We start from the raw sequence: 72089 nt of genomic DNA on the forward strand, positions 1-72089 counted from the left end.
CAAATTTTGGTCTGACCTTCAATGGCACCACCATATTAATCAAAATGGGAAACACTGGCTTACCCAAATAAAGGACCTAAACTTTCTCTTAATCATGATTTCCTAAAATGGAACACTTACTTTCCTTTCATCATTTGGCACATTTGGGTTAACAGAAACAGTAATAATCACAATAACACTACCAACCAGATCAGTAGTTCTCAAATCATGCAAAGGGCCATAGAATTTAAATTACTCACGGAAAAATCTCTATTCACTCTCCCAAATTACCAATAAAAATCAATTGGTTCAAACCTCCTAGGGGTTAGTTCAAACTGAATGTTGAAGCCAGTTTTCATAGTTATAACCAAAATTGTGGTTTAGGTGGTGTTTTCAGAAACGCAAATGGTAGCTGGGTAGTTGGTGTTACAAAACCAACCCATGCAAATGACTCACTAGCAACAGAATTGAAAGCTATATGAGAAGGTCTAAGGACAACAAAGGAGTGGAATCTCTACCCACTTGAAATAGAGACAGACTGCTCAGAGGTAATCCAGGCCTTACAGGAAGGTAATAAATTACTTAATAAAACTGTTAATGATTGCAGGTCCTTAATGCACCAGTAGAGGGTTACTCTCTAGCACACTTTCAGGCAGGGGAATAGGATTGCTCACCAACTAGCAAAAAAGAGCCTAGGAATGGATAACCATGTTTTTGGAGCAGCAAGAAGAAGTAATGCTCAGAAGATGAGTAAAAAAGTTTTTGTTGAACCACCAATGGATGTAATAGATTTTGTGGAAAGTGATAGACTGGAAACTACTACCCATGAAAAACTGTTATGCAATGAAGCTTGCCAACTGTTAGCAAACTTAGGGAACCAATGCGTCCTTCGTGACACATCTTATGTTAATCATGTACTAAATGTTCCTTAGTTATTAATATTTATATTTCCTGTTTGCTCAAAAAAAAAGTTCGAACAGGAATGAACTGCGCCAGCTAAAATGACTATGATACCGCGAGAAGTTTTATTTTGTGTCTCATACAACTTACACAAGTTGTATGAGGCTCCTTTTTGTCTCACAAATTTATGGACCCCAATCTTACACTTCTAGGTCCATAAAAATTTGGGTCTACAAAATTATGAGATAAAAAAATTGCCTCATACCACTAGTATTAATTGTACGAGAAACAAAATAAAATTTTCCATGATACACCTATGGCTCATCTACGAATTGACCAAATCAATACGGGCAGCGGGCAGAGCGTACCAATTACCCGAGTTAGGGCCAGATTCCGAACTGAAATCGCAGGCAGTATAAAAGAGCCGGAAAGAGTAGTTGTGTATTTCTCACTTCCAGATTAGCTTCTTCGCCTTCAATCAAACTCCTAAAGAGCAGAAAACAGATAAGCAGAAAATTTCCTCCGATTTCTCTCTTTAATTTTTGGGTAATGAAAACCCCCAATACTCATATATTCTACTACTACTATATGTCTTCTTCTCACATAATACTACTGCTCTATTTCTTCTGCTCTTTATCTTCATTTCCGCCCATTCTCATAAACAAGGTTTCGTCTTTTGCCCCCTTTTTAATCAATTTTTAGCATGTATGTCATTTTGTTTATATTTTTTTTAGCATCAGAAATCTTAAATTTACATACCGAACTTTGTTAGATATGTACGGACTTACCTATTTTTTATTAGGGTTTTGTTGATTTTTGTTATTTTCAGCTCTAGGTTTTCTAGTTTGTGCTTCGAAGATGTTTTCTTTTTGTGTGGATGCTTTATATACTTTGATTTTAGCTCCTCAGGTAGCTGAATTGTTATATGTGTTCACAGTTATATGTTGGTACTAAAATTGGTTGAGTTTTTTTATAGAGAAAAAATTGGTTGGGGTCATTTACTTTGTTCAATTACCCATCATTTTTTTGGTTGAGTTCAGTAAAGAGTCTTTCTCTTTCTATAGGCATAATGTCATATTAAACATTTAACTTCTTGGAAATCGTGATGTGCCCCATTGTGTTGATTCGACGGCGCAATGTGTGGTAGTATGTCCCGAGTTTGAAACAGGCTGTTGCACTAGTTAGTCTAGTACTTAAAGTAGAGAAGAGTAGAGGGTCATGCACATCATTAACCATGTTCCCAAGCTGAAACATCCGATATATCCCTCATGAAAAGGGAACTTTTGCTAAGCATATTAATGTTGTCTTAAGTTCATGTATTTTTGAGTTACCCGGTACCTGTGGAGGTTGTAGGTATCCTGGTTGAATAGCCGAGGTGCGTGCGAGCAGGGTCGGACACCTTTGTTATAAAAGGAAGTTCCTATCTTTTTGAGAATGTAGAGATATTTTCTTGAGATTATGGCGAAAAGTTTACCCTGTCGTAACACTGTTCTGTATGGCACTGAAGTCATAGGTGGCGGTTGCTTCAAAAATTGTAAGAAGAGTTAGTTTTTCGGTTTCTGCAAAAATTGATTCTTTTTCTTTCTTTTTTGGTGTTTGGTTGAAAACAATCTTTGCAAAACATTTTTTCCCTAAAACAAGTATTTCAAAGCTAACTCCACCTTAGTATGGCCAACCTTTTCTCTTTATTTAATTGATTAAATTCCCATCATGTTAAATTTTACCCTCCTCGATGTCCCAAATGTGGTGAAAAAATATCAATTGTGAAAGTGTCTTTGCTCTTATGTGTATGTGCTTATCTTTGTGTCTATTGATAATAGTGCATTTTCATTCCTCCAGAGAGTTCCATTTCTCCATCGTGTGCTATTGTATCTTATGTTTATGCCACCATGGGCTAATGAAATGCTCGAAGTAGTGCTGGGCTTCAAACGATGGAAAGAAAGAAAGATATCAGTTGTAAAATTGCGATAAGTTGGAAATTTGGTTGCACATTTGTTTATTTTGTTTTCTCATCTCCTGAATATAATGAAAAATTACCTATCCTACATGTCTTTCCGTGTTGGTGCAGGACAGTTGAAAGTACTGAACTTCCTTCATTGCATGCATGGTCATAGTGTGTACTTGCCTTTTTTTAAAAATAAATAAATATAATTTACCCAGTCTTTTTCATATTGACCCCAAGTTATTTGGGTTGAAATATAGTTAATGATTGATGTCATATCCGTCAACAAGCAAAAGAGCTAACATAAATATCGGTCTGCAGGCATTATTGGCGACCTTCTGTTTATTTGTTGGATGAGAAGATCTAGATCACAATAAAATCATGACAGAGAATACGGAAATTGATGACCGCGTGGATCTTGATGACGAAAATTACTCTGAGGAAGATGAAGATCCAGAACTGATAGAAGATGACGGAGCTGGAGAAGACGGTGATGAAAATGGTGAAGAGCAATCATATGATTCCGGAGGTGGGGATAGTGGGAGAGCAGAGTCTCCAGAAGCAGATATGGGTGACGTTCCGGAGCCTGCTACAGATGAAGAAAAGCCTAGTGCTTCTCTTACTGAAGAAGACAAAAAAGAGCATGCTGAACTTCTTGCTCTCCCTCCGCATGGGTCTGAGGTTTTCATTGGTGGGATTCCTCGAGATGTTTCTGATGAAGACTTGAGGGATCTCTGCGAACCATTCGGCGAATTACATGAGGTCAGTTCTGATTAATAGAGCTGGAAGTAATCTGAACGTTACACCAAACGAGCATATGTTTTTGACAGGCTTAAATGTGTTTGCTTTTCCCTAAATTGTGTAATCGTGTCCTATCTTTGCAGGTCAGGATCATGAGAAATAAGGATACCGGTGAAAGCAAGGGCTTTGCCTTTGTAGCCTTCACTACAAAAGATGAGGCACAAAAGGCTATTGAAGAATTACATAGCAAAGAATTCAAGGTGATTTCTGCATTTCCGCACTTGGCTTCATTCGTTTTAGATTTTTCATTAACTGTATCGTCTCTTTTAGTGAGTGCATGATTTGGTAGTTTCTTTGTTTGTTGTGTGTTTATTATCAACCCAGGGAAAAACCATAAGGTGTTCACTGTCAGAAACTAAATACAGATTGTTCATTGGTAATGTACCAAAGAGCTGGTCTGATGATGACTTCAGAAAAGTCATTGAAGGGACTGGCCCTGGTGCAGAAACAATAGAACTCATAAAGGTGTGTTTTTATGTCCCAAACATTCTATAAATTGTTCTGACTCTGTCATTGGCAACTTATGGACAATTTGTAAACTTCTAATATTTGACTGAAGGATCCTCAAAACCCAGCACGTAATAGGGGTTTTGCTTTCGTTGAATATTACAATAATGCCTGTGCGGATTACTCGCGGAAAAAAATGGCAAGTGCAAACTTTAAGCTGGAGGGAAATTCGCCAACTGTCACCTGGGCTGATCCAAAGATTACACCTGATCATTCTGCTGCCGCTGCTCAGGTATCAAACCTTATATCTCACCGATAATTGAGTATGAGCTTCTAGGAGATCTTAAGCGAGTTCTATTTGATATGTTTTGTGATCTTTGGTTGTTTCTCTTAGATTCTAATGTCACCTGCTTGATCTTTAATTGTTACTTTGCAGTTTGCACCTTTACCAAATGATCTCCCTTATGCTTTTCCCTTTTGTGGGTATATGAGTTTTTCTCTCCAATTGTTATTATGTTGGCTTGAATACAGTACGTTACGGGTTCTGATCCACCTGATGTATTCCTGATTAAACTTGTTTTCTTCTTTCTTTGTTTACTTCTTGTAGGTCTGTCTAGGTGTGGGAAGGGGGATTGGATGGTTTTTGTAATGTATCTATAAAACTTCTCAACTTGATGTTATCATTTATTGAGGCTGCTTTTGAATAAAGAGCCAGCAACTGTGCTGATACCTTAAACTTTTTAGTTCTCTAGGCGTATTGTAACCATGAGGTGGGGCAGAGTTGTTGTTTCACTGCTGAAATTATACTGACTGTAATTCTATTGGGACCAACTAAGGCTCGTAAACCTAGTGTCCCTGCTGAAGGTACTCTGAGATGATTCTGGAGTAGTCGTGGTAGTTCGTGCAAGATTGCATGTACCCTACCATTATCACCCAAAAAGAAGAAAAAGGATTAGTGATAGCGAACTAAGTCACTTATCGATATGATGTTAGATTTTGTGATGTATTGTCCAATCCATGGTATCAATGGACTGATTGGAGATTCACCTCTGTGAAACAGTGAAACCTTTTCCCTTAGCATCCTTCTGCTAGTTTGAACATTGATTATGTATTTTTTGTCATCTTTTCCAGGTTAAAGCACTTTATGTGAAAAGCATTCCAGAAAACACATCTACTGAACAGTTGAAGGAACTTTTCCAACGCCATGGTGATGTTACCAAAGTAGTTATGCCGCCAGCCAAAAGTGGTGGCAAACGAGACTTCGGATTTGTCCATTATGCAGAAAGGTCAAGTGCACTGAAGGCTGTTAAAGATGGTGAAACATATGAAGTTAATGGTAATGCTTCTGGACTTATGAATACAACTGGAACACATACATTGCATAAAGGGAACTCTCAGGATCTACATCTGAGTGTTCCGTCGGCCCCTCCTGCAAATCACTTCCCCCTCACTGGAAAAAGAAAGAAAGGAAAAGAAAAATAAATCAGGAGAATAGAGGTAGGACACACGCGCACACAAAAAAAAAAATCAAAAAGAAAGGGAAGAAGCAAAGAAAATGGGGAAATTGTGGTTTGTACATTCTTAGAGCATACCTAAAGTGATAAATAAATCACAATAGATTTGAATGTGCTTGAGATATGGTTTTTTTCCTTCAAAAGTCCTTTATTGAACTGAACAACAACAACAAACCTAGTGTAATCCCACATGGTGGGGTCTGGGGAGTGTAATAGTATAGGTAGACCTTATCCCTACCTTTATTGATCTGAGAATTCTCATTTGTATATGAGACTTCAAGGATCTGTTTAGGAACTTGTAGCACCAGCCGAGACCTTGTGTTGAACAATTCTTAGTTTGTTTATAATTGGTATTTACTTAGGATTTACTCAGTCATACTTGGAAAATTTAGTAATGAAACTCTTATCTACATGACATGTTCTATTATGTCATACTGTAGAAAGATTTGTCATGAAGTTAGGAGGATATCATAAAGAGATTACAAGGAAGAAATGCGGAAAAGCGTTGTCAGGAGTGTGATGCCTATTTTGTTTCTGAATCATAGCAAGCTGACGTACGGTTGAAAGATTTCTAGATATAGCCCATATTTAGATCAACTCTCATCCTGTTTAATTAATCCATGACTTTGAGACAATAATTTCAGAGTTTGAACTGTACTATACTAAGGTCAACTTACTTCAGCTGTCAAAAATCTGATGCATTTGTTTTTATCAAAGCAAGCTGACCATCTGGATATGGCCCATTTTTGTATCAGCTCTCATCCTCTGTAATTTCTCTTTTCAAGATTTTGAAACAAGTATTACGGTTTGGACTGAACCAAAAGTAAGATCAGCTTAGTCCCATTGTGATTGAGATGCCTTTTTCCCCCCATATGACCCTGGGGTGAAAGCAATCTATATTCAGCCCCCTTTTTTATCAACTCTCACCCCTGTAAATGTTTTCTTTCTATATGTTGAAACAATAATTTTCAAATATGGGACTGTATCAAGCTATGATCGACCCAATCCCATTTTGATGATGCCTATTTTGTTTTTGAATCAAAGCGAACTGACCTTGAGGTGAAAGCGATATGTTCCAGTTTTGAATCAACTCTCTTCCGTGTATGCCCTCCCTTTTTCTCTTTCAAGATTGTGAATCAAGTTTCATAGCTTGGGCTGTACTGAAACTAAAGATCAACTTAGTTCAGTTGTCAGAAGTGTGACGTGTGTTTCTTGCTTTTAGTTAAGCCTAAAACTGATTCAATCTATCATACAAATACTTTGTCAAAGATCAGTTTTAGTTCAACTGCAGTCAAGTAGGACCCTTAATTAGATTAAAGTAATATGACATATAGTGAAAAGGATCTGAAATATTGGAAGGGATACAGAAGATTTATATGGTTGTCATGATTAAGTGGTGGTTGCCTGTGATATATCCTTTCTTTTAGACAAAAAGTCATACTACAAGACAATCTTCCAACAAAAGAATCTTTTTTTGGTGGATAAGTAACAAGGATTTTATTGATGATAACCTGCAAATAGAGAATGGTGCTGTAGGAACAACGGAATCAATGTTTCGTATTTTTTTATTTTTTGCCTTTTTTGAGTTTGAAACTTCCAAGAAGTTCCTCCTTTGTTTTGCCGAGCTAGAACTGGATATGAATACTGTTCTTATGGCCTCCTCCTGGGGTTTTCTGCTTCATCAATTTATACTTCTCTCCTTACAGACAAGTAGCTTTTGCGGCGCTGGTTAGGTTATTCTGATTTATCTCATCCAACTTGAGTAAAAGGCGGCCTACTCAATTTCTTTCTGGGAAGCTATCCTAGATGAAAGATGATTCAACCTACAAACTTTTGTTTTACAAAGATCACTTTTAACCTTGTGAAAAATAATTGAACCTCTCATTACATTTATGCTTTACTAGATGTCCTAGGTTGTTATCTTTATTTTTTATGCAAAACTCATTTTTATGCTTTTAAGTACAAATGCTTTTATTTAGTACAAGGAATCAGAGACAGTGAGACCAATCATTAGTTCATTGGGCACCCTCCATTTACCGTCAACTTATCGTCTTCAATATTTGTTTGTTTTAGAAAAGGAAGAACCAATTACCACGATATTGATGCTTTATTACATTTTTATTGAAAATTTCTAAAGACAGGCGAACTGCTAAAATCATTTCTGCTTTGGAATGTGTCAATTTTTTTCCTGAGTTTTTGTTAGCACCGCATCGTTGTATATTAAGAGGCGAATGGGAGAAAAAACTAAAATTGTAAGAAACTTTACATCCTATCAATTTTACCTCATTTTATTCTTTGCTGAGTTTGAATGGCTGAAGCAATAACACTCCAACATCATTGAAATACTATAGCAATAGTGTCATTCCACAATTGAGTTTAATTTCATTGAGCTACCAGTTTGTTTATTTTGAAGGCATGTTATATAGTGAAATATAGTGCTTTAGTATTTCAAATTACTTCAGGCCTGTTTAGGCATGAATCAATATTTCGATATTGCAAATTCTAGACTTCACTATTTGCAAAAATAATTGAGCATGAGTATTTGCAAATACTTCTTTTGTGAAATATGGAAATATTGATTTAAGGGTGTATTTCAAGTGAAATACTGGTTTCCATTCACAAATTTTAACTTTTAGATTGAAGATGTAGCTAACTCTGAAAAGAAGATCGAGATGAATTGTATATTTTTGTTTAACTTTTGGTGTAAAGAGGCCATAGTAGAAGATCTATATTCACTTCTGGTGCATTGAACTAGTACAGGACTAGGTTTTTGCTTTTTGGGCTTCCTGTATTTTGTTTCCCTTAGCACTCTTTGTGCTAAGGCTTACTCTTTTGAAAATTTATATAAAATCTGTTACCTTCTTCCATTTTCTTGTATAACTTTTTGAAACATTTTTTTACCAAAGGAAGTTGATGGGCAAACATGCTTCGACTTCCACAAACTTTTCTCAACTCCAACATCAATTACTCTTTTTCTTTATCAGCTTCAACTCAAATATTATTCACATGCCTAGTAAAGGGTCGAGTTTTCTCTGTGTTGATAGGTTTGGGTTGTTGGGTGCTGGTATATTTTCCGCTGATAAGGTGCTGCCTTTGAAGAGTGTTGTCATCACTGTACTGAATGTGCTTGTGTAAATACTTTTAGTTTCTCTATGTGAATCATATTCTAGATTTCCCTGCGCATTTGGTAGTGTGATCTCATTTGATTGGTCTGAAATGTTGCTGTGAAATTGTGGAAATGTATGTCCAGAACATACCTTGATGTTTTTGTATTTGTACATAGGACGGGGGGGGGGGGGGCTACTTAATGCTAGGATTTTGTTATGACTAGAATAAAGTAAAATGCTGTGCATGTTTGTTTGGTCTGGTTTTGTCATAATGCTGAAATTTACAAATTTTATCAGGATTCACTGCATGGTTCTCTATTCATAGGCTAAACGTTATTAAATTAGTTTTTTTAGCGATGTAAACTTGTGTAGCTCTCTTAAAGGAAGAATTACTTCATGATTCCCCACCACTACAATTATTGTTTTTATATGAGCTGAAAAAGCAGCTAGATGCTTCCCTTGAATATGTATTTCTGTGTTTGCTGATGTATTTCAATTAACCGGTCGACAATGCCTCAGTCAGCTATATGAATCTTGTATATCAGTTCCGGTATATGCCAAACTAGTTTAATGATGTAGTTCACTAGGCAAATAATGTCAAAGTGGATGTGGATTGCAGGTCAGGTGTTAGAAGTAGTTCTTGCAAAGCCTCAGACTGAAAAGAAGTTCGATGCAGCAGCCGGTCCTCACAATGCTATGCCCCATCCTAATTACATTCCCCATCCAGGATATGGTGCATTTCCAGTGAATCCGTATGGACATCTGAGTGCTGGTTATGGTGCTGCTGCTGGGTTCCAACAGGTAATTTCTGTGTACATCATGTTGTCTTCATTGATTCTGCACATTGTCATTGATCATATTCATCTGATAGACTATTATTCTTTAGCAGCCTATGATATACGGCAGAGGACCGATGCCAGCAGGTATGCAGATGGTGCCAATGGTTCTACCTGATGGTCAGATTGGCTATGTTCTGTAAGTTCTTATAAATATTAACATCTGTTTCTTCTGAAACAAAGTTTCTTCATGACTAGTGTAATTATTAGTTTTTCGTTTACTAAATGTTCAGATAAATGATGAACTATTGAAGTTCTATGCATAGAATAAAACCAACATTTTAAACTTGCTATGTTTCCTGTGCAGCCAGCAGCCAGGAGTTCAGGCACCAGCCGTTCGACCTCGGAGGAATGATAGGAGTAATGGTGCTGGTGGACCACAAGGACGAGGAGGATCCAGTGGTACGGGAGATGATTCCAACCGGGGGAGACGTTACCGACCATACTAGTTCTGGTGAAATGTTGTACTTGGTAGCAGAGTTGCTACTTGCATTGAATGCCAGACCAGTAGCTCAGGACATCTATTTCCTACTTCGTCCTAATTTATGAAGAAAGAAAACAAAGTTAAAACAGTTAGACCAATCTCAGCGACTTAATGTGCATTGTAACTAAACAAGGATGTTGGAGATGCATTTTGCGTTCCGTAATCGTTTGTCTGCTTGACTTTTAGTTCATAAATTGCTTCTGTAATGTGGGTTAATTTCTTCAATTGTTGAGATGAAAGCTGTGAGTCTCCTGTAGCTTCAACATTTGTCATTCTACCAGATTTGGATTTTAGATTTAGTAGCCTCAGAGCGCAACTGCAATAACATGCGTAGGTGTTGGATTATGAATTAGTCTAGCCTTTGCCATTTTTGGGGGATTAATATGCTTGATTGGGTAGCCCTATTTACAGTGGCGTAGCAAGGAATTCATACAAGGGGATTCAATATGATACTAGAATGTTACACTTAAGATTTGAACTTGTGATCTAAAACAATATTTGCACTCGAGTTTGTCTACACTAGAATCTTTCGTTCTGTTAAGGGGATTCAACAATATTCATATAATAAAAAAAATATAAGTTCAATTGAATTCTCTTGCTTGAACCTTAGCTGCACCCCCTGCCTTGTTATGATTAGTAGAAAAAATGAAGGGCAGAATTGGACAAGGGAATTTCCTCTAGTTTCATTCTCTCCTCTCCGCTTGGAGAAATTAAAGGTGTCTCTCAACTTAAACCGTGAAGAGTTCACCAAATTTTTGCATAGATTGCAACTGCTCAAATAACTGATTTTTATTGTAGGTACCTCACGGGAGCGAGTCCAGATTAAGTCAAATTTTTGCTCTTTTTTTTCTTTTTAATATATTAGCCTAACTCATTAATTAAGAATTAAGAGACTTAATGAATTTAATTAGTATCAAAAATCCCCTCTTGGCGAAAAGTCAAGAAAAGAAAATTGAACTTAATTAGGCTAATATAGGGGACAGAGAATACGAGACATAGAATATAGATTCTTTTGCAACCATAACCATGGAAAACAGAAGATATGCGAGAAGATATGGGGCAAAGGATATTCAAATTTGATTTGGTCTGTTTCAAAAGGAAGGACGGAAGGAGTTGACATATTGTTTGGCAATTTAATGTATTGTTTGGTCTACTGCATAGAGAAAAACAATCCCAAATAAAATTTTGTGCACCACCAAAATACAACTTAAACTATACATTCATATCGTAACTTGTGTATTATTTTGTACAAAACAAAATGCTTTACATAACAATTTCTGTATCATTATTTGATGAGTTGGTACTGTTTTTCATCAGATAAAATGTTCAATGTTAGTATTAGCACTTCTTCTTCTTCTTCTTCTTCTTCATATTCATTCAAGCAGCAGTTGTATCCAGAAGCTGTTGAAGTCTTTTTTCTAATTCATCCAAACGAGTCCCCCAATCCACCTTTATACTCAAAGGTCGAACACTTTCCTTATCATAATCCACCAATTCTTCATTATCCTCTCGCCTTTCACCTCTTCCTCGTCCAATCACTTTTCTACTGCTTAGCGCCGAACCGTCTCTTTCCTTTCTCTTTTTCTTCATTTTCTGCGCCGTCGCTTTTTCCAGCGCCCGTAAAACATCCAAACCGCTCAGTTTCTTCTCTCGCTCTTTTGAACTTCCTTCAATTTCTTCTTCATCGTTTGCTCCTCGTCTATTATACTTTGCTCGTGATGATTTCCTATTTTGCTGCTTTTGCTCAGCCTCCGAACCTGATTTGACTGCAGCGACGGCTACTGCTTTACCTAAATTGGAGATATCTGTGGTTGAACTGTTATCTAAATCGAGGTTTCTGAGCTGCGAATAGAGTCGGAGCTTATTTGGAACGCACCTCGACGCCGCCGGATTCGTGGTGGTGAATGATATCGGAAAACTGATCGGACGACACATTACCGCCGGATTCGTGGCGGTGAAACATGGAGTCCATGGTCCGAGCGTAGGAGTGGCCCACATGATTTTCTGGTCACGGTTTATAGTGACGAAGTCTCAAATAGTGAAGTATGGTAGAAATATAATGGACTGATTAGATGTGTGGACCAGAGTTTTCTGGGCATTAGAATTGGGCCCGATTACTTTTCCAGATCGATTGATGGCCACGTATAGCATTAGAATTCATAAATGAAGCTAGTGGACATCTAATCGAGAAATTCAAAAATAGTCAGATTTACAAGTGACCATTCAAAAAAGTCACAATTTCAAAAGTCATCAAAATTTAGTTAATTTTTATGTAACGATAAATTTGAACGAAAACACTGTTTAAAATCCGAAAAATATTCCAGCATAATATATTGAAACTCCAATATATTATACTGGAGTTCCATTATACTTTGCTGGAACTCCAGTATAATTCCAGTATATTATACTGGAGCCAGCAAAGTATACCTGTCCAGCATAATATGCTGGAAGTTCATGCACAAGTGCACCGAACTCCAGTTTATAATGCTGGATCGGTCTCTGTTACAGCAAAATAGTGACTATTTTTCAATGACTTGACAAACGATGACTATTTTTGAATGACTAGTCCGAAAACTGGCTAGCCCGTGCTATTTTAACGACATCTTCTGTTTAGCCCTTGGGATTCTTTGCCAATAGTTTGAAAGTTACCAATTATGTCAGCCCATAAGTAAGTTAGTGTATATATGTGTGTGTGTGTGGCTAGTCTGATAAGGTCTTGTCTTCGACTGTTAGTGATTAATATTATGTTCGCACTATTCTTCGTTTTTATTGTACCCCGCCTTATTTACTGGTTATTGTTATTGCTTTTCATCTATTTTCTGATCCTTATGATGCTGTCATTATTTCTTGATTTTCTGTTGATGGTACTGATATAGTGTTTCTCTTCATTGTCTTAAGCCGAGGGTCTTTCGAAAACAACCTCTCTACCTCCTCGGTTAGGGTTAAGGTCTGTGTACACACTACACTTCCCAGACCTCACGTATGGGATTTTACTGCGTGGTTGTTATTGTTGTTGTATTTCATTATCTTGTTTGCTACCTCATCCATGAAATTTCCTTTCCGTCTTGCATCTAATATTGCTGATCACGCTTAAAAATATGGAAGGAGAACTTTGCGTATGATTTTTGGAGAAAAAAAATCTTTATTTATATGGATTTTTAATTTTTATATATCATTGGCTAATTTTGACAATTTAATGATTATTGGCTAGAGATTAGTAAATTAGGACTTATCTAGAACATTTCCGTAAGATTCCCTTTTCATTTAGGGTATGTAATTTTCTTGAAATATTATGTAGAATTTTTACTCGCAGGCCTATTTGAACAGGCGCCATTTAATGCACAATACCTTCTTTATTTTTTACTTTTTTTCATTTTCGTAGCCTATTAAGGTTTTTCAGCATTAAAATATCATACGTTTTGAATTTCAAATTAAATATGAAAATTTCATGTAAGTTAAGTGGGTATCAAATATTTTTATGCGTTGAGAATAATGTGTTGTTGCTCATTATATGAAAGAATTAGGCATTGATTGAGAAATCCAAAAATATCACCGTTGAAGTTTTTCGAGAAAAGCTCGAAGATGACAAATGAGTTTGTTAGATTTCTCGTTGTTTTGATAAATGACGATTAGATTTGTTCTTTATGATATCTAACACCTCTGTAGTCAAATTTTAGCTGATATGAAATAAATTTGGACGTTGAATCATGTTATGAATTATTAAAATTTGAAGAACAAGTTGCGATTTTTGACCAAATATTTATTCACCTAAATATGTCATGCATAATTCAACCATATATCCCTGAACTTCATGCATAAATGCCATACTTTGGGCTTGGTAAACCAAACTTAAGGGGAAAATATCTAAAGTTTGACGTTAGCAATTAGCAAGTTATTAGTTTGCCCTTGGCAAGTTAGAAGTTTGGCCATAGCAAACCAAACTTAAGACAAAAATGTCGGAAGTTTACTGCAAAAACTTCGACGCAAACTTTTACAACTTTGATTACTTATGCCTGAAGTTAGTTCCGAAGTGATGAAACTTGCAAAATTTGATACACTTTAGATATGACTTAAGTATGTAAGGCCCGCAAAATTTTACCAAGAACTCGGGGTTCCGTGGTGTCAAGGTAGGTTAATGTGTTTGAGGATTCTAAAAATTCTTCGCGGCGAGCTTGCGAGCCTCGGTACAAACTTTTTGGGTTGTGCAATGCGTTGGGAGTTGGAAAAATAATTTTTGCAGAAGGAGGCAATTCTGCGGTCAGTTTCACGACCGCAGACCATTCCGTAATCTGCATAACCATCGCGGAGTTGAGCAGAAAATAGTTAAATTTTGAAGGACATTTTGCGGTGCGGCCGCATAATAATTTCGCAATCAACTATGTGATCACATAATCATTTTGCGGGCCGCACATCCGTAGCAAATCCAACATGAAATTTTTGAAGGGAGATTGTGCGGTGCGTTATGCAACCACATAACTGTTCTGCGGGCCGTATAACAGCCGCAGACTTGACCAGGCTAACCCCATTTTGAGACTATTTTTGTGGTCCACTTTACGGACCGCATATTAGTTTTGCGGTCCAGTCTGCGATTGCAGATCCGGTTTCGTAGGCTTAAGTTTAAAATATTTTTTACCCGACCCCATTTTTATAAAACGACCTTGGGGTTATTTTAGAAGATTCCAGCTGATGTTTTAGTGAGAAGGGAGTGCTCTGGAGAGAGAGAGAGAGGAGGAATTCCCAAGTACTTTGTTCATCAAATCCTTGCTCAAGCTTTGAAATTCAAAAAGGAAAGCTCACAAGGTCTTCATCTAAGAGGTAAGATTCTACTCCCTAGCCCTCAATTTTGAGATTTGGACTAAAAATAGGTAATGAGAAGTGTGATTCTTAAGTATGGGGGTTGTTATATATGCATGCACGTACCAATAAGGATGGTGGGGAGGTCATCGAACTAATATGAGTAAGTTCTTGGTGTTGGAATGGTTGTGGGATGAAGGAGACCTTATAGAAGAACCATGAACATCTTCCTAATTATGGTTCGATTTTGTCGTCTCACTAATAGATTGAAGTCGCTAAGATTTTCGGAACGTAGTAGTAATTTAAGTAAAGCTCAAGCGAGGTATGTTGGCTAAACTCTTCTTGTAGAATCGAATTCCATGATGTCCTTGTAAGTTGCAATTATGCTTGGCTCAAGTTCTTATTTCTCATGTTCCAAGTCCTGCCTAATAAATTTGATTATTCTAGATAAGTGTTGTGTTGAAAGATATATGTACTCAAAATATGTCCCAAATATTCCTATCATATCATAATTCCCTCCGAGAATATAACCGAGTATGACCAACGTATCAAGGTGTTATGATTTAAAATCATGTTCAATTGTAATTGTGGAAGAACAATTCAATGTGCTTAAGACTCCTATTGCTCATAAATATACTTAAAGTCGTGATTATAAATGCCCTTATTATTAATAATCCATGATGATGCCTGAAAGTAAAAGGAGTGAGTATGAAATATGAAATACGGTCGATGAAATGAAAAGACTAGTGAAAGATTATGAAATGGCCTGTAAATCCTTTGTATGATAAATATTTTGGAAGTATCATTTAGTCATTGAGGAAGGGTAGATTGAAATAACCTAACCCCAAAATTACACGTGTCGGTGTAGGAGCGATCGATGAGTAAAATTCCCATATTGATGTAATGAGATTTTCTTCTTAAATGGGATGAGATTGATGTGTTGATATTATTCCCCTTAATTGGGATGGGATTATTGCTAGCAGAAAGTGATATCGATCCACACGGCATTGTGGTGATATGGCTTAGCTGCGACCGATAGGGCCGAAATCGGAAGCTATGCCGCGCACATAGTGGTATTGTGATTGGATGTCTTTGGGTGAGACGGCTTATCCGATCGGACCGTGATCAGACTCCGTGCTAAAAGCACGGTGGTGTAATCGGTGCTAAAGATCTCCCAACCTAAAATATTATTATTTATTTGAAAATTTATCCTTCTCTTAACTTGGCACTTATATATTGTTTGGGGTTCTCATTGATACTATGTTGTTTCTCCTTGTATTGTTTCTCGATTGATTGAGATGGTGTTTAGTCTTACATACTTGTACTATTCCATACGTACTAAATGTCCCTTTTGCCGGGGGAGCTGCATCTTTAATGGATGCAGGTGGTTCCAACAGCAGGCGGCGTCGATTAGTGATAGCAGTACGCTTTCTTCCCAGCTGACTTGGTGAGCCCCACTTCATTTTGGGGTTTTGTATCTTTTGTTCCTTATGTATAATGTTTGAGGTATAGCGGGGGCCTTGTTGCTGGCACTATTATAGTACTCTTTTATATCTGTTATAGGCTACGTAGACATAGCGTGAGTTGTATTCTGATTTGGGTAAGTCAAACTTGAAAAGTTGTACTTGTAACACAGTTTCCACTTCTAAAACTATGAATGTGTAATGTATTTTGAGAATTGCAAATGATGTCTCTAATGGTATTGAAATTGGTATTGTTCATGTAATCTTCTCATTGTCTAATTAATGAAATACAACGTTATTTTATTCATGGGTAAGATCGGGTAGAAAGCTTCAAGTAAGCTTGCTTGACTGGGTATCTCGATTGAGCGCCGGTCGCGCTCCCTGAAATTGAGGCGTGACAGAATGGTGGTTCCAAAATCTACTATTTCTGCACTTGCCCAAAATATTATTTAACCGGCCATTTTTCTTTTGTGTTTGATGACTGTTAAGTGGTGATTTCCACAAATAGGCTGGCATTGTGCCACTGTTTAAGTTTTAACCTCATCTAAATTAATTTTACAAAAATAATTTGCGAGTTAGAATTTGACCGCATGTCATGAGTGTTAGGACCGAAAAACTAGGTGTCATGCGGAAGCTAGCAAAGCAAACCTTCAATGACGATAAATCAGACAACAAAGGAGAAATCTACTAAAAGAGACACAAACATTTAACGTGGTTCGGTCAACTGACCTACGTCCACGACGGAGATGAGCAATCTACTATATAAAAAGAGAGTACAAAATATCGAGAGAACAACCTCACGAAGAGGCAAACACAAAGTGACACACTAACACTTGTCCCGTAAAGTTCTCCCCCTAAACACGACTCTCAAGCCCCCTATGGCTACATTGTGAATGCTACTGAATGAGAAGGAAGGATCCTCAATTTATAGAAGTCCAAACCTTTTCCTACAAGAAAAAGGACTAGCCAAGTATAGGAGAATTATAATTTCCTTCTACAAAAAAGAAAACCCAATTAAAGTAATTATATTTCCATTTTCATTCAAGAGATAGGAAAACAAATTATGGTAAGAAAATCTGGACAAACACCTAACAATTCTCCCCCTTGGCCGGAATTTTCTGATAAAATAAACTTGATCCACCTTCTTCACATAGCCTTCAACAAGCTGCATCTCCAAATCTCCACTACAAAGTTTGTCTCAACGTGCGTAGCACACCGGTCAAATTTCTCAGACAAATATCACGATTATCGTCAAATATGTTGCGGCTAGAACTGAACCCGCCAAGATGAACCTGTCTTGAACCTCGCTCTGATACCACTTGTTAGGACCGAAAAACTAGGTGTCATGTGGAAGCTAGCAAAACAAACCTTTAACGACGATAAATCAGACAACAAAGGAGAAATCTACCAAAAGAGACACAAACATTTAACGTGGTTCGGTCAATTGACTTACGTCAACGACGGAGATGAGCAATCCACTATATAAAAAGAGAGTACATAATATCGAGAGAATAACATCACGAAGAGGAAAACACAAGTGACACACTAACACTTGTCCCGTAAAGTTCTCCCCCTAAACACGACTCTCAAGCCCCCTATGGCTACATTGTGTATGCTACTGAATGAGAAGGAAGGATCCTCAATTTATAGAAGTCCAAACCTTTTTATACAAGAAAAAGGACTAGCCAAGTATATGAGAATTATAATTTTCTTCTACAAAAAGAAAAACCCAATTAAAGTAATTATATTGCCCTTTTCCTTCGAGAAATAAGAAAACTAATTATGATAAGAAAATCTGGACAAACACCTAACAATGAGAGATCATCACAAGTTCTGATGGATAGGTAAATTTGCCTTGCCACAAAAGACTTGACGACACGTCAGAGTTTTAATATAAATTGTATCATAACTTCGGAACAAATTGCTCACAAGTCGTGACGGATCGCCATAAGTGTTGACAAATTGTTAGGACTTTACTAATACAAATTATTCACATTGCTTGGCGAATAACCACAAGCTCGGATAGGCGAGGCGTGCCTCGCCACAAGTCCGGGCGGTTCGTCATGACTTTAGTACAAAGTATGTCATATCTTCAAAATAAATTATTATAAATCCTGATAGATCATAAAAAATTCTGTATAGAAATTTCACCAACACGTTTTTTCTTCGAAATCAATCTAATTTGGTCCAAATCAACTCCAAATTTGATTTCAATCTTCTAATACTAATCCCAACACTTCCAATAGTTAGATTACCGCAACATTACAACAACAACAACAACCCAGTATAATCCCACTTAGTGGGGTCTGGGGAGGGTAGTGTGTACGCAGACCTTGTTAGAAATAAAATAATCAAATTAGCTTTGAGGCGTGAAAATCGACTGTCCTTAAAGAGTTATCACCTGTATACTAATTTAGGGAAAATACAAAACGATTCTCTTCAGGATACAACAAAGCCTGCAGTAACACTTGTGATTTTCTTTCTCACTTCGTTGGAATTCTTGTGTATTTATAGGCAACCAACAGACCCTTTCAGAAAGGATATCTTGTTTCACAAACAGACATGACTATTTATTCGAATTTTGAATTTAAATTCAAATAAATTTGATTTTACTGTTAAAAATAATTAACTCTAGAATCTCGTACCTGTTGAGACAATCTCGTGCCTGTTGAGTCAAACTTGTACCTATTGAGACAAACTCGTGCCTGTTGAGACAAACTCGTACCTGTTGAGTGTTATTTCATAATGATCAGTTCCGAGGCTAACAGGCACGGTACGAGTAAGGTCGGTCTCGAAGGTGTTTCACATAACAGGCACGGAACTTCTTTCTTCCGATGTAGGAAGAATCCCACTTCCAACTTGCCAATAACAAACTATCTTACAATCCCCTTTAAATCTTGCTAGAAGCGGCACCACTTCAATATTCATATAGGTGGAATTAGTTAATATGTCCCTGTTACTCCAGACATTAATAATTCCATTAAGATTAATCAACCTCTTCATGTAACAGTATGCACTTTGGAGTTTGTCTTTATGCCCCTGTTATAACAAGCATTTAACAACTCCTTAACTCCTCATATAACAGTAAGTAGTACAATAGAATTAGGGCTCCTAAAGAGGAGATCAGTGCTTAAACAATACAAGTAACTTGTTATTACCCATTGAACTTATATTGTTAGAGTGTATACTAACTCAAAGTGGGGTTCCTATTCCTTGTATTTAATTTAAGGGTCTCAGCCCCATCCCTCCACAAGTTTGTTGTACTACATCTCTACCTAATGGCTTCGTAAGTGGATCAGCCAAATTCTTATTTGATCTCACATATATTATAGCTATAGCTCCATTTGTAATTAATTCTCTTATATAAGCATGTCTCAAGCTTATATGTCTCGATTTCCCATTATATATTTTATTGTGAGCAACACACATTGTAGTCTCACTATCACAGAATATGGAAATGGCTGGCATAGGTTGTGGCCACAACTTTATATCAAGTAACATATTCCTCAGCCATTCTGCTTCTTTTCCAGCAGCTGCTAATGCAATAAATTCAGATTCCATAGTAGAATGGGAAATACATGTTTGTTTCTTGGATGCCCAACTAATGGCTCCACCGCCTAGAGTAAATATCCATCCTGATGTGGATTTATTATCATTAACACTTGTAATCCAACTTGCATCAGAATATCCCTCTAATACATTAGGAAAACCATTATAGCAAATGCCTAAGTGCTTTGTATATTTTAAATATCCAAGTACTCTACTTATTGCTTTCCAATGATCATTACCTGGATTACTGGTAAACCTTGAAAGTTTACAAACAGCAAATGCAATGTCGGGTCTAGTGCAATGCATTGCATACATCATACTACCTATCGCACTTGCATACTCCAACTGTGCTACTGCTCTTCCAGTATTTGCAGTTAGCTTAACACTAGAATCATAAGGAGTATTATACCCCTTTATTCCTAAATGACTGAATTTAGTAAGGATTTTATCTATATAATGTGCTTGTGACAAAGTCACTTGCTTGTTATCTCTTTTGACCTTGATTCCCAAAATAGTATCAACTTCATTTAAATCCTTCATTTTAAAAACTGAGGTTAGATACTTTTTGGTCTCGGTAATTCCTTGTAGATTCGTACCAAAAATCAGCATGTCATCGACATATAAACAAATTATTACTCCATATTCTTTTGTAAATTTAGAGTAAATGCACTTGTCTGCATTATTATGTACGAATCCGGTTGATAGTATTACACTATCAAATCTTTCATGCCACTGTTTAGGCGCTTGTTTAAGACCATAAAGAGACTTTATCAATTTGCAAACTTTCTTCTCGTTTCCCGGAAGAACAAAACCTTCAGGTTGTTGCATATATATTTCTTCACTAAGGTTCCCATTTAAAAAGGCTGTTTTAACATCCATTTGATGTACGTAAAGATCATAGATAGAGGCCAAGGATAAAAGGACTCTAATGGATGTTATTCTTGCAACAGGAGCATATGTATCAAAATAGTCTATGCCTTCCTTTTGAGTGAAACCTTTTGCAACTAATCTTGCTTTGAAGGTTTGGATGGAACCATCTGTATTGTACTTTCTCCTAAAGACCCACTTACAACCTATAGGTTTTGATCCAAGAGGAAGATCAACCAAAACCCAAGTGTTGTTGGATATAATTGAGTCCATTTCATCATTAATGGCCTCTTTCCAAAAAGCAGCGTCTCTAGAAGACATTGCTTCTTGAAACGTCTTTGGGTCTTCTTCAACATTTAATACAATTGGAATTTGATTACAAACGTTTGTCCTATCTCCTTCAACAAGAAATACTATAGATTGTGAAGAAATAAAATCAGAACCAAGATGTTTTTCCTTTCTTATTCTTTGGCTTTTCCTTGGTTCTATCTGCATATCATCACTTCTTTCCTTAGTTTTAATAATTTCAGGAAGCGACAATTTATTAGCATCAATACGTTTTCCATTTATTTCAGTCATTTCATCAACATTGTCATTTATAAATCTATTTTCAATAAATTCAACATGTATAGATTCTATAATGACATTAGATTCTAGATCTAGCAGTCTATAAGCTTTGGAGTGTTGTGCATATCCTACAAAAACACTTTTAATTCCTCTAGGACCCAATTTTGTTCTTTGATGGTCAGGTACTCTATAATAGGATATACACCCCCACACTTTAAAATAATTTAAATTTGGTTTTCTACCATTCCAAAGCTCATAAGGCGAAATATGCATACTCTTTGAAGGCACTCTATTTAAAATATAACATGCAGTTAGTAGTGCTTCACCCCATAAATTATGTGGCAAATGTGCATTAAGTAACATAGCATTAACCATATCCACCAGAGTTCTATTTTTCCTTTCCGCTAACCCATTTTGTTGAGGAGTATAAGGGGCACCCATTTGATGTATTAGGCCATGCTCTTCACAGAACTTATTAAATTCGTTAGAAAAATATTCTCCGCCTCTATCACTTCGAATAATTTTAATTTTCCTACTCCTTTGATTTTCCACAACAGACTTGTATTCTTTAAACTTTTGAAAAGCTTCGTCCTTAGTTCTAAGTAGGTAAACATATGTAAATCTAGAGAAGTCGTCTATAAAAGTAATAAAATATCTTTTGCCTCCTCTAGTTAATTCTCCATTTAATTCACACAAGTCTGAATGAATTAAATCTAATAGTTCTGTGGATCTTTCAACTTTACGAAATGGTTTCTTTGTCATCTTTGCTTGTATGCAAATTTCACATTTTATATGTTGAGTTTTACATGAGATATAACCATTTTTGGACATATAATTCAAAGAGCCAAAATTTAAATGTCCTAGTCTAGCATGCCATAAACAAGAATCAGACTCAACGATGTAAGCAGAAACATAATTTATTTCATTAATACTCAATTTGAACATGCCGTTACAGTTATAGCCTTTTCCAACAAAAACACCATTCTTAGACACTATTACATGATCAGACTCAATAACTATCTTGAAGCCTTTCTTTGACAGCAAAGCAGCGGACATTAAGTTTTTCTTCATATCAGGAACATGATACACATTCAGTAACGTCAACTTCTGGCCAGATGTGAAGTTAATCTCAATACTTCCTTTTCCAGCAACATCTGCCGCAACATGGTTTCCCATCAAGACTTGTTCAGAATCCTGCACTTCTGCATATGTCTTGAACATCTTCTTGTCATAACAGACATGAATAGTAGCACCCGAATCTAGCCACCAGTCTTGAGTTTTTGTAGCAGCGGTAGCCACATTCAACTCTGTGACCATACCAATTTGCATTGCGGAAACCATGGCAACCAGTCCTTGGGCAGAATTTTCCACTATGTTTGCCTTTTCAGAATTTCCAGATTTTTCAATCTTTCTAGACTTTTCGGTATTGCCTGCATTGAAATTTATTCCTGCCTTTCTATATCTGCAGTCCCGAATCATATGGCCTTTCTTTCCACAATGATGACAACTAAAGTTCTTTCTCTTTTTAAAAGAAGACTTTTTGGAAACTTTCAGATGTTTGTTCCCACTTCCTGAACCATTCTGACTGACAAAATTGACTGCGAAACGCGAAGGCTGACTAATAGCATCATGAGCACGAGTCTCACTTTCAATTTGAATGTGAGTACGAAATTGTTCCACAGTCATTTTATCCATAGAATGTAGGATTTTCTTTCTATAGTCATTCCAAGAGGAAGGCAATTTCGAAAGAATAGCACCTATTTGAAGTGCATCAGGAATTTTAACTTCAAGATCACTTAGTTTTGATATTAAGATTTGCAGTTCATGAATTTGATCCATTATAGGCCTAGTATCAAATATTTTAAATTCAAAGTACTGCAGAGCCAGGAATTTGTCAATACCTCGTTTTTCATTCTGGTATGCAGTTTGTAGAGCAGTCCAAATCTCTCTTGGCGACTTCAGATTGCAGTAAAGATCATAGAGTCGATCTGTCAAAGTATTCAGAATATGGCCGCGACACAACAGTTCATCATGTTCTCGTTTCTTCCTTTCTTCCTTGACTACGTCAGAATCTTCTGCTGTGGGCTCAGGCATTCGGAGGCAAGGCAGAATCAAGAACATAGTAGATATTGAGAGCGGACAACAAGAATATCATCTTGTCTCTCCAACGGGTAAAGTTCGTTCCATCAAAGCGATCAAGTTTGATGAACTCCTTCGGATTCTCAACAACAGACATCAATTTCTCCATAGCAGAATAATTCTTTAAGATTGTTAGAAATAAAATAATCAAATTGTCTTTGAGGCGTGAAAATCGACTGTCCTTAAAGAGTTATCGCCTGTATACTAATTTAGGGAAAATACAAAACGATTCTCTTCAGGATACAACAAAGCCTGCAGTAACACTTGTGATTTTCTTTCTCACTTCGTTGGAATTCTTGTGTATTTATAGGCAACCAACAGACCCTTTCAGAAAGGATGTCTTGTTTCACAAACAGACACGACTATTTATTCGAATTTTGAATTTAAATTCAAATAAATTTGATTTTACTGTTAAAAATAATTAACTCTAGAATCTCGTGCCTGTTGAGACAATCTCGTGCCTGTTGAGTCAAACTCGTGCCTGTTGAGACAAACTCGTACCTGTTGAGTGTTATTTCATAATGATCAGTTCCGAGGCTAACAGGCACGGTACGAGTAAGGTCGGTCTCGAAGGTGTTTCACATAACAGGCACGAAACTTCTTTCTTCCGATGTAGGAAGAATCCCACTTCCAACTTGCCAATAACAAACTATCTTACAGACCTTACCCCTACCCTAGGGTAGAGAGACTGTTTCCAAACAAACCCCCGGCATCCTTCCCTCCAAGAACTTCCCACCTTGCTCTTGGGGAGACTCGAACTCACAACCTCTCGGTTGGAAGTGGGGGTTGCTTACCATCAGAGCAACCCCTCTTATTCTTACCAGTATTACCGCAACATTGAAAAATTAATAATTCCACTTAGTCTTTTTCAACAAAATCAATAATGGTATTGTTTCAAGTTTCTTCCATCAAACCAATTCAAATTAACCACAATATATGTAATGAGTCCTCAGTTATTTACAACACATATGGAAAGACGGGGAAGGAGGAGGAGAAGAAGCAGTAGAAATATAATATCAGACTCAGGATGTCAAAAGTTAAATGAATATCAGACGGAAGAACAAAATATACTATTATGTTTACATGTTGATTGAAGCAAATAACATACCACATCAACAATGTCTTTGATTACTCTAATTAAACAATTTAACACTAAAAATTACAAATTACAGTAATAAACATATCAAAATCCTCTGCATGCAATGTGTCGAACATGCTGAGAATGTGTAGAAAATTCTACAAATATGGCACTTGGCATCAAGGTATTGTTTTTAGTATAGGTGAAATGAATAACCTTATCTACGTACACTAATTAGTCTAAAAGCGAACCTAACTTTTTTCCTCTATTATGCAAGCTAGCTAGAATACTAGACGTGGCAATTGACAACACTATTTAAGGTTAGTTACTGGCCTAATATAATTATCTTAGTAATTAGTCCATTTCACTTAAGTGTACCAGTAAACTGTCTAATTAATGTTCATCAATTATAGATTAAAAAGGACTTTTGGGTCACCCTTCATTAATTCCTTTTACTACTTTTTTTAATTTCTAATAGACAGTTCACACAGTTGCATGCTAACTGATGAATGTTAGAAGTTGTTATTTATTAATGGCAAACATGCCACCCTCTTATTCCACCTTAGAATACGTGTGCCTATCCTTTTGCCGTTTTCTTTTTTTCCTTTTTAAATCGACGTCACTATTTATTTTTTTATTTTGTTTTATAGAAAATATTTGACCTCTCATAGGATAGTAATAGTGCTTATGAAAGAATGGCATATATATAATATATTTACAATATAAGTTAAATATAACGAGTTCAATTTAACTCATAACTAACGTTAAAGATCAGCACACGTGGAGGAGCCACCTAAAGTGTTGGAGATATGGGGACTTTGGGTGTTTAAGAATAAAGAGGAAACGATATGGATGTTACATCTACAGCTTTTTAGTGTTTTTCTTTTTAAAATATTAATTATTACTATATCATTTAAGAAGTTAAAATAAGAGTAACTGACCCATAATATTGTCCTAGGAATTTGGAATAAATTACTCTGCAATGAAAGTCAACTTTATGTTGCCCATCAATCTATTTCTAAATTACTCGATGCCGATGCTTCCTTTTGTTTTTATGTGGTAAAACAAATACTTGCGCTTCCAAGTAGCATTTGGTAATATAATATACAATTTGAGTGTTTGTAGTTCTTGTGTTACTTGAATCAAAATAGATTTTGCTTTCCTAGAAGGGAAAAAATAATATTCCATAATTTTATATGAGATCTCCATCTTAACTGCCGTTTGGACACAATATTTTTTTTGGGCTAGTTTTTGGTGAATTTTTTTCAAATAAAGTGCATATCCAAGCATAACTTCAACTTTCAAAAATTATTTTTTAACACAACTTCAAAAATTCTTTTTTCTTTCAAGTTTCAACCAAATTTATGTCCAATGCCTATTTAATATGTGATAGAAGCCATGGAAGATCAATTGAAGCTAGAGAGGAGAGAGAGATTCAGAGAAAAAATGAGAGAAGAAAAGAGCTAAGTTTCTTCATTTCTGAATGAATAAATTCTGTACAGGTAGCTACAGTATTTAACAACTAACTACTAACAACTAGCCGCCTCTAAAAAACTCATTAACTAACTAACTCTAGTTAATGTTATAATTAAACTTAACTACAGTTAACTATCAGCTTGTAACACAGCTGCTAGTTAATACTCCCCCTCAAGCTGATGATTCAAACAAGTTCTTCAGTCCAATTTTGTTCAACAGGTACTCATGTTGAGCTTTACCCAATCCCTTTGTGAGCAAATCAACTAGTTGATCTTCTGTATTTACATGTTCAGTTCTTAGCAGTCCTAGACTAATTTTTTCTCTTACAAAGTGACAGTCTATGTCAATGTGCTTTGTTCTTTCATGAAGTATTGGATTAACAGCTATTTGGATTGATGCTTTGCTATCACATATCAGTGTTATTGGCAGTTCAATCTTGACACCTAGCTCACTGAATAAACTTGTTAACCAAGTAATTTCTGCTGCACATGATGCCATACTTCTAAACTCTGCTTCTGCTGAACTTCTGGAGACAGTACTTTGCTTCTTAGACTTCCAGGATATCAGTGCATTTCCAAACTTGACTAAATACCCTGTGACAGACCTCCTTGTTTGTATGCATGCCCTCAATCTGAGTTACAATAAACAGTCGGTTTACTTGAAGATTCTGAGGGCATAAGCAGTCCCAGACCTTGTGCCTCCTTTATATACCTTACTACCCTCAGTGCTGCTTCTATATGAGAGACTTTAGGGCAATGCATGAACTGACTGAGCACTTGCACCACAAATGCAATATCTGGCCTGGTCATAGTGAGATACAACAACCTCCCTACCAGTCTTTGATAGGCACCAGGGTTCTTGAGAGCTTCATCTGAGTGAGTACTATTGGTATTGAAGCACTTATCAAATTCAGTGGTTGTCAACTTTTGGTTCAGCTCTAATGGTGTTCCAGCTGGCTTTGCACCACTTAGTCTTGACTCAGAAATTAACTCTATTGCATTTTTCCTTTGACACATGAGAATTCCTTGTTTAGACCTCGCAAACTCAATACCTAGGAAGAAATTTAGCTCTCCTAGATCCTTCATCTTGAACCTTTTCTTGAGATCTGATCTGGTTTCACACAACAATTGTTGATTGTTCCCAGTGATCAAAAGATTATCTACATATACCAGTATGACCACTATGTCGCTCCCAGCCTTCTTTGTGGACAAGGAATAGTCATAATGACTGCTGAAACCCCATACAAACTAGGGCTTCTATCAATTTCATATTCCATTGTCTTGGAGCCTGTTTAAGTCCATAGAGGGACTTATGAAGTTTGCAGAGCTTCTTGTGATTCTCCCCCTGTCTAGCAAACCCCTCAGGCATATGCATAAAAACCTCCTCAACAAGATCACCATTGAGGAAGGCATTATGAACATCCATCTAAAAAATCAACCAATGTTGAGAAGTAGTTAAGGCAATTATGGATCTGACAGTAACTATCTTAGCTACAGGAGAGAAGGTTTCACCATAATCTAAACCTTCCTTTTGACTGTATCCCTTAGCAACCAGCCTAGCTTTGAATCTTTCTACCTCCCCAGATGCTTTGTACTTGACTTTATACACCCACCTACAACCAATGAGTGTCTTTCCTGGTGGAAAGTCCACAACACTCCAAGTTTTATTGTCCTCTAGTGCAGCAATCTCCAACTGCATAGATTTCACCCACCTAGGATCAGTAGCAGCCTCTTTGAAAGTGGTAGGTTCTGTAATAGCTGAGTAGGCTGTGAGGGCCTGTCGAAATGTTGGAGATATATGTGAATAATCAACATAGGAGGAAATAGGATAAGTGCATTTTGAGCCTTTAGAGAGAATGGCATAGTCCTGCAACCACACAGGTGGTTTGCTTGGTCTAGAAGATCTTCTGCATCCTTCAAGATTCTCAGCAAGGTTAGATTGACCAGCAGATGATTCAGCACAACCATTGTCTTGAAGACTTGGCATAGTAGAAGGAATAGGTTCAGGAGCAATTCTATCTAGAGAAGAAGAGGGAACTTCTGCAGAGAAGTCAGATGGCACTTGATCTGCAGCAGACTCAGTTGACCTTTCTACTGTAGGTATTGAAGAAGAGATAGGGGAAGAAGCATTCAACTCAGGATATAATAGATCTAGAACAGGGAATACCATAGTTCCTGAATCCCTAACATGCTTGAAGGGAAAGATAGACTCATGAAACACCACATTTCTATTAACCACAAAGTTCTTGGCATGTAGATCATACAATATATAACCCTTATGAGTAGAAAAGTTGCCTAAGAGCACAGCTGGTGCTGCTCTAGGTGAAAACTTATCTAGGACTTTAAAGGATGTAGAATAACACAGACAACCAAATACTTTGAGATGAGACAAAGAGGGTGGATACAGATACAACTTTTCAAAATGAGATTTGTACCCAATTACCTTAGAAGGTAACCTGTTTAGTAGATACACTGCTGTAGAAACACATTCTCCCCAGAATCTTAAAGGCACAACTGCTTGAAATTTGAGAGATCTAGCCATGTCCAAAATGGTTCTATGTTTTCTTTCTACTACCCCATTCTGTTGGGGTGTGTAGACACAAGTACTCTGATGTACAATACCAAGATCAGACAACAAATGCTTGAATGTAGTACTAAAGAATTCACTTTCATTACCTGTTCTTAGAATTTTAACAGTAGTAGAGAACATATTACTTACTTGAGTAAGAACATCTCTTAGAAATACAGTTGCTTCTGATTTGCAATTCAAAAGAAATATCCAAGTAAACCTGCTGTAATCATCAATCACGGTGACAAAGTACCTTTTACCATCATGTGTAGGTACTCTATATGGTCCCCAAATATCACAGTAAACTAGCTCAAAAACAGACTTAGAAGTAGTATTACTTAGCTGGAAGGGCATCTTAGTTTGTTTAGCAACAGGACATACAATACAGGGCTGACTAAGAACTCCTGTTGTCAGCTCATTCAATGCTTCTATCTTCTTTATTACATCTATAGGAGCATGTCCCAATCTCTTATACCATAAACTGCAAGTACTAGATACATGTGTTCTAGAGGAAGTACTGGAAGCAAGAACTTCAATTGTTGTGTTGGCACATTTATTTGTTGACCGAGATGAGTTTGTTATAGAGGTACTCCTACGCAATATGTATAAACCATGTTCTTCTCTACCAATCTCCTTCACATGATCACTGAAGATGTCCAGAAAGATACAAAAATCAGGGAAGAAGCCAACCATATATTTTAGTTCCTTAGAAAGCCTTGAAACTGAAAGTAGGTTGAACTTAAAATCAGGGATATACAAGACATTTGAGATTTCATGATTGCTCAATACAGAAGCATTTCCTGTGTGTGATACTGATGCCACACTACCAGTAGGTAATTGTACTTTATTTTCTTCTGTGTTTGGGAGTGCTTTATAGTCATGTAGTATTTCAAGGCTAGAAGTCATATGGTTTGATGCCCCCAGTGTCAACAATCCACTTGTTATTAACACAGTGAGACATAAATGCATTCACTTTGTTTAGAATACCTGCAGTAATTGACTTGCTTGATGATTCTGATCCTTCTGTGCTTCCTTTGGATAACAAGTGAACTATTTGCTGATATTGTTCAGGAGTAAAAACAGGAGTAGAGAGTGGCATTTGCTAAAAGAATGCAGACTGATTTGCTGGTTGTGGTTGTAATACACTTGCATTAGACTGATTTCCAACTCTGCCTTGTTGAACCACATTAGAAGCTACACTATTTCCCATACTACATCTGTCTGCATAGTTTACCTCTGTACTATACATCTGATTTGCATACTGCCCACTATTGGCACCATTCTTCTTGGACTCCCTTATAATGACAATATTCACATTGAACTTGATTCCTCTTTTCTTTGTAGCTTCCAGTATTATTTGTGCCTTTGTTACTATACATAGCTAAATTCTCCAAGGCCTCAGAAACTTGAGCTACTTGTGGCATATTAACAAGATTTCTCTGACTTTCCTGATCAACCAGCATAGAGTATGCTCTGTTTATACTAGGTAGATGAGACATCATCATAATCTGGCTCCTTGACTGAGAGTAGGACTCATTTAGTCCAGTAAGGAACTGAAGTAGTCTTTGATACTCAAAATATTGAGCATACATCTTTGACTCAGGACAAGGACATCCTGGACATGGCGTAAGAGCATCAAATTCATCCCAAAGTTCTCTTAGTTTTGAAAAGTAATCAGTCACAGTCATAACTCCTTGAGTTAAGGTGTGAACTTCTCTGTGTAGGTACAAAATTCTGGAGCCATTAACTTTATCAAATCTTTCCTTTAAATCTTCCCAAACTTTATGAGCACTAGATGCATATAAGACACTGCTCAACAAACCCGGCCGTACAACATTCATTATCCATGACACAAGAATAGCATTCACTTTCTCCCACAGATCATGAAGTTCAGGTTCAAACGTAGACTTAGGAAACCTACCATCAACAAATCCTAACTTGCTTTTACCTAACAAGCTAATTCTCATTGCGCGACTCCACAAGGTGTACTTATCAGATTCAGTAAGCTGAAGAGAGATCAGAGAACTAATGGTATGTTAGTGGGCTGTAGGTACAGAGGATGATTGTGATCGACGGTAGGAAATGAGGAGCTGGTCACAAAATTGCCATTTTCTGAAGTCGTAGCTGTGGCAGTACGAGTAGGAACAATAGAATCATTCACTTGATCATCTTCAATCGCCATTGTTACCAGAAAATTAGCTTCGAAGAACACAACTTGCAATCCGTAGCTTCGATCCTGAATTACTCTGAGACAATTCTGCAATTTGAGGTGCAAAATGGAAGTAACCTAAATGAAGGAATTAGTTTGCTAGTTCGACTAGATCTTATACCGATGGCTCTGATACCATGATAGAAGCCATGGAAGATCAATTGAAGCTAGAGAGGAGAGAGAGATTCAGAGAGAAAATGAGAGAAGAAAAGAGCTAAGTTTCTTCATTTCTGAATGAATGAATTCTGTACAGGTAGCTACAGTATTTAACAACTAACAACTAACCGCCACTAACAAACTCATTAACTAACTAACTCTAGTTAATGTTATAATTAAACTTAACTACAGTAAACTATCAGCTTGTTACACAGCTGCTAGTCAACAAAATGCAGCTTTAAATTCTCCTGAATATAATAAATAATACATGTTTAATGTATCTCTTAATAGTCATGCAAAGTTAAAGTGATTTTCTAGCTATTTAAATTTGGCAGGAAGCAAGTGATTTATTTAAGAAATCAAAATGTATTAATTTTTTTCTTCAAAATTACCATTGTTTAATAAATGATTGAACAAATTTCTAAGAACTAATTCAATACTTTTTTACATTTTTCTATGAATTAATTAAAATAACCCGCTTAATTAATGTATTAATTGACTCCTTTTTTTTTTTAGTGAAGGTGTGCTAAATCTTTAAAAATCACTTAAAATGAAGAGATAATTTTTAAGACCTCCCTCCAGGCTCCAGGTTCGACTTGGTAACACTCATCTCCCTTGTGATTTGTAATATTATACTTATCTCCCTTATTTTGATTCTCTTGTAATATTATTTTAATTAATTTATTATTAATACAAAATAATTATAATCTAACCAATTTACCCTTCGAAAGTATATTTTTCCTTGTCAATTTTATTTTAGTTTTAGGATGAACAAGACATATGAACACACTTCAAAAGTAAGCATAAAGGCAGAGATCTCAGGGCCGGCTCAAGAACAATGGGGGCCTAAAGCCAAAGTTTATTACGAAGCCTTTTTAAACCAATATTAAGAGGCCTTGTACTTTAAAAAATATCATATTAAGTAACATGATTCATATTTATAGTTACATATTTAAATTCTGATAAAATAATGAAAAGCAATACACTACTACATATAAAGATACACAAATAAATTTCAAATTTGAAGAAAAATATAATAGCAAGTTAGAATAATCAAACTCGATTCTAAATGTTGATAATTTTATATCAAATCAAATTTTAATATTTTTAATTTGTTTGCTGTAATGCTTGAGAACTAGAGAAAGAACGAGAAGTGCAATTTTAATTTTTTCAATGCATTTCGCTCGTGTCTTTTAGAAAATAGAAAATTAAGTGATGGTGAAGGAAAAATTAAAATACAAGATTTTTAGCGAGAAAGAAAAAAATAATACATTAGAATATAAATTAATCATCAGTCACCATCAAACTTATACTTTTTTACCATGAATATTAACTATTTTGTAAGATAATTGTCATAAATTAACCTATTTTTACTATTAGTTAAAAAAATGGGGCCTTAGAAGCTTAGGGGCCTAAAGCCCTTGCTTCAGCCGCTTGGCCCTTGAGCCTGCACTAAGAGATCTACATACAATTACTGTATGTGTTTACGAAATAAGATCCCTAACCATTGTTGTCAAAAGTACGCCATTGAAGTTGATGATGGCCCAAATGAAATCAATGATAATCTTCAATCACAATATAAAATGATTGGATTTTACTTCATTCCTCTCGACATGAGACATGGTTTATTGGAACTCTTTGCAAAATCCCTTTCTAATATCGTGTGCTTTTGATGACTTAATTTTATAAATTACTTTCAAAAAAATAAATGAATAAATTAAAAACAGAGAGAAATTCCATGAGGTAGAAAAATGTTTGGAGTGACGAACTGGCCGAATTTGGCAACATTTTGGGATTATAAAACATAATAAGATCTAATGGTAATTGATGGAAAAAGAATTAGGTTATTATAAAGAAATTACTTAAAGAAGATATTCAGTAAGTTAATCAATCATTAAAAACTTTAAAAGGATAATTTCATCATTTTTTACAAAAATTCAAAAGGCTAAAACAAATTTTACAAAAGATCAAAATAAGAGAGGTAAACGTAATATTGAAAATCACAAGGGAAGTGAGTGTTTAATAAGCTCAATTAAAAATGAATTGATTAACACTCCTTTAAAAGTAGCGGTGGTTAATTAAGGAAACTTGTACAAGTGTTTGAAGGATGCTTATATATATATATATATATATATATATATATATATATATATATATATATATTTCAGGAGTAGCAGCAATTCTCATTTCTAATGCAATATAATTGTTTAAAAAATGTAAGGACCTAAGGGGGTTTTCTTGGATAGGTTTGGCATCTATATTCTTACCTACTCTCAGCATTTAATAGTTTCTTGATTGTCAGTCACCTATATCCACCGGCCTCTTCAGGTTTGGCTCTTCTGCTCTTTCTATTTTTAAAAAAAATAGTAAATTTTTTTTTATACAATTTGATTATTTATAACGTAATTAAAGGTATTTTTTTAAAAAAGTATTGAATTATTATTTGATAAAAATATAAGTTACCTGCTATTACAGGTTAAACTATACCCATAGTATAAAAAAAATTATTATTAATGTATATAATTTAAATTGTTTCGTTATATAATTGAATGGTATTGAATATAGTTCACATATAAAACGTCGAACGTGTTTGATATGGTTGGAATCTAAAGATTTATAGAGTTTAATTTTGTAAAATAACCGTGTAAAAAAACTTTTATTACTATTTGGTTAATTATGTAAATGATAATCACAAATAATTATTCATAAAAATTAAAATTAATAATTACATTAAAAAAAACACAAATTATGTGATAGAGTGATAGGATATACGTAAACGTTAAATTCATGCATATATTGTGTAACTGAAGTGGGGACGAGGCGGAGTCATGAAAATTTGCTGCTTCATTGCATGCGGGGAATACGTAAGGGGTATTATCACTTTTAGCCCGCGCAAAAAAATATTTATATTCGATAATAAAAAAAAGTGTATAAAATTTATATAATTTTTGTATATAACATACATAATATATATATACAAAAAATATATAAATTTTATACATTTTTTTAGTTATTATTTTTATAGCGGTTATACAGTGTCATTTTCCACGTGCAAATAGTTGCCAACTAGTATGAAAGAAAGAAAGTATAGCGGACATTTTGAATATGTCCTAATATGATTGCTTGGACGAAATCCCAAATTTCCACATGTTCACTTTGTTCTTGGTCAATTACCACCACTCTTTTCTCAACAACAACAAATAATCATAGTTCTTAGAAAAAAAACGCTGAATTTATGATTTCTTATAGCAACCTCAAATTAATATTACAATAATAATTAAATTTATAATTAAATATTTTTAAATATTTAGAAAATTTTAAAACATAAATATAGAATTTGAACAAAAAATATTAAATTCACGCGTACCCATACCTAACACAGTAGATCCGCGGCGCTCGTGTTCCACACCATTAGTACTATACCCCATTATTAGTTTTGGCTAGTTAGCAACTTGGAACTATTTTTTGGCAATAATTTCCATTAATTCTCTTTCTTTTTGGTAGTTGAGCTATATATCTATCCTTACTTGGAACAACTCATGCCTAACCCCACACTCCTTACGAAAACTGAATTACATACTAACACCATGCTGTCTAAGTAACATAATATATCTATATATCTTTCTTGTATCCATTATATATGTAGGTATTTCCTATTCTTTCTTACTCATTCCTTCTTCCTTAAAGAAGCTAATCTCCCTTTTGTTTTCTTTCCAAAACTTACTACTTAAAGCGTGTTCCCTTTCTTTTGCCTTTGATTAAGACAACTCCATACAATTATTTTTCTTCTTGGAGGTTTAATTAGTTCAGCTTCTTGTAGACTTCTTCTTCTACTACAATCTTGAACTCTTTCGTTAAAGAAGCTTAGTACAAAAATGGCGAATGAAAGTATAGAAATGGAAAAAGAGAGGCTAACAGCAGAGATGGATTTCAAAGATTCATCCTCAGTTGTTATCAAAATTCGGCGAAAATTGCCTGATTTTTTACAATCTGTAAAGCTTAAATATGTTAAGCTAGGGTATGGTTATTCATGCAACCCTGCTTCTCTTCTTCTCCTCGTTACCGTTTTGCCTATGGTTACCCTCACTCTTATTCAGCTCACCGGTCTAAAATTAGACCGGTTTTCTGATATATGGACAAGTCCAACTTTACTTGTTGACACTTCAACCGGTCTTGCCGGTTTAATAGTGCTCTTTTTCTTTTTAGGTATTTACTATGTCAAGAAACCTAGACCGGTTTATTTGGTTGATTTTGCTTGTTACAAACCTGAAGATGAGCGAAAAATGTCCGTGGATTCGTTCTTGAAGATGACAGAAGAGAACGGCGCATTTACTGACGAGACTATAGTCTTTCAAAAAAGAATATCTGAACGTTCTGGTTTAGGTGACGAAACCTATTTTCCTAGAGGGATCACATCCAACCCACCAAACCTATGCATGAAAGAGGCACGAGCGGAGGCCGAGGCAGTCATGTTCGGTGCATTGGACCAACTTTTTGCCAAAACCAAAGTCAAGCCCGAGGAAATTGGAATTCTTATAGTGAATTGTAGCTTGTTTAATCCAACACCATCTCTCTCCTCAATGATTGTCAACCATTACAAGCTCAAAACTGATATCAAGAGTTACAACTTAGGTGGCATGGGCTGTAGTGCTGGTCTCATTTCAATTGACTTAGCCAAACATCTATTAAAAGCAAATCCAAACACATATGCAGTTGTTGTTAGCATGGAGAACATTACATTAAATTGGTATTTTGGAAATGATAGGTCAATGTTGCTATGCAATTGTATATTTCGTATGGGAGGTGCAGCTATGCTTTTGTCTAACAAGTCAAGAGATCGAACCCGGTCTAAGTACGAGCTGGTCCACACGGTTCGAACCCATAAAGGAGCTGATGACAATAGCTACAATTGTGTGTACCAAAGAGAAGATGACAAGGGAGTGATAGGTGTGTCATTGGCTCGTGAACTTATGGCAGTAGCTGGGGATGCTCTAAAAACAAACATCACCACGTTAGGCCCATTGGTGTTACCGCTTTCGGAGCAATTCAGGTCAGAATTCAACTCATTGCTTTCAACTAGAATGATGTATAGTTTTTACTTTTTTATATTATCTGTTATACTTTAAAATCATTCATATCCCTTGCCTAGGGGTGGCAAACGGTCGGGTCGGGTCAGATGTGACGAATCGAAAACACGTAATACAAAAATGGATAAATTATCCGACCCGACCCAGATTCCATACAGATAAAAAATGGGTTAACTGACGGATATTATGGATATCCATATTATCTATGGCTTAATGAATATAATCACTTTAGGGAGAATTCCTAGTCTCCCAAACTCGAGGAACCACTAGCCTTGCCTTTAACCCTAACGAGCTCCAACTTAAAATATACGGAGGGTAATTTGAAATTATAGTAAAAAGTAGAGGAATAAATTTAAACTTTTTCCACGAAGTATTTTGAAACGTAAAATCCACCTAGTTTACGTTTGAGCTCCTTTAAGTCAGACAAATACGAGATGATTTGTTAACAGTAAGGTACTAGGGTTCGAAGTATAATAAACAGTAAAATTAAAATCTTCGTATAGTGTAGCGGTAAACTTGGACCTTTTTATTTAAGATATATATACATAACAAGTTCATATTTATTCTAAATTTATTGACTTTAAATTCTGGGTTTGCGTCTAATTCAGGTTCTTCGTAACGTTGGTCAAGAGGAAGATGCTAAAAGCAAAAGTGAAGCCCTACATACCAGATTTCAAGCTAGCATTTGAGCATTTCTGCATACATGCAGGAGGGAGAGCAGTTTTAGATGAAATACAAAACAACCTAAACCTAAGTGATTGGCACATGGAACCATCAAGAATGACACTACACAGGTTTGGGAACACTTCAAGCAGCTCTTTATGGTATGAGTTAGCCTATTCAGAAGCAAAAGGAAGAGTGAGCAAAGGGGATAGAATTTGGCAAATAGCATTTGGTTCTGGTTTCAAATGTAACAGTGCTGTGTGGAAATCACTTAGAGAAATTGATTGTAATGAAGTCAATAGAAATGGTAACCCTTGGGCTGACTGCATTCAACGTTACCCTGTGAAAGTTGCCCTTGCCAAGACATAGAAGCGTACAGAAGACAGAGCCAGAATTTGAGTTGATGTGTTTTGAATTTGATATCGAACCCATAGCTCGTCTTAATTAACTATTGGGTGTGCGATTATATATTTATATATATTTAATAAAAAATTTAATACGAATATATAGTCTAAGCAAAAATTACTGATTTCGTCCGAACCCATATCTAATGATCTAGCTCCGCCTCTATGGAGCCATAGATTATATGTCAATATTTGGCTAGTGAAAAGTGGGGTGCTGGCATAATTGATTGTGGTTAGTAAAGAAGAATCATTCTTGTTCACGCAAGTCTAGTTTCAACTGTTAGGTGGGCAGCTTGCCTCATTGATTATGGTTCAAGAAATACAACTACTATTTATGAGTTCGTTTCACATTCTCCTTTTGTTCTTTAATTATCTTCTCACTTTAACATGTTGAAATTATACTTCCATTACTCCAGACTGTCATGCTATAATTCTACTCCATCCGATCAAATTTACTTATTCATTATACTATAATTACATTTTCAATTTTACTTGTCCACTATAGTAAATCAAGAAAAAACAAATTTTTCCTCTTGTTTTACCCTTATAAATAACTACTTACTCCCCAAATCATTTTTCAAGACTTTTGAAAATGCTATCATTGTTATGGTAAAATTGTAAAATATATACTTCATTTATTTATTTCTTAAAGGGAGTGCAAAATCAAAATTGAACGGCGGAGGAAATATTTATAAAGCTTTAATTCAGTGTTAGAATAGGCAAATTAGATATATTAGACGCTGGTTAATACTTTGGACCGAGTCTCTTTTTACTCTTTGTATTTATAGTTTAGCCCAAATGTACAAATTATGAGTTAGGGACCCATTCTATTGTATTTTTTCATTTTTCCGGGTCACTATAAATAGTGAAGCCTAAGTATGTAATAAGACGACTTTGATTCATTTTCAGATATACAAAAGAAGCAATGCTCTCGAAGCTTCTGTTCTTAGAAAACATGGTGTAAAGCCTAATCTTCAATCTTCCTCATCTCTTCCACTTTTCTTCATGTTAACATGGTATCGGAGTTGAGATCCGTCTAAATCTCATGCTGAGAATTCGATTGATCCGACACTCGTCTTATCTCGTTGTTTTTCTATATACTTCGTCTGAATTTGAATTTTTTGATATTCGTGGTCCGGTGGTGGTTTTCTGCTCGATTTTTTCTCCAACATCGTGTTCAACCATCTACTCCAGTGCATAACAGCGGTGAATTTTGCTTTAAGATGATTTCAAAGATTTCGACTGAAATTAGGGTTTGCTCGTATCGAAGCTATATGATGGCGGCTGATATTGAGGTGTTCTTTTCTGGTTGAAGGCCGTAGCTCTTTCCGGTTGCGAAAGAGATTGGTAACATCGACTTCATCCTTCATTACATCTTCGTATTTCTGCTTGCATGACCTAAGTTCTATGTATAATTGATTGTGAATCTGATAACATGACCAACGAAACTCTTGATACATCTTCAACTCCTATTATTTTTCGCACTACCTTCCATGAGGATGACTATACTCATCCGTGTCATCCTCTCTATGTGCATCCATCAGATATTTTGGGGACCTCGTTGGTCTCCAATGCGTTTGATGGAACAGGATATGGTAGTTGGAGGCGCAATATTCTTGTTGCACTTTCAATTAGAAACAAACTAGATTTTATAAATGGAAACTCCCAGAAGCCTTCACCTTCTTCACCTCTTGCCAGATAATGGCAGAGGTGTAATGACCTTGTCATCTCCTGGTTAGTAAACTCCTTGTCTAAGGAAATATCTCGTAGTGTAGAGTATTCAGAGTTTGCTAGGGAAATTTGGAATGAGTTAGAAGAGAGATATGGTAAGGCTAATGGTGTTAGAGTTTTTGAACGTAAGAAAGAGTTAGAACATATTTACCAGGGGTCTCTTGACATAGCCTCATATTTCAACAAAATCAAACAGTTTTGGGATAAAATAGCGTCCATATCTGCTGGTCGAACTAGGGTGTGTTCTTGTGGGGCTAAGTCTGCAGAAGATGAGGAATAGATGGCTTTAATGGGTTTGAATGATACATATGTCCAACCAAAATTAGTATTCTAATGATGAAGCCACTTCCTTCAGTTGGGGCTGTGTACAACATTCTATTATCTGATGAGAACTAGAGGAATGTGTCTGATGGAACTCAGTTTCCTTCTACCTCTGCATCCTTTAGTGTTGGGGTCTCTAGGTAGTGTTATCCTTCTAAAGTGAAGTTTGAATCATCTAAACCAAATGTCACATGCAAATACTGTAAGAAACCTGGATATACTATAGTCAAATGCTACAAACTTCATGGTTATCCCCCAAGTTTCAAGTTCACTAAAACTCCTAACCTTAGAAAGACTGTTGCACATGTTGAGCTCACCAACCATCCTGAATCTAGGACTGGTGATATCTTTACTGAGCATGGTACTCTTCCACAATATGAAGATATGTCTGCTATCCCTAGGCTTACCAAGGATCAGTACTCTCAATTGATGATGTTGCTTCAACAATCACATCTGTCTCCTTCTCCATCTACTTTAAACCTAATGGGGTCAGCCAATTTTGCTGGTGAGTTAATTCCTCCTGGTGTGTCTTATGGTGCATCTATGTTGACCAAAGTGGATGGTATAGTGTGGATCATAGACTTTGGGGCTTCTGACCATGTTACTTTAACAAAAAATTTACTCTTTAATGTCCAAACCTTACTTGTTCCATACCTTGTTTCTCTTTCAAATGGTTATAAAGTCAAGGTTACCAATATTGGATCATTGGCTTTATTGCCTGATGTGATATTGCACAATGTACTTTATGTTCCTAGTTTTCAGCATTCTCATTTCTGTCCACAAATTACTTTCTTATTGTGATGACATTGTACAGTTTACCAAGGATGCTTGTACTTTATAGGGCCCTTCAGTGAGGAAGCCAGTGGTACTTGGTAAGCTGGACAATAGACTCTACAAGTTGTTTCAGTCTGTCATTTCTCCTAACCCAAATTTTTTTCTCTTACTCATCCTGTTGTTTAAAATGTTTCAGTTTCTAATTCTTTTGTTCATGCTAGTGTAATTGATGAATGCTCATATGTAAATACCATATCAACTATTGATAATATGAATAACACTAAAGTTGTTTGGCATTACAGACTTGGGCATATTCCTTTATCTAAACTGAAAACTATATCTGCTATAAATTGTACATTTTCTCTTAAATAATCCTTTAGCTGTCCTATCTATCCATTAGCCAAGCAAACAAGACTGCCTTTCCCTAATAGTATATACAGTCCACTCACCCATTCCAATTAATTCACATAGATACTTGGGGACCTTATCACACACCTACCTATAATGGTTCCAAATATTTCTTGACCATTATTGATGATTTCTCAAGGGCCACTTGGACACATCTTATGGGAGCCAAGAGTAATGCTTTTAATTTACTCAAGGCTTTCATTGTCATGGTTGAAAGTTCAGGCTGTCAGAAGTGATAATGCCTTAGAATTGGGCTCTACTGCTTCAGGTTCTATTTTCTTTTCTGAAAAAGGAATTCAATATCAGACTTCTTGCCCACACACTCTTCAACAGAATGAAGTGGTGGAAAGGAAGCACAGACATTTGCTTAAAACTGCCAGAGCTCTATTATTTCAGTCTTATCTTCCCATTAGATTCTGGGGAGACTGCCTTCTAACAGCAACCTACTTAATCAATTGGTTTCTATCCCCTCTCCTTAATCACAAAAGTCCCTATGAGTTGTTATATGGTTGTATTCCCTCTTACTCTTATCTTAAAACTTTTGGTTGTTTGTGTTACTCTACTATAACTAAGTTGCACAAGGATAGATTCTCTCCCAGATCTATCCCATATGTATTTGTGGTTTATCCCTTTGCTAAAAAAGATTATAAACTCTATAGTCTCACTTCCAAAACCTGCTTCATCTCTAGGGATGTCATTTTCTTAGAACACATTTTTCCTTTCTTCAAGGCTTCCAATCAGCCTTCTCGCACTCTTTCTTCTCCTCTTTCTACTAGTTTTGATACTGATTGTTCTGCACCTCTTCCTTCAACTTTATATTCCCCCTTCACCTGCTTCTTCTTCATCTATTGATACTCCATCTCCTGTTTTACATTCTGATCCTAGTTCATCTGTAACTCCCATTTCAGCTTCTAGTACTTCACCTCATGTTCCCCATGTTTCTTCCCTTCCTATTTCTTCACCTACTGATCATTCTGTTCCTATTTCTTCTTCTCCATTGCCTACTTTGAGACGATCCTCTATACCACATAACCCTCCTAGTTATCTCAATAACTATGTTTGTCAATCCTTATCCTCTAATTCCATCTCAGTCCCCTCTGTTGGTCAGTTGCATATCTTAGAGCCAAATTCATATTCCTAGACAGCCACTATTCCTGAGTGGCACGATGCCATGAGGAAGGAATTTGCGGCTTTGGAAGCCAATGAGACTTGGGAAATTGTTGAGTTGCCACATGGCAAGAAGCCCATTGGGTGAAAATGAGTTTATAAAGTGAAATATAAGGCTGATGGTAGTATAGAAAGGTACAAAGTTAGGTTGGTAGTTAGGGGTGATACTCAAGTGGAAAGGGTTGATTTTTATGAAACATTCTCCCATGTCGTAAAAATGTCCACTATTAAGACCTTAATTGTTGTGGACATCAAGCAACATTGGTCTTTGTTCCAGTTTGATGTGAATAATGCTTTCTTGCATGGTGATATTAATGAAGAGGTTTTCATGAAGCTTCCTCCTAGATTGTCTATTCCTGCCTCCACTTCTTCTTCTGCATCTTTGGTCTGCAAGTTCCAAAAATCCCTTTATGGGTTGAGGCAATCTTCCAGACAATAGTATGCTAAGCTGTCTCAAGCTCTTTCTTCTAGAGGCTACACGCATTCTCTCAATGACTATTCTGTCTTCACTAAGGGTTCTGGGGCTTCTTTGGTTATATTGGTTGTTTATATGGATGACATCATCCTAACTAGTACTAACTTGACAGAAATTTCTGCTCTGAAGAGCTTTTTCCATGATCAGTTCAAAATCAAGGGCTTGGGTCTCCTTAACTACTTTCTTGGTATTGAAGTTTTCTATACTTCTTCTGGGGTTTTGTTGCATCAATGGAAATTTATTCATGACCTTTTAGATGAGTTTTACTCTCTTGAGTGTACTTCTGTCACATGTCCCCTTGAATTAAATGTAAAGTTGAAGGCCAAGGAAGGTAAACCTTTGCCTAAACCTGAAGAGTGTAGAAGTCTCATTGGCAAACTAAATTTTTTGACCCATACAAGACCTGACCTCAGCTTTGTAGTCCAGCATTTGAGTCAGTTCATGCAATAGTCTTGCCTCCCACACATGAAGGCTGATCTTCATCTTCTCAGATATCTCAAGGGTTCAGCTCATTCTGGGATCTTTTACAACAATGATCCTACTGTGTCTTTACATGTGTTTTGTGATAGTGACTGGGACTCTTGCCTTGACAGTAGGAGGTCAGTCACTGCATCTTCCTTGGGGGTAGTTTGGTGGGTTGGAAATCCACGAAACAACCTGTGGTTTCTCTTTCCTCAATAGAAGTCGAGTACAGATCTATGAGTAAAGGCAGTGGCTGAAGTTACTTGGCTGTCCAGGTTGTTGTCTGATTTTGGTGTACTTCTTCCCACTCCTGTGCCTGTATTTTGTGATAGTTAGGCTGCCCTTTATATTGTCAAAAATTTTGTCTTTCATGAGAAGACGAAGCACATAGAATCGAATTGTCATTTTGTACGTGCCAAACTTGGAGATGGGTTGATCTCTCTTGTCCACACTCCTAGTGCCTCTCAAACTGCTGATATACTTACCAAGGTTCTACCTGGTCCTGCTCATCACATACACACTCGCAAGTTGGGGGTTTTGTCACCCTCCAACTTGAGGGGGCTATTAGAATAGGCAAATTAGATATATTAGATGCTGGTTAATACTTTGGGCTGAGTCTCTTTTTACTCTTTGTATTTATATTTTAGCCCAAATGTACAGATTATGAGTTAGGGCCCCATTCCATTGTATTTTTTCATTTTTCCGGGTCACTATAAATAGTGAAGCCTAAGTATGTAATAAGACGACTTTGATTCATTTTCAAATATACAGAAGAAGTGTCACGACCCTAAAACCGACCAGGTTGTGATGGCGCCTATCGTGAAACTAGGCCAACCGACACAATTCCCTAATTAACCATTATTCAATAAAAGTCATTTTAAGCCTTTAATTAATCAAATATCTCATAATTTAAGTCTAAATGAACAGTGCAGAATAAATACACAGCCCAACATCGGGGTGTCACAGGTCACGAGCATCTACTAAGGTCTGAATACAATGAAGAGTCTGAAATATACTAAAACCAATCTAAGGAAGACAAGAAGGAGAAGAGCAGTGTTGCGAACGTTGGGAAGCTACCTTGCTAATTCCGATGACTCTGCCACTGAGCAATCAACACCCGCTACCGGGTTCAGAAATACTTGAATCTGCACACAAGGTGCAGGGAGTAATGTGAGTACGCCAACTCAGTAAGTAATAGAAGTAAATGAAAGCTGAGCAGTAAGAAAACACGTAAACCACATCATAACGCTACAGAAAATACAGTACATTTCCAAAACAGTACAAAAATTATTTACTTTGTAAATCAAGCTCAGTTTTAGTAAAACCTTTTAAAACAACTTTCAATAGTTTCAAACGAGAGATAAAACTGTGAGTAAAAATGATAGAAATGTAAATAGCCCCTCGGACAAAACATGTACCATACACCGCCCCTCGGGCAAAATATCAACAGAACCATCCCCTCCGGCTACCTTACAATCACTCGTAATCATCCGCTCGGGAAAAACATGAATCAAGAATAGCCCCTCCGACAAAACATGGATCAAAGACGGCCCCTCGGGCAACAACATGAAACAACAACAGCCCTTCGGGCAATATCACATCTCATACTGGGTACCCACGCTCACTAGGGGTGTGTAGACTCCGGAGGGGCTCCTATAGCCCAAGCGCTATAACAAGTCATCTCGTGGCATTATCAAACAGGCCCTTGGCCTCATAACAATCCACCTCGTGGCGTAACAAATAAGGCCCTCGACCTCATAATCATGAATCAGTAACAACCTGCTACGGCGTGCAGCCCGATCCCATAGTATCCTCACAACGCAAGCCCTTGGCCTCACTCAGTCAGAAATCTCTCAAGCCACTCAAGCAAACAGTAAAACATGATGCTCAACCCAAAATATCATTTAAAATATCAAAACGGAATAAATATGGCTGAGTTATAAAAAAAGGTAGAATATAGCATCGTTGAGTACAAATGTGAAGTCAAAACAGTGAGGAATAACAGTAAAAATCCCATAGGGGGCCCAAATATGACATTCAACCCAAAACATGGTAATAATTTCCAAAGCACAATGATATCAAACACATTTTAATCAAATACGCGACTTAACAGTCATACGGGATGGACCAAATCACAATCCCCAATGGTGCACGGCCCCACGCTCGTCATCTAGCGTGTGCGACACCTCAAAGTAGCACAATAATGTGAAATTTGGGGTTTCATACCCTGAGGACAACATTTACAACCATTACTTAGCTCAATCCAGTCCAAACTCTAGCCCGCGACGCCTTTGCCTCTCGACTCGGCCTCCTAATGCTCCAAATCAAACCCAAAACAGATTTATACCATCAAAATATGCTAAGGGAATAAAGTCCACTCAAAAATAACTAATTTACATCAAAAATCCCAAAATTGGCCAAACTTGACCCCCGGGCCCACGTCTCTGAATCTGATGAAAATCACATCAATAAAATCTTTATCCTCCCACGAGTTCATACATATTAAATACATCAAAATCTGACCACAAACGACCCCTAAAATCCTCAAATCAAAGTCTCCAATTTCAAGCCATAACTCCTTAATCTTAGGCTTTAAATCTCACTAATTTCATGTTTAAACAAGTAAGAATTAACATAGGATCGAGTATTGAGTCCATTAATCTTACTTCCAAGTGTTTCCCTTTGATTCTCTCTTCAATTCTTCTCAAAAAGCTCCAAACTTGCTCAACAATGGAGGAAATAGACCAAAAATCGCGAAAATCACTTTTAAACATTCTGCCTAGGGATTATTTTCCTTCTTCGCGAACGCGGTCAAAGCCTCGCGTTCGCGAAACACAAAAAATCTTTGACCAATTATTCCTCTTTCGCGAATGTGACTTCCTTCATGCGAACGCGAAGCCTCCGCTGACCAGGCTATCGCGAACGCGACCATTTCTACGCGAACGCGATGCACAAACCCCTGGGATCCCAGCTGCTCCACTTTACCCTACGCGAACGCGACTCCTCTCACGCGTTCGCGATTCACTGGAAATCAAACCTACGCGAATGCGACCACAGACTCGCGAAGGCGAAGAACATATTCTCCTCGAGACCTAGCTCCTCTTCTCGAATGCAGGACAATCTTCGCGAACGCGAAGAACAAATTCTCCTGCAACAAAAACCAGCAAAATCTGCAACTTTCCAAACCAAGTGGTTCGTTAACCACCCGAAACTCACCCGAGGACCTCGGGACCTCAACCAAACATGCTAACATATCCCATATCATCATTCAAACTTATTCCAACCTTCAGAACTCTCAAATCAACATCAAAACATCACATCAACCACAGATTCAAGCCTAAGAACTCCAAAAACTTCCGAATTCTGATTTCGATCAAAAGGTCTATCAAACCTCGCCCGAATGACCTAAAATTTTTGCACACACGTCCCAAATGATACAACGGACCTACTTCAATTTCTGGAATTCCATTCCGACCCATATATCAAAATCTTCGCTACCAACCGGAAAATGCCAAAATTTCAATTTCACCAATTCAAGCCTAAATCTACCACGGACCTCTAAAATACATTCTGGACGCGCTCCCAAGTCCAAAATCACCTAACAGAGCTAATCAAATCATAAAAATCCAAATTCGAGATTGAATACTAAAAAGTCAAAACTTGGTCAAAACTATCAAATTTTAAGCTTCAAATTGAGGATTGTTCTTCCAGATCCATTCCGATTACCCTAAAACCAAACCGACAATTTACATAAGTCATAATATATCACACGAGGTTAGTCATGCTCGAGAACCGATGAGCGAAGTGCAAAAGCTCAAAACGACCGATCGGGTCGTTACAGCCTCCCCCACTTAAACATACGTTCGTCCTCGAATGTGCCTAGAGTTTTTCCAAAAACCATCAAATCACTGTGTAACCTTACCATGCATATACCCGAGAGAGATCCCACGTCACCCTATCTCATATAGGTCCGATAACACAATGTAACTGAAATTTTACAATCCAACCTAGCCCATAAAACTTAGAACCACATTTCCACTTCTAAAATTATCTACAAGATTAGAATCTCACATATATACTCTGAATAAACCCGAACAAGCTGTAACAAACCATACATGCAGCCTCATATGCAATTACATGATATACCACATAGCTCAAACTCTCGTAGCGATAACTTCTAATCACAACAGTTGCTTAGAACAACCGAATATCTACAATAAACCTTTTATCAAATAAAGCCTCATTTCACCACTTTCGTATACTGCCAATGATAAATGAAACACGTAGAAAGCCATAACCATTCCTCAAATCAACCATTTGTGAAGTCACTTCTCCTTTGGCAAGGACCATAGCAAATTTTTGAGCCGGACATCGATATTATCCTTCCAACACACTGAAACTGAATCCGTTTGTATTCATTCTAGATCCCAACGATCTCATCTAATCCTACACAACTACTCTGGTGACATGACACATCAATACAATCTAAAGCCACAACTCGTGCAATCTAACGTACTCAAATCATGAAAAATGACTCAAATTAGGGAGTTGTACCGCAAGCTCACCAGTACCACCACACACAATGGTGAGAACCATCACACATCGTAGAAACAGAATACACGAATCTAACCCAAAGGGTCATACCTCCACATAATCGTTGCAATGCACGACCCTATCCAAACACTGGTCCACAAGAAACACCACAAGTTATTATGCTCAAAATCGACAACCACACGCAATTTGATGTTTAGAACCAAAATAAATCATCATAACCACGACGAAGCAATTGACATAACATTACAAAAACCCAAAGGACACAACCGATATGCTATCCACCGAGCAATACCCCATACTCTTCCCACTCGAATTCCTTTGAGAGACCCCAATAAAACCGCAACACATGTGCCTATAACCAACAAATCCTAACGCCTCGCAACACGGAAAGGTAACTCATAGATCACCCCATATCACTAATAAGCTCAATAACAATCGAATCAACACATCCCTTAACAATACAACTCGGAGTAAACCAAGCCGACTCGATGTAGAACACACATCCATATTGGCTTAACAATGAACCCCTTATTAAGGAGTCCCTGAAGCTGCTCCTTCAACTCCTTTAACTCCGCCGGTGCCATATGATACGGTGCCCGTCACCAAATCAATACCAAAATCAACAACCCTATCTGTCAACATGCCCGGCAGCAGGAAACATATCCGGAAAATCTCTCACCACCGGAACTAAATCAATGGTAGAAGTCTCTACACTGACATCTATCACGAAGGACAAATAAGAAAGACAAGCCTTCCCAACCATCTGCTGGGTCTTCAAAAATGAAACCACCCCACTGGGAACATAATCCGTCGAACCTTGCCACTCAATCTGTGGCATTCCCGGCATAGCTAATGTCGCCATCCTACCACAACAGCCCAGAATAACACGACACAGAGACAACCAGTCCATACCCAATATCACACCAAAATCTAGCATACTAAGCAATAAGGATCCATTCGGGTCTCCAAACCTCCAATAGTTACCACACAAGACCGATATACGCGGTCCATAACCATGACCTAACCTATTTATGAGAACTCCCAGTCTCCAAATCCATACAACACGCGAATCACCATATCCGATCCTAACTCCACCGTCCGAATATACAATATACCTCTGATACCGAATCATCCCACGAGAGGTACTCCTATAATTCTTCTGTGCCACCAAGAAAACTCGAATATCAGCAGTTGATCCAACAAGAGAGTGCCACAATACTAATGAAGTATCCTCATCTCAAACACATCGCCTTTTCTAAAATGTATACCCTCATCAAGCCACACCAATCAGTGATCTTATTTATCTAGTCATCTAAGACTGTCCATGCTACCTAAGAATTTGTGACCTTCCTTTCAAAGCTGAACAATGACCTTACACATGCAAATCTCAATCCTACACAACATACCGCATATACCATACCATCCTAGGATAAACATGAGAACTTCATATCCATTCTGAGCCATAAGAAACTACGTACTCAACTAGCCAAGAACTTTTCATTGATCCTATCTAGAAGAAAATCACTATACATCCTATGCTCCTCACGCTCGTAGAAAATATACATCTCTAACCGTGGTAGAAACCATCAAGAACTCTCCGAATTCCATTTGCACAAAACTAAACCATCAGGACTGAATCCTTCTAACTCAACCAAGCTACGCAGGCCACTAAAACTCAAGAGCATTATCGCAAAATACCTGTAGAAACTCATTACCTTTTAAGCACCCAAAGAACTAATCATATCCTTACTGTCATGCCCCGAACCTAGGCCTGAACGTAACACGACACTCGGTGCCTGACTATATGTGACTGAGCGAACCAACTGGCTGGCTGAATTAACATGTGATATCATAACATATTGAATGCAGAAGATAAACTAACACATGCTAATATACTAAAAGTCTGAATGATATAAATCAAAGTGCGGAAATACTAATACAATTTTGAAATATATTTGTAGTCCACATGGCTTGATATGAAAAGCCTGCAACTCTGTCTTGTTGTTACTCTAATCTATGAAGCCTCTATTGAAGTACTGAAAACACTGTCTATCTGTAAATACTGAAAGACTATAAGGTAATGGTAATGTCTCGAAAGAACTGGGGATCACCCAATAGCTGGTACGAGAATCCTAGCGCTCTGAATCGTCAACATGTAAATCAGTACCTACATCGTGAGATGCAGGCCCCGGGAAAAAAAGGACATCAGTACATTTGAATTGCACTGGTATGTAAAGCAACTGATAGAAAGAATTATAAATGCTGAAACTAAAACTAAGTTGATAACTGAGAATTGATAATTGATAACTGAAATGATAACTATTGAAACTGAAACGATAACTGAAAACTGCTAACTGAACTGATAACTAATAATTGAAATGAACAAAGGAAGTAAGGATATGAATACTCCCTCTTCTAAATGATGAACAACCTGTTTATCTGAATAAGCTACGGCCTCGGGCCCAATATATATATGTGCACAATCTACGGCCTCAGGCCCAAGTATACGTATACATAACTACGGCCTCAGGCCCAAAAATGCATGAAGCATAAACTACAGCCTCAGGCCCAAGTATGCATAAAGCATATAAACTACAACCTCAGGCCCAAGTATGCATAAAGCATATAAACTACGACCTCAGGCCCAAGTATGCATAAAATATATAAACTACGGCCTCAGGCCCAAATACAGGTGCTCAACATTCAGGAATTTAAAATCAGGAACTGAGAATCATACTACAATACATGATAGTTGTTGATACCCAATTTTTCCATATATACTTTTCAATATACAAAATACCTTCAAAATAGCATATAAATGCATAGATAAGCATGTCCAAATGTTTTATTATTTTTTCATAATTTTTAAAGGTTTTTAAATCGGTTTATTTCCCTTTTTTATCCATAAAATTCCAATAATTACATCCAAAATTATTATTTTTGATGATTAATTTATTGGATCTTTATATTTATGCCAAAATATGGCTAAGGTAATTTTTGAATATTTTTACAATTTTATTTAGTAGTTTTTTTAAAGCTAATTGCATATAATTACAATATTAGCCTTTCTAGGATATTCATAAAATTAAGCCCTATATTTTAAATTGTTATTTACATGCTGTGAATCATTTTATTGCTTTCAATTTGTTCGCAGAAATTTATTTACTATTTTTTATAATTTTAAAAAGGGGAAAATTAGCTATTTAAATAACAGCCCATTTGTATTTAATTTTTTAGCCTAAATTCAACCCCAAATTAAACCCAATTTCCCCGGACCAATTTCAATTAAATCTGACCCCAACCCATTTGTAACCGACCCAAGCGCGGATTCCCCACCTACCCTTTTAATCTAGGCCGTTGATCATTCAGATCAACGACCACCGTTCACCCTTCCTAAAATAAACCTTAATGACCCCTTAACCTAATTCACTTTTCACCAAACGCCACCCTTGAATCCCTCTCCTCTCAATTCTCTCTACAGCCTCTCATAAACCTTAGCTGCCGCCACCCAATTTCACCCTAATCCACCTCAATCCCTACCTAATCCATGGTCTCCCATGGCCATTTGAGGTGTATACTGGCCTCTTACATCTTCTAGTGGCACGTTTGTTTGATTTCATGGCCAAATCTCAAAGAGATATGGTCCAGTCCTTGCTCAACTGCCATCTGTGGTCTTTTTCCGGCCACCTTTGACCGTTCAAGTCAGATCCACGGCTTTTTTGGCTAGATCGGTAACTTTCAAAGTCTTTCTCACTTTTTCGAGGTTCTATGAAACCCTATCCTTTAAGATCTTTCAATTTCCTCTCAGATCTATCCTATATCTGTGCATATTATGAACTTCTTAAGTGTTTTCTCAAAGGCTCTTCGATTTTCTTTCAAAATGACTCTTCATTTTTTAACGATTAGGGTTTTCTCTTGAAGCTTTTTAAAGGGATCGCTTCTCTGATTTTTGGTGTTGTTTCATGATTTTTACCATGTTCAAACAACTTGGTTATGCTTTCCTTCTACTTGATTCAACATGTTGAAAGCCCTAGGACTTTTTGGTCTTATCCGGTTTCTGAAACTATCCTTGTTTGTTTGAGTGTATACTTGTTCGATTAAGTTCTTTTCCTTGTTTGACTTTTCTGATTCTGAGTTCTTACCATCTTTTAAACTCTACTACTGTTGAAGCCCCAATTTCTTAAAAGAGTTTTCCTTGCTTATTACTATGAGTTTGAAGGTCTTTACTTGTTTCTGACTTTCTTACCTGTTACTATGTTTTTCATCACTTTTGATTCTATGTGACTACTTGACCTTGTCGACTACTGTGCTTCGAATAGATCTATTTTACTACTGAATCTTAGCTTATTCCTGCTATTTCTGTATGTTTTGTTGTCTCTTTTGCCAATGTGTTTGGCTTTGCATGTCTAACACTCTTGTTCATTCTATTTATATGTTGAAATGCAAAATCATGTTTCTTCCTCGATCGATATTGATCTTACGACTGATTGCAAAGGGTTCCCTTATATAGTCCTAATTTTTTTTTAAAATTAATTGATTCCTTTCCTTTACTGTGATGTTTGATCTTGCTGAACCCTTTCCCAAAACTAAGCATATTTTGTACTTAGTCTCAATTATTTACTTCATGCTTTTACTGCCCCCTTATATGGCAATAATCAATCTGTCCCAAACTGATTTCTTTCCTTAATTAACCCTGTTAGTATCCGTTAACTAGTGATTCCTTAATTAAAGGGAATCACTTGTGTTAATTGATTCTGATTGTGATTATTTCCATGTTTGTGTTAAGGCTTTACTTATTACCTTATTTTTCACTCATTTTCAAAACTATAAATATCCATCCCTTCTTCTTTCAAAGGGACGAACAATTTGAGTTTAGAACACACACTTACACTCAAAAACTTTCTCTCGTTACTACTACTTGTGCTATTGCTTTGTCTAGTCGGCTGAAAGCCAAGGCTAGACTGTGGAATCTTGCTTGCTTTACCTTTCTGCACTTTGCTTCTCTACGGGTATGTCCTAATTAATTTTTCAAGCCTCAACAACAACATGCTTCTTTAGGTTGTTTCAGTTTCCCTCATTCTTGTCTTTTGTGGTTCTGTAGTCAAGTCATATTACTAGCATGCTGTAATATGTTCCCTTTCACCTTAGATTAATACTTCCCCTATGTGTGTTTTGAAGCATACTCTGTCAGTCACTTGTTGCGTACATGCTGTCTTATGAAGCTCAAACCCCCATATTCCCTCTATATGTTTGTGTTCCTTTGGCTGGTTTGTAGCCATGCCAACATCAACTATTGCTGGGCATGACCAAACCAGACCCCTACTGGGGTCATGTTCTTACAGAAAATATATCCCCAAAATCCCTTGACCCCTTTTGTATGACTACTGATTCTGTGTAGTTTTGAGTTTTACTACTACAAACTGATTTCAATCACCTGCTTTCAAAATGGACTATCAGTCCTGCTTTTTTTAAACAAACCTCTTTCAACATATGTTATTCACTTCCACTATATTCTTAGAATCTAGGTTATGCCCCTCTTATGTGAGCCTTGCCTTGGGACCCTTGAGTTCCCTCTGAACTTGGACATATAAGAGCTAGCCCTTCCACACTAAACTCATTATGTTTGGTTATGCAAATCTAGGTGTGAGCACTGCCCGGGATCCCAGAGGTCCTTAGGGAACTCTGAGACACCTAGATATGAGAAAGGCTCTGAAACAATATTGGCATTTGAGGTGGTTTATTCCATAACTCAGAGAGGAAGTCAAAATCAGGCTTCCTATGGTTGTAACTTCTTATTTTGCACTTTTTCTAATGTAATTCAATCATTTTGTCTGTAATAATTTGTAACAAAATTGGGGTTGGCTAGTGAAAGGGGATGGAGTGATTATGCATGCTTTAGCTATTAAAAGGGTAGATAACATGTCTATAGGGTGTATTTCGATATGATCTGTTAGAGAACATGCCTATAGGATCTGCTTTGGTTTAATGAACTCTGCATGTTTTACTCACACAAATAGAAACCATGTCTATAGGATCTAAATGGCTTTAATAATAGAGATCATCCCTATAGGATTAAAATGAATTTTAATAGAAATCGTGCCTATAGGAATTCCGCTGTGATCAAATAAATTCTGCCTGCTTCACTTCATGTTCAATTAGATACCATGCCTATAGGACCAAAATCAGCCTTTAATACTTAGATAACATACCTGTAGGAATTAAAATCAGCTATAATAGAGATCATGCCTATAGGATCTAAAACCAGTTTAGTTAAAAAATCAGTTTGACTCGTGCATGTCTAAATCAGATTAAATAACCTACTCTTTTCACTAATACGGTTTAGAAAGTATGTCTATAGGATCCAAATTGCTCGTTTAAAAAATTATTTACTGTTTTACTGCACTCCTAATCAGTAATAGATATCATGCTCATAGGACCTCCCTATTATGCCAAGACAAGCCTTAGGTAATAATAATGATAAAACTGAATGTACCATTGTTTAATTAGCAACTGCTACAACGAACAGGTAGACCTGATTCAGACTTCTTATCTGAGTTATGTAATAAATTTGATTCTACTTTAACAATTTAAACACCCTGCTTTAGTACTTTAAATTCTGACCCTAATTATGTATTAGTCGTGCTGCCTATGTGCACTGTTTGCGGAGGTATACATGAGTGCAATTAGGCAGCACGACTAATACACAATTAGGGTCAGAATATAAAGTACTAAAGCATGGTGTTTAAATTGTTGAAGCAGAATCAAATTTATTATATAATTTAGATAAGAAGTCCGAATTAGGCCTGCCTGCTGGTTGTAGCAGTTGCTAATTAAACAAAGGCAGATTCAGTTCTATCATTATTATTACCTAAGGCTTGTCTAAGCGTAATAGTGAGGTCCTATGAGTATGATATCTATTACTGATTAGGAGTGCAGTAAAATAGTAAACAATTTTTTAAACGAGCGATTTGGATCCTATAGACATGCTTTCTAAACCGTATTAGTTAAAAGAGTAGGTTATTTAATCTGATTCAGACAGACATAAGTCAAATCGATTTTTTTAACTAAACTGGTTTTAGATTCTATAGGCATGATCTCTATTATAGCTGATTTTAATTCCTACAAGCATGGTATCTAAGTATTAAAGGCTGATTTTGGTCCTATAGGCATGGTATCTAATTGAACATGAAGTGAATCAGGCAGAATTTATTTGATCAAAGTGGAATTCCTATAGGCATAATTTCTATTAAAATTGATTTTAATCCTATAAGGATGATCTCTATTATTAAAGCCAGTTAGATCCTATAGACATGGTTTCTATTTGTGTGAAAGTAAAGAATGCATAATTCATTAAACCAAAGCAAATCTTTTAGGCATGTTCTCTAACAGATCATATCGAAATACACCCTATAGACATGTTATCTGCCCTTCTAATAGCTAAAGCATGCATAGTCACCCCATCCTCTTTCACTAGCCAACCCTAATATTTGATACAAATTATTACAGACCAAATGATTGAATTACATTAGAAAAAGTGCAAAATAAGAAGTTACAACCATAAGAAGACTGATTATGACTTCCTCTCTGAGTTATGGAATAAACCACCTCAAATGCCAATGTTGTTTTAGAGCCTTTCTCATATCTGGGTGTGTCAGAGTTCCATAAGGATCTCATGGGATCCCGAGCAGTGCTCATACCCAGATTTACATAACCAGACATAATGAGTGCAGTGTGGAAGAGTCAGCCCTTATGTGTCCAAGTTCAGAGGGAGCTCAAGGGTTCCAAGGCAAGGCTCACACAAGAGGGGCAGAACCTAGATTCTAAGAATATAGTGGAAGTGCAGAACACATGTTGAAAGAGGTTTGTTTTAAAAAAAGTCGGACTGATAGTCCATTTTGAAAGCAATTAGTGACAGAGTTGATTGAAATCAGTTTGTACTAGTAAAACTCAAAACTACACAGAATCAGTAGTCATACAAAAGCGGTCAAGGGATTTTGGGGATACATTGTCTGTAAGCACATGACCCTAGTAAGGGTCTGGTTTGGTCATGCCCAGCAATAGTTGGTGCTGGAATGGCCATAAACCAGCCAAAGGAACACAAACACAAAGAGGGTATATGGGGGTTTGAGCTTCATAAGACAACATGTACCCAACAAGTGACTGACAGAGTATGCTTCAAAACATACATAGGGGAACTATTAATCTAAGGGGAAAGGGAACATATTACAACATGCTAGTAATGTGACTTGATTGCAGAATCACAAATAGAAGTAGACAAGAATGAGGGAAACTGAAACAACTTAAAGAAGCATGTTGTTGTTGTTGAGGCTTAAAAAATTAACTAGGACATACCAGTAGAGAAGCAAAGTGCAGAAAGGTAAATCAAGCAAGATTCCACAGTCTAGCCTTGGCTTTCAGCCGGCTAGACAAAGCAATAACACAAGTAGTAGTAAAGAGAGAAAGTTTTTTAGGGTAAGTGTGTGTTCTGAACTCAAATTGTTCGTCCCTTTGAAAGAAGAGGGGGTGGGTATTTATAGTTTTGAAAACTAATGAAGAATAAGGTAATAAGTAAAGTCTTAACACAAACATGGAAATAATCACAATCAGAATCAATTAGCACAAGTGATTCCCTTTAATTAAGGAATCACTGCTTAACAGATACTAACAGGGTTAATTAAGGGGACACCAATTGGCGTGCTCCTGCCACACCAAGTACTTACCCACGAGCCTATCCCGGACCAGGTTTCAGGCCGAGGCCAGCGTTCAGGGGGGGGGGGGAAAGAGAACAGAAAAAGAAAACTTACACTCCATTGGGAGAGTCTTACACTAGTCTGTTCTACAGGCTGAGACAGCTAGACATGCTGAGACCAATACAATCCAAGCTACCCAATCCTCCTCCAAAGAATCTGGATTACACCATTAGCTGTAAATATTGCTCCGGTGCACCAGGCCATGATACAGAGAAATGCTGGCATTTGAAAAATGCAATACAAGAGCTGATTGATACTAATAAAATCGAGGTTCAAACCCCCGAAGCCCCAAATATCAATAGAAATCCAATGCCAGCCCATCAAGAGGCTAATATGATAGAAATCATACAAGCTGATGGGGAGACAAAGAAGCCGTCACAAACTGTCATGATGATCAAGTCTCATGAAGCCAAATCAGATAAGCAGTTAACAGAGGAGAAGCCGGTACCTAAGCAGAACAGAAATGGTGATGGACCATCTATGATAATCGAGGAGGGATCATCGAGCAAAGTTGCCGCAAAACAAGAAAGGCCGAAAGTGATAGTACCAGGGGTTGCTAACAAACCCATTGTATTCGTGGAAGGAGCCCGTACAGATCGGGTTATTATCGCACCTGTAATCCAGCTGCCGGTCATCAACAACAAAGCCATCCCATGGAACTACGAACGGGTGACTGTAATGTACAAAGGAAAAGAAGTCAAGGAAGAAGTGTGTGAGGTGCAAGGCTTGACTCGTTCGGGAAGATGTTTTACGCCCGAAGAGTTAAGAAAAACTAAAAACAATCCAACACCAATAAAGAGAGCTGTGACGGAAGAAGAGGCGGAAGAGTTTTTAAGAAAAATGAAACTCCATGATTATTCTGTTGTGGATCAATTAAAGAAGACGCCCGCTCAAATTTCATTGTTGTCATTACTGATTCATTCAGAGGAGCACCGTCTGGCTTTGATGAAAATCCTGAATGAGGCTCATGTTCCTGAAAAGATCTCCGTAAATCATTTAGGAAGAATAGCCAACAGAATCTTTGAGACAAACAGAATTACATTTGCTGATGATGAATTACCTGTGGAAGGTACTGAGCACAACAGAGCTCTTTACCTCACCGTGAAATGTGAAAACTCCGTAGTAACCCGGGTATTGGTTGACAATGGGTCAAGTGCAAACATCTGCCCTCTCTCCACTTTAAGCAAATTAAAAATTAAAGAGGAGAGGATCCAGAAGAATAGTATCTGCGTACGGGGGTTTGACGGTGGAAGCAGAGATTCATTTGGCGACATAGTGTTGGAACTAACAATAGGGCCAGTTGAATTCACAATGGAATTTCAAGTGTTGGACATAACTGTCTCTTACAACTTGTTGTTGGGCCGACCATGGATCCATGCTGCTAAAGCAGTCCCGTCAACACTACATCAGGTTGTCAAGTTTGAATGGGATCATCAAGAAATAGTTGTGCATGGGGAAGAAAGTTTAAATGCTCACAGCAGTACCATTGTATCGGTCGAGGGAACAGAAAATGACCAGGGACCATGGGTATACCAAGTATCCGACACAGTATCGGTAGAGAAAATTCCAGAGGGGAAATACCTTCCGAATCCAAAGATATCCTCTGCTTCAGTAATGGTAGCTTATGAAATGTTAAAGAATGGCTTTATACCCGGCAAAGGTCTGGGCTTATCTTTGCAAGGAATTATACAACCAGTATCTCTCCCCGAGAACTGGGGAACATTCGGTTTGGGGTTCACACCCACTGTAAATGACGTAATAAAGGCCAGGAAGTTGAAACACAAGGCATGGGTTCTTCCAAAACCAGTCCCACCTCTATCAAAGTCTTTTGTCAAGACCGGTGCTAAAAATCGCCCGATAACAACAATTCCTAAATCCCGGGTCAATCCTGAGGAGGAATTAATTAAAAGATTCGAGAAATTGTTTGATGATGTGAATATGTTGGAAAGCGGAGAAGGGTGTAGCAACGCAGAAGTTCAATTCGTTCCTGATAGTTTTCTTTTTCCATTTCTTCTTTTTTCTGTACAGTTCTTTTTACGCTGGCTCTAGTGATATGGCATGCATGAGGAATCCTCAGCCCAGTCTTAAAAATCAATCTGGTTCCGAAGTAATAATTCAAGAAATATATTGTGATTATGAATCAGAATATGATGAAGATGAGGTTTTTGAAGAGATTAGTAAAGAGTTAATTCACTTTGAGGAAAAAATCAAACCTAACTTGAGTGATACCGAAGACATCAATATAGGGGACACGAGTAATATCCGGGAAACTAAAATAAGTGTCCATCTCGAACCAAAGATCCGAGAAGAGTTAATTAAAGCACTCATAGAATTCAAAGATGTTTTTGCATGGTCATATGACGACATGCCGGGCCTGAGCACTGATTTAGTAGTTCACAAATTGCCCACCGATCCAACGGTGCCTCCTGTCAAGCAAAGGCTGAGAAAATTCAAGCCTGACATGAGTGTGAGAATTAAGGAAGAAATCACCAAACAATTGGAAGCAAAGGTCATTCGAGTCACTCGATATCCTGTTTGGTTGGCTAATATCGTTCCTGTACCAAAGAAAGACGGCAAAATTAGAGTATGCGTCGACTACCGCAATCTCAACAAAGCAAGTCCAAAGGATAATTTCCCATTACCCAATATCCATATTTTGATCGACAATTGTGCCAAGCATGATATAGGATCTTTCGTGGATTGTTATGCCGGGTATCATCAAATTCTAATGGATGAAGAAGACGCAGAAAAGACGGCATTCATCACACCATGGGGAACTTATTGCTACCGGGTAATGCCATTCGGTTTAAAGAACGCCGGAGCAACCTATATGAGAGCAATGACCACAGTGTTTCATGATATGATACATAAGGAGATTGAAGTATACGTGGACGATGTGATCATAAAATCAAAACATCAGGCCGACCACGTTGGGGATTTGAGGAAGTTCTTCTTAAGACTTCGCAGGTACAACCTCAAGCTTAACCCTGGCAAATGCGCATTTGGAGTTCCATCTGGAAAGTTGCTAGGATTCATAGTCAGTTGACGAGGCATCGAGCTAGACCCATCAAAAATTAAAGCCATCCAAGAATTGCCACCTCCCAGGAACAAAACTGAAGTAATGAGTTTGTTGGGAAGGTTAAATTATATCAGCAAGTTTATTGCTCAGCTCACAACAACTTGTGAGCCAATTTTCAAATTGTTGAAAAAGGATGCTGCGATCAAATGGACCGATGAGTGTCAAGAAGCGTTCAATAAAATAAAAGGGTACTTGTCGAACCCACCAGTGTTGGTCCCGCCAGAGCCAGGAAGACCTTTGATTCTTTACTTAACAGTTTTGTAAAATTCATTTGGTTGCGTATTGGGGCAACATGACCTCACTGGCAAAAAGAACAGGCCATCTACTACCTCAGCAAGAAGTTCACAGCTTATGAGGTTAAGTATACTCATCTGGAAAAGACATGTTGCGCCCTAACATGGGTAGCTCAAAAATTGAAACACTATTTGTCATCCTACACTACTTACCTCATTTCTCGGTTGGATCCATTGAAATACATTTTTCAAAAGCCTATGCCAACGGGAAGACTTGCAAAGTGGCAGATATTGCTCACAGAATTTGACATCATCTATGTGACTCGAACTGCAATGAAGGCTCAAGCACTGGCCGATCATTTAGCCGAAAACCCGGTCGATGAGGAATACGAGCCGTTGAAAACCTATTTTCCTGATGAAGAAACAATGCATATCGACGAGGTGGAGCGAATTGAAAAACCTGGCTGGAAACTTTTCTTTGATGGAGCCGCTAACATGAAAGGAGTCGGGATAGGAGCCGTAATCATTTCTGAAACAGGGCATCACTATCCTGTTACGGCTCAATTGCGATTTTATTGCACCAATAATATGGCTGAATATGAAGCTTGCATTTTGGGGTTAAGGCTAGCCGCAGACATGGGTATCCGAGAAATCTTAGTCATGGGAGATTCAGATCTTTTGGTACATCAAATTCAAGGAGAATGGGAAACCCGAGACTTGAAGCTCATACCATACCGACAATGTCTACATGATCTTTGTCAGCGGTTTCAATCAGTGGAATTCCAACATATTCCAAGAATCCATAATGAGGTTGCCGATGCATTGGCTACCCTGGCATCAATGTTGCACCATCCGGACAAAGCTTATGTAGATCCGATACATATTCAAGTCCACGATCAGCACGCTTATTGCAATATGGTTGAAGAAGAATTTGATGGTGAACCATGGTTCCACGACATCAAGGAGTATATCAGGATGGGGATATATCCCGCACAAGCCACAGGAGATCAAAAGAGGACCATTAGGCGATTGGCAAATGGATTCTTCTTAAGCGGAGGAGTTTTGTATAAAAGAACACCAGATCTTGGATTATTAAGATGCATAGATGCCAGACAAGCTACAGCTGTCATGTCTGAAGTACATTCAGGAGTTTGCGGACCCCACATGAGTGGATATGTGTTGGCAAAGAAAATCCTCCGAGCTGGTTACTATTGGCTTACCATGGAGCGAGATTGTATCAGTTTTGTGCGCAAGTGTCATCAATGCCAGATACACGGAGATTTGATTCATTCTCCACCATCCGAGTTGCACACAATGTCGGCACCATGGCCCTTCGTTGCCTGGGGCATGGATGTGATTGGACCAATTGAGCCGGCAGCATCCAATGGGCACAGGTTCATTCTGGTAGCTATTGATTATTTTACCAAATGGGTTGAGGCCAAGACATTCAAATCAGTGACCAAGAAAGCTGTGGTCGATTTTGTCCACTCAAATATCATATGTCGATTCGGAATCCCGAAGGTGATCATCACAGATAACGGTGCTAATCTTAACAGCAACTTAATGAAGGAAGTATGTCAACAATTTAAGATTACACATCGCAACTCTACCCCATATCGGCCCAAGGCGAATGGAGCAGTAGAGGCAGCCAACAAAAACATAAAGAAGATACTTCGGAAAATGGTAGAAGGTTCAAAACAATGGCATGAAAAATTACCATTTGCATTATTGGGATACCGCACTACTGTTCGCACTTCAGTAGGAGCAACTCCTTATTTGTTGGTATATGGCACTGAAGCAGTAATTCCTGCAGAAGTTGAGATTCCTTCCCTTCGGATCATCGCCGAAGCAAAGATTGATGATGATGAATGGGTCAAAACCCGTCTGGAACAGTTAAACTTGATTGATGAAAAACGATTGGCCGCAGTATGTCATGGTCAATTATATCAAAGAAGAATAGCAAGAGCATACAATAAAAAGGTGCGTCCACGGAAGTTCGAAGTGGGTCAACATGTGCTGAAACGTATTCTTCCACATCAGGTTGAGGCAAAAGACAAATTTGCCCCGAATTGGCAAGGACCATTCATTGTGACCAGAGTATTATCAAATGGTGCACTATGTTTAACAGATATTGAAGGCAAATGCATAGACATGGCGATCAATTCTGACGCGGTAAAGAGATATTACGCATAACTTTTTGAATGTTTGTATTTAGCATTATTTCGAAGATTGGAATGACATAGGCAATTTATTCTGCTATCCAAACACTATACCCTTTGTTTACCCTTTGAGCCATACTTGTTTATTTCCTACCCTCTCTTGGAATCAATAAAAAAAAAAAAAGAAGAAAGTCACTATTACCAAGTGAACTACGTTTGACCTGATTCCTCAAAGAAGGATACGTAGGCGCCTCACGGCTCCGGTCATAGGGTGCACAACATACACAATGTGCACGAAAAGAAACATTAAGAGACCCCAATCAAGAAACTGGGGCAGGAATTGTATTGGAAATAAGAAAAGATTCCAAGAGTTGTAATTTTAAACCCATACCAAAGCTATTTAGCTTTTAATACCTTTTCCATTTCTAACCCCATACCAAAAAGACCTTTCGATCAATCTTAGAAAAATGCTGAGACAAGCAAATGAAGATGGTTCATAACACTCTGGTACAAACAAGAAAAGAAAGTAAAAATGAGAGAGTCTTATAGGTGAAAACCCACACGGGCACCATAAGGCGACGGAAGTTGAGAGAAAAGTAAAAATGAGAGAGTCTTATTGGTGAAAACCTTCGTAGGCACCATAAGGCGAAAAGGAAGTGAGAAATGAATAAATGAGGAAGGTTTATCGGTGAAAACTCTTTGAGACATTGCAAGTCCAACAGGTCTGTGAAATGAAAAATGAAGTTGGATTATGGAAATTTTGGGGAAAACGAAAATGAGACAATTGAAAGGAGATTGATTAAAAGACTGGGTTGATTAATCCGAAATGCATACCTTGATCATTGGTGCCAGTAACTCCAATCAGATAAGTTTTTATTCTTTCTCCAACAGTTGTAGACACCGGATTTTTGACCCTCCCCGAGAATTTTCATATTTTTAGCGTGAATATGTGAAATTGGGTCTAATATAGCCATTTTAACTATTTTACTTTATTTCTTTGCAAAAAGAAAAATCACAAAAATACATATATAAATTTTAGTTTATGTATTTCTCATAAACTTGAGAAAATACAAAAATTGTACTTTATTTTGGTACTTTATATAAATTCGAAAAATTACAAAAAAATATAATTCTATTAATGTTTTGTAGTCATTTTAATTTTGGAAAAATACAAAAATATTACTTTATATTTTGTCTTTATTAAAAAAAACGAAAATTACAAAAAAATAGTTTTATTAATATTTTGTAGCTATTTTAAATCTTGAAAAAATATTAAAAAGATATAGTTTTGTTAAATATTAGTCTTATTTTGGTAGCTATTTGCTTACATATGACTAGTTAAGCAACGTCGTGTTCTTATTCTCGGATCCGGGCAAAAAAATAATATTCGGGTTCGAACTACCCGGCTTTAGGCCTAATTTTCGGACCTAGCCCATAATAAACCGAGTCCATGACACATGGGGAACCCCACCACGCGTGGGGGACACAAACCTTGAACCCCACCACGCGTGAGGCTCATTTTTCTTGGCATTGGGTATCAAATACACGGACAAGGCCAAGGCAAAAGAGGGGATTTTGGAAAAAAACCAACGGGAACTTGAAAAAATTGAAAAGGGACTACTGTACATCTTCCTCTACCTAAAAAGGAACCAACGGAAGCCCTACTGTAAAAACCATCCGCAACCACCACCACCCCTCGTCGGAGCTCCAGCTCCAGTCCGTCGCCTTCCCCGTCGTCACCACTCCGAACTTCCCCTACTCCGGACCTCCATAGCTGCTTCTTCCTCACCAAGAAAAACCTAGCAAGGAACCCTAATCCCTCGTCGTCCAGCCCCCTCTCAATGCCTGAACCCAACCACCGTCAAGCAGCAGAGCTGCTGCGTCGTCACTAACCACGTCCGCCATTGCCGCCCGCTGCAAGCTCCAGCTCCACCCAAACCGACGTGATGCTGCATCGCCATTACCAGCCTCACCCTCCTCGTCAACTAAACCACCCACCAGCTGCCTCACGACCACCAAACAAAACCAGAAAACCCAAACGCCATAACCACCAACCTTCGACGACCAAAACCCAGTCGCACCCCTCGTCGCAACCAACTCCACCCATCCCGTCCAGCTTCTCCGTCGTTACTGCCCGTCGTCACCCCCACGTCCAAACAACTGCTTGCAAAGTTTAGCCATGAACGACCCTTCCCCCTTGCCATGACTGACCAAGAAAACACACATACGCACAAGCTGAAACCTAACGAAAACGTTCAAAAAAACAGCCCAGAAGTTCTGTCCGGGATGAGTTCCGTCGAGGTCCGGTACGTCGAGGTTGTTGCTGTCCATTTTTGGCGAGTTTGAGATGTTGAAACTCGACGTTGCTGTTAAACGTGAGTATTCATGTTATTTTTGTTGCCTCGGCGTGTTCTTTGCTTCCATGTCTTGTCTCGGTAAATTTGAGTAGTAGTAATATATTTGCCGTATTTTAAAGTTTATCTCATCATGTTAGTTTATCACTGATTGTTAATGTTATGTTATGTTATTAATTCTATATTTTCGTTTATCCCTAATTGTTAGATGTTTGTCATTTATTGTTAGATTATCAGCTTATATTTCATTAAACAAGATTAAGAGGAAAAAGAATGATAGTTTATAAATAGCGTCAAATTAGTGATTTGTAGCAATATTGTTGTTTGTATTTAATTAGATTAAAGGAACCGGGGGTGCATCTCATGTGACCCGGCTCCAATTTGGAACATAGTTAAATAGAACTTGTCGTAAACCACTAGTGGGTTACGTACAACATGGCTTGCAATATATTTTAATAACTTTGAATTAACTCTTTAAATAGATAAAAATAAAAATGTAGTAACTTTAAGTTTACCCTTTTAAAAATAAAAAGAAATAAAAATAAAAAATATAATAATAATAAAAATGAGACGAGCCTCGCCAAATGAAAACGCACAAATTGCGGGGCCCTCACAAAACATATGTATTAAATACTTAGATTCCGGGACGGGCCGTTTAGCAAATTTCACGGCCCTACCCCAAAAATAGTAATGCACTAGACTCTTTAGGCGCGTATTTAATAATCTACTTTCTTAAACTTGGGTGTGCATTTCATGCGACCCAGATCCAAATCCCAAAACATCAAATAAAATGTGTTCCGGATTGTGGGTGCATTTCATGTGACGCAGTCCAAAGGCGTGTTTTAAGCGATGTTCACATTTCTTTTAAAAACAATAATAATAAAGCGGTTAAAAGATAAAATTTGCACATAAGTTCATATTTGTATAAAATCAGATAATCAAGCCGAATATAACAGTTGAGCGACCGTTCTAGAACCACGGAACTCGGGAATGCCTAACACCTTCTCCCGGGTTAACAGAATTCCTTATCCGGATTTCTGGTACGCAGACTGTAATATGGAGTCATTCTTTTCCTCGATTCGGGATTAAAATTGGTGACTTGGGACACTCTAAATCTCCCAAGTGGCGACTCTGAAATAAATAAACCAATCCCGTTTCGATTGTCCTTTAATTGGAAAAACTCCCTTGCGCCCTCGCGGGTGCGGAAAAAGGAGGTGTGACAGCTCTGGCGACTCTGCTGGGGACTTTACACCCAGAACCACTGGTTCAGGGTTAAGAATTCGAGCTTAGAATAATTGTTATTATTTGGCTTTATTTATTATCTGATTATTACATGTTTTGAGCCTAATGTGCTAAATGCTGCTTTTACCGCTTTGATATTATTTGAACTGTATATAAACTGTGCCGAAACCTTTCTCTTCTTACCTCCGGGGATGTGCTTACTGGTTGAGACTCCCTATTCTGTTAGTGTCATACCCTGAATAAAAGAGGCTCGGAAAGTTTCTAAGCCGGCTGGCCTTTTGGTTCCCGGAAAGGAGCTCCTTCCTCAGCTCGAGTTGTCCGCTCGGGTACACTGTCTAGAACACCGACCCAGGTTTTTGAACCTAGTATAACAAAGCCACATGCCGGATCCCTAGTAGGAACGTTTATTTGCATCATGTGCATTTGACTTAGGGGACTCAACATAGGGGTTGGGTCCGTCTAGGACAAGCAACCTGAAAATAATAGACCATCTTTCGGCATCCTATGTGCTACATGTTGTATTTAGTCAAGGGCGAATGGGTCATTTGGTCATTTCCAGCATGGTGTTATTTTAATCAAAGCATGGGGAACATTTGTGGAATCCAAGAAGCCTTGGAATTCCCTATGTCCCCCACGCTTGCTTTGTGGGAAAGCACATGGGGAACATTTGTGGAATCCAAGAAGCCTTGGAATTTCCCTATGTCCCCCACGCTTCATTTTTGAAAAGCACATGGGGAACATTTGCGGAATCCAAGAAGTCTTGAAATTCCCTATGTCCCCCATGCCACATTTTTGAAAATATAATAAATATAAAAAATATATGTATATATATATAGAAAGAAGCATTGGAAATTCAAAAAAAAGGATTGTGTATGTTTTCATCATCCACAAATTAGAAAATAGTGGAAAAGAGGAGAAAATAACAGTGTAGAGATATGACTACTTATTGTTAGAAAAAAGAAACCAATGTCCGAGTAGTATCGAAACTCTGCCGAAATTTTGAGAAAATGGAAAAAAATGTCTTATTAGTTTGTTATATTAAAAGCAAAGGAAAAATAGAAAAAAAAATCATCATTGTTCTGTTTTGTTTTTTTCAAAAATATTGAAAAAAATAGTTTGTTTTGCCATTAAATGAAAATGAAAAAGAGTCTGGTTTTTAAAATATTTTTTTATTTTATTTTGCTTGTCTATGAAAATGCCAAAAATAAATAAAAAAATATAAAAAAATGTCTTATTAGTTTGTTTATTTTGCTTGATTTTATTATTTGTTCCAAAATAAATATATATATAATCCAAAAAAAAAATTCAAAAGAAAATTCAAAGTTCAAAAAAATATTTTTTTAAGCATTTCTTTTATTAAAGGTAAAATTCCAAAAAAAAACATTTTCTTTTTTCTTCAGAATAAGAAAAACAAATGAAAAAACGAAAAAAATTATTATCTTCCTTTTGAAATTCTCAAAGTTCGAGTCAAAAAATTATTATTTTGATGATCTAATAATAATAATAAAAAAGAATAAATAAATAAAGGAAAGTGTGGGAAATTTTCAGAGGGGCACAATTGTCTGACTGCTTAGGTGCATTGTATCTCTGATATGTGATTGTCTGTCAAATGCCCTAACACTAACGTTGATGGCTTCCCTTTGCTGTGTTCATATATAGAAAAGTGGTTGGTTGTGGTAGCTCCTCCCTGCAAAGCAAAATCAAAGGACAATGGCTCAGAACCGCAGAACCGAGTGGGTCGGTATCGATGACCGACAACAATTGATCGAACGGAACAACGGGTTGGTAGAGGAAGTGAAAATGCTGAGAAAACATGTGGCAGATATGTATCAGGCATGGATAACTGGAAAAGCACCACCCCCTCCACCGCCAAACCTCTTGAACTCTGTCATTTCCCAAGCACCCAACACCATAACGGAAGATCCCCCATACTCTCCATCCCAACCCACTTATGGTAGCTTTCCCAGCTACCCGAGTAGCTCCATCACTCCTCAATGCTTCTCCGCTCCCCAACACCACTTCTTTCCCCGCCATACTTCACTTCCCAGGAACCAGACTCCACAAAATGCCTACCCACCTACACAAGCCTACCAAAAGCCACCTGGATCAGGTTTCCGGCCCTGTCAACATGCAAGAATGAAGAGGCTATTGAAACGAGGAAAGACTCTCACCCCTATCGGAGTATCTTATGCCAGTCTGTTTGGAAGGCTAAGGCATGCTGGCTTGATTGAGCCACTCCCCGCATGTACTCCAGATCCACTTGCAAGGAACTTTGATCCGGCAGCGCGATGCGCATACCACTCCAATGTCGTAGGGCACAACGTTGAGAGCTGTCGTACTTTGAAAAGGGAAGTGGAGAAAATGATCCAAGAAGGGCGGATTGTGATCAATAACAGCGACATGGAGCACTCGAACCCTATCGAGAGCTTGTCGACGGAGGTTGATGATGTTGAAGCTGGCAATAGTCTTGGCAGTATTGATGCAAAGCTCAGTGGCTAAGATGCCAGTTTTTGCTAAAGTGGGAGGACGCTTCGTTTCCTTGGTCAGCAAGAGAGAAGCTTGTGGTGGCTTATTTTGTTGTCATTTCTGTTGTTCAAGATTATTAGGGTTATAAGCCGGATATTGTCTTGTGTCAAATTGTCTTAACTTTCCGTTTTGTCATAGCGGTTGTTTAAATTTTGTCCAGTTTGTTTCAGGATTTTTGTTCTGGTTTGTTTTGTTTGTTTTGTTATTCAAACCATTTCACCGGTAGGCTAACGCAAGATCCGGTCTTTTATTATTTCCAGTCATCTTTTGTTTAGTCCTTTTGTCATTTTGTTCAGCGCCGATTCTAGTGACATGACATGCGCACACACTTTGGGCCTAATCTTAAAAGTTAATCATAAAACCCCGGAAAATAAGAACGGTTTGAGAATATTCAGAGCTCGAGTCATGTGGAACTAGGGCAAGTTAAACACAAAGAAAACCGTTAAAGAAAGATTCGCCTAAATGGGCATGAGGGTCGTTCATAATAATGAGAATGAGAGTGTCGCCCAACGGTGCTTTAGAAGTGACAAATGAACAAACAGAGGTTGAATATAATTGTCAAGTCCAGCACCATCGGAAGAGACTATAAATCTATTGTTTAATTGTGTTGTTTGCACTTGGCATGTCTTGAAGACTGGAATGACGAAGGCATTTTGTTCTGCTACCTAAACACTTTATCCTTCGTTACCCCTTTTGAGCCTTATTTATTTTCTTTCATACCCCTCGTTCGGAATCAGTAGCAACGAAGAAAAAAAAGAGAGAAAGAAAGAAAACAACAACGAAAAAAAAAGAGAAAAAAAGAAAAGAAAAGAAAAGAAAAATGATAACAAAAACAAAAAGAAAGCCACAAGAAAAAAGAGGAATTGGGAACTACGTTTGACCTGATTCCTCAAAGAGGATACGTAGGCGCTTCACGGCTCGGTCATAGTTTTGAAAAAATGAAAAAAAATCAATTAAAATATCCCCAAGCAAGAAACTGGGGCAAAAGTTGCGTTTGTTGTAAATAAATCTAATTCCGAAGGTTGTAACTAAAAACCCAAAATTGATGCATTTGTTTTGAGCCTTTTATACCCTTTCTTTCTAGCCCTATCCAAAACCCACATTACGGTCCAAAGAAAGACCTTCTGATCAGTCTTCAAAAGATGCCAAGTCCGACAAATGAGAGTCTCACCGGTGAGCATAACATTCTGTTTCACAGCAGAAAGGACTCTAATCTCCAACAGAAAGAGTCATACCGGCAACACTCCAAATCCCCCCAGCTGGAGAGAGATATAAATGAGAGAGTCTTATTGGTGAAAACCTTCACAGGCACCATAAGGCGATGAAAGCTGAGAGAAGAACCCAGAAATGAGAGAGACTTGATAGTGAAAACCCTTCGGGCACTACAAGTCGAATAAGATGGAGAATCAGATGGGGAATCGCCAATTGAAGATCTTAAAAGACGATTGACGATAGAGGATAGGCCGCATATGCATGTCATGGCCATTAGAGTCGGTATCTGCATTTGATAGGTTTTTATTTATAGTTTCTTTTGTTAAAGAGTCATTTTTCCCTTGGTTTTTTTATTCTGTTCCCTTTTATCTTTTTCCTTTCATAGAAAAATCCCCAATAGAGTCTGTTTGGTCAGAACAAGTGTGAATTGACTTCAAAATATGCCATCAGCTTTCCAATTATGCCAGATGAGATCTGACTAGTACATCCAAATGGTATAGTCGTCAAGGAACAAGCGCGAGGCCAGTGTCAAAAAGATATCCCCAGCAAAAGGGAATTGACAAAAGATTGACAAGTGTCAAGAGGGATACCATTGCCTTTATCAAAAGTTATAAACCTCAAGGCCAAGGCCCATGAACAAAGCAAGGAAAGCAGTGAGCATGATTTGGGGAAATTCATGCTAGACTAAAAGGTCGGGGAAATGCCAGTTTCCGAGCTATGCCACAAAAGAAGAGGGATAGCCCCAGCAGAAAGGGATTATCCCCAGCAAATAATATCATCCCCAACAAGTTGTGGAGCACAGAGCAAGGAAGAGAGAAAGGGAAAGTCATCCCAGTAGGAGTATCACAACCAACCACCGCGTTTTAAACTAACAAAATTTTGTTTGATTTGAAGCAGGTAACGGAAATGGCATTGATGCCAGAACTGCATGCCACAAGGGATATTATCAAACTGGGGCAGAAAATTTTCCTTCCATTTAGAAAAATTTTCTGGAAGTCAGGTACCCCCAGCTGATAACATTTTACCCCCCAACAGGTAAGTAAGTAATCCCCACCAAGTTTTCCAGGTAAGACATTTTCAAGTCTTAAGGATATTTTGGGTTCATCCGCCCTCGAATAAGATATTTTGGGTTCATCCGCCCTCGAATAGGATATTTTGGGTTCATCCGCCCTCGAATAGGATATTTTGGGTTCATCCGCCCTCGAATAGGATATTTTGGGTTCATCCGCCCTCGAATGGGATATTTTGGGTTCATCCGCCCTTGAATAGGATATTTTGGGTTCATCCGCCCTCGAATAGGATATTTTGGGTTCATCCGCCCTCGAATAGGATATTTTGGGTTCATCCGCCCTCGAATAGGATATTTTGGGTTCATCCGCCCTCGAATAGGATATTTTGGGTTCATCCGCCCTCGAATAGGATATTTTGGGTTCATCCGCCCTCGAATAGGATATTTTGGGTTCATCCGCCCTCGAATAGGATATTTTGGGTTCATCCGCCCTCGAATAGGATATTTTGGGTTCATCCGCCCTTGAATAGGATTTTATTTTCTAAATTGTTGTTGAAGACAGGCGCCCACCTGAATAACGAGAGGAATACTTTTTGTCTGTTCATTTCACATTTTAGGCGCCCACCTGTATAACAAGGGAATACATTTCACGTCTTTTCCAATAGGAGACGCACTTCCTAAGTCTAGTTTTACCAATAGGAGACGCACTTCCTAAGTCTAGTTTTGCCAATAGGAAACGCACTTCCTAAGTTAGTTTCACCCATAGGAGACGCATTTCCTCCTAAAGTCTATTTTACCCATAGGAGACGCACTTCCTAAGTTAGTTTCACCCATAGGAGATGCATTTCCTCCTAAAGTCTATTTTACCCATAGGAGACGCACTTCCTAAGTTAGTTTCACCCATAGGAGACGCATTTCCTCCTAAAGTCTATTTTACCCATAGGAGAGGCATTTCCTCCTAAGTTTAGTTTTATCCATATGAGATGCATTTCCTCCTAAGTTAATTTTAGAGTTCTTATCCATAGGAGACGCATTTCCTCCTAAAGTTTAGTTTTACCTATAGGAGACGCATTTCCTCCTAAGTTTAGTTTTATCCATAGGAGACGCATTTCCTTCTAAGTTTAGTTTTATCCCTAGGAGACGCATTTCCTCCTAAGTTAGTTTTTACCCATAGGAGATGCATTTCCTCCTAAGTTAATTTTAGAGTTCTACCCATAGGAGATGCATTTCCTCCTAAGTTTGTTTTAGTTTTACCCATAGGAGAGGCATTTCCTCCTAAATTGTTGTTAAAATTAGGAGCCCGCCTGAAGAGAGGAGTGGCGTTTATTTTAAAAGTTGTTGTTAAAATCAGGAGCCCGCCTGAAGAGAGGAGTGGCGTTTATTTTAAAAGTTGTTGTTGAAATCAGGAGCCCGCCTGAAGAGAGGAGTGGCGTTTATTTTTAAAGTTGTTGTGAAAATCAGGAGCCCGCCTGAAGAGAGGAGTGGCGTTTATTTTAAAAGTTGTTGTTGAAATCAGGAGCCCGCCTGAAGAGAGGAGTGGCGTTTATTTTAAAAGTTGTTGTTGAAATCAGGAGCCCGCCTGAAGAGAGGAGTGGCGTTTATTTTTAAAGTTGTTTAAATCTCGCCAACCTAAAGAAAGGAATGGCATTTTATTTTCAAAGTTGTTGAAATCAGGAGCCCGCCTGAAGAGAGGAGTGGCGTTTATTTTTAAAGTTGTTGTGAAAATCAGGAGCCCGCCTAAAGAGAGGAGTGACGTTTATTTTAAAAGTTGTTGTTGAAATCAGGAGCCCGCCTGAAGAGAGGAGTGGCATTTATTTTTAAAGTTGTTTAAATCTCGCCAACCTAAAGAAAGGAATGGCATTTTATTTTCAAAGTTGTTGAAATCAGGAGCCCGCCTGAAGAGAGGAGTGGCGTTTATTTTTAAAGTTGTTGTGAAAATCAGGAGCCCGCCTGAAGAGAGGAGTGGCGTTTATTTTAAAAGTTGTTGTTGAAATCAGGAGCCCGCCTGAAGAGAGGAGTGGCGTTTATTTTTAAAGTTGTTTAAATCTCGCCAACCTAAAAAGAGGAATGACATTTTATTTTCAAAGTTGTGAAAATCAGGAGCCCGCCTGAAGAGAGGAGTGGCGTTTATTTTAAAAGTTGTTGTTGAAATCAGGAGCCCGCATGAAGAGAGGAGTGGCGTTTATTTTTAAAGTTGTTTAAATCTCGCCAACCTAAAAAGAGGAATGGCATTTTATTTTCAGAATTGTTGAAATCAGGAGCCCGCCTGAAGAGAGGAGTGGCGTTTATTTTTGAAGTTGTTTAAATCTCGCCAACCTAAAAAGAGGAATGACATTTTATTTTCAAAGTTGTTAAAATCAGGAGCCCGCCTGAAGAGAGGAATGGCGTTTATTTTAAAAGTTGTTGAAATCAGGAGCCCGCCTGAAGAGAGGAATGGCGTTTATTTTAAAGGTTGTTGTTAAAATCAGGAGCCCGCCTGAAGAGAGGAGTGGCGTTTATTTTAAAAGTTGTTGTTGAAATCAGAAGCCCGCCTGAAGAGAGGAGTGGCGTTTATTTTTAAAGTTGTTTAAATCTCGCCAACCTAAAAAGAGGAATGGCATTTT

The 72089-nt window shown here is 37.5% G+C and overlaps 4 protein-coding genes across 6 annotated transcripts; 3 read left to right on the forward strand and 1 right to left on the reverse strand.

The window, feature by feature from the left end:
- The first annotated feature begins 1238 nt into the window (after window positions 1-1238).
- LOC104212373 (heterogeneous nuclear ribonucleoprotein Q) lies at window positions 1239-10273 on the forward strand. Of its 3 annotated transcripts, none has more exons than XM_009761601.2 (9): window positions 1239-1425; window positions 3143-3583; window positions 3706-3822; window positions 3947-4087; window positions 4182-4361; window positions 5201-5405; window positions 9310-9491; window positions 9580-9665; window positions 9834-10273. In XM_009761601.2, the coding sequence occupies exons 2-9, from the start codon at window positions 3203-3205 to the stop codon at window positions 9973-9975; spliced, it is 1434 nt and encodes a 477-aa protein (XP_009759903.1). In that variant the 5' UTR covers window positions 1239-1425; window positions 3143-3202; the 3' UTR covers window positions 9976-10273. The 3 variants fall into 3 exon arrangements, with proteins under 3 accessions (XP_009759903.1, XP_009759901.1, XP_009759902.1); XM_009761599.2 differs by having other exon boundaries at window positions 1289-1425; window positions 9577-9665; XM_009761600.2 differs by having other exon boundaries at window positions 1408-1545; window positions 9577-9665.
- A 19506-nt stretch (window positions 10274-29779) lies between these two features.
- Window positions 29780-30693, reverse strand: LOC138874804 (uncharacterized). The gene is made up of 2 exons (XM_070153589.1): window positions 30610-30693; window positions 29780-30517 (listed from the first exon to the last, which is right to left on the reverse strand). Exons 1-2 carry the CDS (start codon window positions 30691-30693, stop codon window positions 29780-29782), a joined length of 822 nt encoding a protein of 273 aa, XP_070009690.1.
- Window positions 30694-34415: 3722 nt separating this feature from the next.
- On the forward strand, window positions 34416-37378 carry LOC104211507 (3-ketoacyl-CoA synthase 1). Its single transcript, XM_009760570.2, has 2 exons — window positions 34416-35926; window positions 36572-37378. Exons 1-2 carry the CDS (start codon window positions 34752-34754, stop codon window positions 36993-36995), a joined length of 1599 nt encoding a protein of 532 aa, XP_009758872.1. The 5' UTR covers window positions 34416-34751; the 3' UTR covers window positions 36996-37378.
- A 1307-nt stretch (window positions 37379-38685) lies between these two features.
- On the forward strand, window positions 38686-41519 carry LOC138874805 (uncharacterized). Its single transcript, XM_070153590.1, has 7 exons — window positions 38686-38764; window positions 39243-39820; window positions 39924-39954; window positions 40053-40208; window positions 40404-40532; window positions 41041-41321; window positions 41406-41519. The coding sequence occupies exons 1-7, from the start codon at window positions 38686-38688 to the stop codon at window positions 41517-41519; spliced, it is 1368 nt and encodes a 455-aa protein (XP_070009691.1).
- Window positions 41520-72089: the final 30570 nt, after the last annotated feature.

This window comes from Nicotiana sylvestris, chromosome 8, assembly GCF_000393655.2.
Source record: "Nicotiana sylvestris chromosome 8, ASM39365v2, whole genome shotgun sequence".
Lineage (NCBI taxonomy): Eukaryota > Viridiplantae > Streptophyta > Magnoliopsida > Solanales > Solanaceae > Nicotiana > Nicotiana sylvestris.

Bases quoted from the DNA above. Each gene is read 5' to 3' on its own strand.
- LOC104212373 (XM_009761599.2), top strand. From the start codon at position 3,203: ATGACAGAGAATACGGAAATTGATGACCGCGTGGATCTTGATGACGAA. The intron at 3,584-3,705 runs GTCAGTTCTGAT...CTATCTTTGCAG, and splicing joins CATTCGGCGAATTACATGAG to GTCAGGATCATGAGAAATAA. The intron at 4,362-5,200 runs GTATCAAACCTT...CATCTTTTCCAG, and splicing joins ATTCTGCTGCCGCTGCTCAG to GTTAAAGCACTTTATGTGAA.
- LOC138874804 (XM_070153589.1), bottom strand. From the start codon at position 30,693: ATGGCGATTGAAGATGATCAAGTGAATGATTCTATTGTTCCTACTCGT. The intron at 30,518-30,609 runs GTGACCAGCTCC...ATCTCTCTTCAG, and splicing joins CTTCAGAAAATGGCAATTTT to CTTACTGAATCTGATAAGTA.
- LOC104211507 (XM_009760570.2), top strand. From the start codon at position 34,752: ATGGCGAATGAAAGTATAGAAATGGAAAAAGAGAGGCTAACAGCAGAG. The intron at 35,927-36,571 runs GTCAGAATTCAA...CGTCTAATTCAG, and splicing joins CCGCTTTCGGAGCAATTCAG to GTTCTTCGTAACGTTGGTCA.
- LOC138874805 (XM_070153590.1), top strand. From the start codon at position 38,686: ATGGAAACTCCCAGAAGCCTTCACCTTCTTCACCTCTTGCCAGATAAT. The intron at 38,765-39,242 runs GTTAGTAAACTC...ATCCTTCTAAAG, and splicing joins AATGACCTTGTCATCTCCTG to TGAAGTTTGAATCATCTAAA. The intron at 41,322-41,405 runs GTTTGTCAATCC...TCATATTCCTAG, and splicing joins CTAGTTATCTCAATAACTAT to ACAGCCACTATTCCTGAGTG.